Below are 72,089 nucleotides of genomic sequence, written 5' to 3'. Positions count from 1 at the left end.
CATGCCCTTAAGCACTGTAGGAACATCAGCATCCTGCTTATCGGCAGAAACTTCATGAATGAGGCCATGCCACAAGATGAAGTCATTGACGGCTTCCAGAACCTTCAATATCTCTCCGTGCACGACTGTTCGTTGACTAGAAAGATAGTCTGGTTATCAAAGCTCACAAAGCTGAAAAGATACTAGGCTTATACAGCAATCAACTCACAGGACCAATGCCAAGCTGGATCAACTCCCTACACCACCTCTTTCAGTTGAATGTATCTAACAACAGTCTTACTGGTGAAATCCCAATCACCTTGTGTCGGTGTACTAGAGTAGGGGTACCCTAGTATACCGAACTTGTGCACGGGCAGTTGCAACACCCCGCGGCAAGGCTTGCCGGGTGACCGCTAAGGTCCTCCGTGGTTCCTTTGAAACCATTCAAGAACAAAGTATTCAAGCCAAAGAGACAAGGCCCCGGCAAGAGGAGCTTGCCAGGAAGGCCAACCAAGGCATCTCAAGGAACTTGCCGCGACGCGCCACGCGTCCCGGCAAGGCCCGGCGAGCGACAAGCTTCCGGACGCGACAAGACAACGGCCGCGGCAAGGCGCTTGCCGCGACAAGCTACCACTCTGTACCCGCGCTCCAGCACATCCACCAACGTGTCGCCCTGGGTCTTTCCAGGCGCGCGTGGCAGGAGGCTGTGCAGCCAGCGGTGTGCGGTGGCAAGCGACGCTGACAAGACTGCCATCGTGGCGAGCGGTGGCGTCCCTGACGGTCCTTTTTGCACTATTCGGGCGACGCAGACGGGCATTTAATGCCTTTGTCCCCTGCCGTCAGGGTTAGGTAGGATACACTGTGCAGGTAGTTGTACCAACCGCAACTCCATTTCCATTTTTGCCCTTGTCTACGTTTCCACCTGTCGGAGACCCCTTGAGCATATAAAAGGAGGGTGTTTCTTTAGGTTTAGGGTTTGGGACGCCCTAGGTGTTATGGGTTCGGTGGAGAAACTTGGGAGGTTGTTGAAGCAGTGTTGATGGGGAAATGGGGCTTTGGCCACGGTGGCACACCATATTGGAACAAGTGATCCTTCAGCCAATGAATCAGCAATTTGGCCGTGAGTATGTGGATTAAACTCTCACTAATGCATGCCTGCCACCTTACGATTCAGTCCATTGTTTGGCTCGAAAAGGATAGCCAGCCCTGTCAAGAAGAGAGCAGAAAACAGACTCAGGTCCAGCAAACAGTTCCAAGGCGAAGCGCCCAAAAAAAAGGCAGTTCCAATGCAAAGTGCCAGAGTCTCAGACTTTCGAGTTCCAAGGCTCACAACGGAACTAGATAGTCAAGATGAAGTAATGATGGAAATGGGAAGAACTATTTAGCAGTTCCCAACTGGTCCTGGTGCATGGCTGCATGCCTGTCCTAAGACGTAGAAGACTTGAGACCTATTCTACTTGGACCGCGATGACTAAATTCTACAAAATCTGTTACAAGGATCTGTGGAAATTCATGGATTCCAAACCACGATGACTGAAGTCCGTCACCCAAGTTCATACTTGGTGTATAGTTGCTGCCAAGATAAAGTCGAGTTGCTCCCTCTGCCTTTGATGAGTAGTTGTTCAAGTTTCCATGAACAAGTTGCAGAGACAACAACAATCAATCAATATATCTACCTATCTCATATGGAGACAGTTTTGCACTGCTGCTTTTCTGTAATGAAAAAAGCAAAAAAAAAAAACCAAGAAAAGGAGCTATAGGAAGTTGAAGTTTGCAGCTTCTTTACCATATTTCCGCCCAAAAAAATCTTTACCACAAGAGAAGAGGGGAATACACCATGGCCACTCTCTGTGCATCATCTGAAGTATATTCATGAATGATGCACATGTGCTTTTGACTCTGCTTTGTTCCAGGACCTGTAGCCAGGGAAATGTCACAAAAATAGATCTGTAAGGAACTAACAGGAAATATAAGAAAAACCAGAACCATGAAACAGTTTTCAAACTCAGATATAATGAATATTTTGTTCACTAGCTACAAAGAGCATGGTTATTGTAAACACAACCACTTTGTACCACTTAACACTCACTTATAGAATATCATGTACTGAACTGTCATATTTCTAACTTGACATATATACTGTACTTTCGCCGCAACTTCTTGTACTAACCGTGTACTTTACTTTAAAAAAAAAGAGGCAGTTTCAAGGCTCACATTGGAGCCTAGATAGTCAAGATGAAGTAATGGTGGAAACAGAAAAGAGTATAAACTAGCAGTTACTGGGTGGCCCTGGTGTATGGTCTACTTCTGACCTTCTGTCGAACAAGAGACCCGAATGACCAAAGTCAGGTCGCTCGCTCGCTCTGCCTTTGAGTCAAAACTTTCCATGAAAAGAAGTCTTCAGTGATTCATACCAGGCATACGTGCGTGTCCGTGGGTTTTTGCCAGGGTCTTCATTCACGGTGCATCAAGCAAAGTATAACAAAAAAAGAAATATAACTATGACACCCTAAGAAAAAGAATCAATCAATAACAGCTATTCAACAGGTAAACTCGAGCTGCCCGGTAGTGAAATTAGGAACCCATGCATCCTTATATGTCAGTCTAGCTATCTCATATGGAGACAGCGACCAATCTGTCTATCTATCTCCTATGGAGACATTTTTACATTGCTGCTTTTCTGTTAAAAATAGCAAGAAAAGGAACCGTGGGAAGTTGGAGCTCCAAGCTTCTTTTCTTTTCCATAGGAGAATATGGGAATAGTCCATGTCATTCTTTGTGCATCTAAAATACATTCATGAATGATGGATATGTGCTTTCGATTCTGCTTCGTTCCAGGACCTATCCCAGAGGAAACTGTACAAACTGATTTCTATGGACCTATCCCAGGAAGTATATAAAACAAGACTAGGCCAGGGATTATCCTCATTTTCGAAAATAAATAAAAATACTAACCATGTTATAATGAATATTTTGTCCGCTAGCTACAAAGACAATGAGTATTGTAAACGCAACCAGTTTCAAACTGATATAAACAGATATTTATTCGTTAGAGCTGGAAGGACATGACCCCCCATGATAAATATCAAGCAGAATATCTCCCCATAGACATGAAACACAATTTTTCAAAATGTTCCGGAAAGCATGAATTGCATAAGGCAATTTAGGTAAGTACCTTCTCAGGAGATTCTATAGAAACACTAATACCTCCAGTACTCTACTAACTACCGACAGCGAGCACAAAGGAAAACTAGAACATTTTATCAGGCTCAAGCATGAATTGAGAAGATAACACCTAACTGAACACTTCCCATCATGCAATAAGCAACAATGAAGTAAGAATAAATTTCAAAACTAGGCAAGATACACACCTTTCTGATGGACCATCTGACTCTAATTTCCAGAATCTAACTTGCTTCTGCATTAAAGCATGGAAAACAAATCATGCCTGGTTACTGGTACCACTCTGCACTATTTATCAAAAGAAATCCAGCCCATGTGAACTACTAGTACATTTGAATAAGGTCAGTACGTATCATACTCAAGTATACCAACAGTAGACCTCAGTGTCAAGCATGCAAATTCCCAGTAAGCCTCAGCAGGCCCAAAACTGGGTTGGTACCCCAGGGGCTAGGCTATCAATGGCAGCCAGCCACTAGCTTATGCCACCCCGCCTATATGGCAGCAACGCAATAAATAAGTCCGTCAAGATGAGAAAACTAGCAATTAACCTTGCTCTCCAATATATTTTTCAGCCTTGTAAGCATAACCATGAACCTTGGGACTGGTAGATAGCAGATTGATTTCTTGTTAATTGAATAATTTGTATACAATGCCTAACCTCAATCTAATCGGTAACTATTTAATCCATACAATTTGAATTAAAATCACGACACTTATTTTGGAACGGAGGGAGTAGTTGATAGCATTTTGTTATAGCAAATTGATTGCACGGATGTAGCTTACCCACGCTAGTACTGCAGCCTTTTGCAAAACCCACCGACTGTGGCCCAGGACCCTAAGCTGCACCCTGACATGACATGGAGAAAAATGTTATAAATGGTGTTCAGTAGCTCTGATGCACAGAATAAAGCCCCGTCACCAACCAATAGCATTCTTCAAGCAATAGCAAAACAAGGGGGAAAACACCAACCAATGCAGTTCTGCACCGTTCCTCCGGTCATGCTGCATCTGTTCCTGCTGCTCTTCTTGGCCTCTCCCGCTACCGCATGCACCGAGCAGGAGAAGCGCAACCTCCTCCAGTTCCTTGCCGGGCTATCGCAAGAAGCGGCTCATGTCCTCTGCAAGCATCATGTCCTCTACAACTCCTTCTCTTGTGGCCTTCCTCCGGAGCTCATGTCCTCTGCAAGCACCATCGTCCTTGACGTCAGCTTCAGCCAGCTAAATGGACCGCTGCCCGAGCTGCCATCTTTGGTCACCGCCGACAGTGGTGACAGGCCTCTGCAGGTACTCAACATCTCAAGCAACCAATTCAGCTCAGAATTTCCATCAGCCATATGGAAGAAGACGAAGAATCTGATCGTGCTCAACGCCAGCAACAACAGCTTCACTGGGCAAATACCATCTTCTCTTTGCCTTGGTCGCCATCTTTGGCTTTGCTTGACCTCTGTTACAACCGATTGAGTGGTGATATTCCCACCGCACTCGGTGACTGCTCCAAGCTCAAAGTGCTCAAAAGGTTGGCTATAACAACCTAAGTGGGACTCTCCCTGTTGAAATCATGAAATGTTCCAGCCTACCTCGCTAGAGTACCTCTCCTTCCCCATCAATTGTCTACAATGAGAGCTTGATGGAGCACAGATGGTCAAACTCAGTAATCCCAGAGTGAACAATTTCTGTGGCAATATCCCAGAGTCCGTAGGTCAGCTCAGGAGGCTGGAGAAGCTCCATTTGGGTAACAATAACATGTCTGGGGAGCTGCCATCAACTCTGAGCAACTGCAAAAATCTCAAAAACATTGATCTGAAGATCAACAACTTCAGTGGAGATCTAGGCAAGGTAAACTTCGCCACCCTGCAGAATCTAAAAAGTTTAGATCTCATGATGAATAATCTAAGTGGCATACTTCCAGAAAGTATTTACTCATGCAGCAATTTGACTGCACTGCGGTTGTCGACCAACCGTTTCCATGGTGAGATCTCCCTTAGAATAGGCAATCTGAAGCACCTGTCCTTCCTATCACTTGTTAGAAACTCCTTCACGAACATCACAAAAACTTTGCATACCCTTAAGAACTGTAGGAACATCAGCATCCTGCTTATCGGCAGAAACTTCATGAATGAGGCCATGCCACAAGATGAAGTCATTGACGGCTTCCAGAACCTTCAATATCTCTCCGTGCACGACTGTTCGTTGACTAGAAAGATAGTCTGGTTATCAAAGCTCACAAAGCTGAAAAGATACTAGGCTTATACAGCAATCAACTCACAGGACCAATGCCAAGCTGGATCAACTCCCTACACCACCTCTTTCAGTTGAATGTATCTAACAACAGTCTTACTGGTGAAATCCCAATCACCTTGTGTCGGTGTACTAGAGTAGGGGTACCCTAGTATACCGAACTTGTGCACGGGCAGTTGCAACACCCCGCGGCAAGGCTTGCCGGGTGACCGCTAAGGTCCTCCGTGGTTCCTTTAGAACCATTCAAGAACAAAGTATTCAAGCCAAAGAGACAAGGCCCCGGCAAGAGGAGCTTGCCGGGAAGGCCAACCAAGGCATCTCAAGGAACTTGCCGCGACGCGCCACGCGTCCCGGCAAGGCCCGGCGAGCGACAAGCTTCCGGACGCGACAAGACAACGGCCGCGGCAAGGCGCTTGCCGCGACAAGCTACCACTCTGTACCCGCGCTCCAGCACATCCACCAACGTGTCGCCCTGGGGCCTTTCCAGGCGCGCGTGGCAGGAGGCTGTGCAGCCAGCGGTGCGCGGTGGCAAGCGACGCTGACAAGACTGCCATCGTGGCGAGCGGTGGCGTCCCTGACGGTCCTTTTTGCACTATTCGGGCGACGCAGACGGGCATTTAATGCCTTTGTCCCCTGCCGTCAGGGTTAGGTAGGATACACTGTGCAGGTAGTTGTACCAACCGCAACTCCATTTCCATTTTTGCCCTTGTCTACGTTTCCACCTGTCGGAGACCCCTTGAGCATATAAAAGGAGGCCCATGCGCAACGTAGAGGGGGGGTTCGAGGCCAGAAAACACTCACGCTCGGTCTCGTTAGCAGCTCGTGTGTACTGTAGTACTCAACGCTCCCGAGCAAGAACTCAATACAATCAGACATGCAGCAGTAGGAGTATTATCTCTCCGGAGAGCTCCGAAGCTGGGTAAACTGCTCGTGTGCTTCGCCTCGATCCGCTCTTCGTGCGACCTCCGCCCCCCGCCGAACCGAAAGGGGCTCGGTCCGCCGGCCCCATAGGTGTTCGTGGATCAGCTTCCCCGACATCTTTGGTGCGCCAGGTAGGGGGCATCGAGATTGTGTGAACCTGATCCGGCGATCACACGAGCTAGATCTTCATCTTCTTCATCGACATGCCACTGAAGAAGAAGGCTTCGGCGGCAACTGTTCCGTCCACGTCGATCCCACCACCACCGGAGCAAACGGGTGGTGGGGCAGACACCGGCGGAAGAACGGACATCAACGAGGGAGCTCACGGTGCTGCCAGGTCCAAGGACAAGGCCGCGCAGACCTCAGCGTCCGTACATGCACCGCGCCCATCTCAGGAGGCGCAGGACCGACAGCGTCATGGTACTCGCAGTGCCATACGTTTGTTAGGACAAGATCGAGCTAGTGGATCTCGGGGTGCTCAAGACCAGCATGCACGCTGACATGCTGGCACGAGCGAGACACGGTCTCCTGGACGGGATACTGCTCCTTCTAACATAGTTAGAAGTCCGAGCATATCCCGCTCCTCGCACCGTTCGCCACTGCCGCCCACCACTCCAGCAGAAGCTTTGGCGCGAGCTCAACTGCTCCTGGATTACCCTCCAACGGAAGACAAGATCGATGGATGGAGGGCCACCATTCAGAGTCTCATCGGCTTCGCCAACGGCGACACTCCGCAGCAGCCGAATACATCGCTGCCGCGGCAGGACCGCCAGGCACGAGCCGATGGCGACGAAACCGGTGGGGGTGCAACTACCATGCACTCTCCACCCCGAAGGCCAAGATCGCCGACTCGCCGGATCCACCTCGACAGCGACTCCACCGCATCATCAGATCCACGAGCTCGTCGCGATCAGTGCCAAGTTCTTCACGAGCGACAGCAAGAAGACGCTCGTACTCGCATCGAGCGCCGAAGAGAAGCGCGGCGTCAATCCGACCAGCACGCTGGGCCTTCTGTCGACATGCATGCACCAGGGGAACCAGGCGACTTGCCGTACGCGGTAGGTTGCCCTGCGTTCACTCGTGAGCTGCGGCAAGTCCAGTGGCCCAGCACGAAGAATTTCAAGCCAGATGTACCAGAGAAGTACGACGGCAAGTCGCATCCGTCAGAGTTCCTCAGCATCTACACCATCGCGGTGCAAGCTACCGGGGGCGGGACGACAAGATCCTGGCCAACTACTTCCCACTGGTGCTCAAGCCCAATGTCAGATCCTGGCTCATGCACTTGCCGGACAACTCCATATCCTCCTGGGCAGACCTATGCCATCAGTTTGTCGGCGCCTTTACAGGCGGCCACAAGCCTCATGGCCAAGAGAGCGACCTTCATCTGCTCGCCCAGAAGGAAGGAGAGCCCCTGCGCAAGTTTATTCAGAGATTCAGCCGTGTACAGCACAACATCCTAGATGTCCACCCTGCCGCGGTAATCAGCGCGTTCCATCAGAACATGCGAAACCGCAGGATGCGGGAGGAGATGGCGATGTGCAAGATCAGAGACGTCAGTGAGCTATATGCCTTTGCCGACAAGTGTGCACGTGCTGAAGAAGGGAGGAAACTCCCCGGAGAGAATATAGGAGCAGGAGGATCTGATAGTGAGGAGACTGCCCCGGCAAAGAAAAACCGGCGGCGGAACAACAGGAAAAAGAAAGGCAAAGATGTGCTAGTCGTTGAGCAGTCCGGCAACGGAGGTGGCGCCAAGAAAGCCAAAGCTGGTAGCCCCGGCGAGGAGGCTGTGGCGGTCGCCGACAAGCAGGACGGCACCAACAAGCAGTACTGCAAGATCCACCGCACCAAGGGCCATGACCTCCAGAGCTGCAAGAAGGTCGAGCAGCTTGTCGAGCAGCAAAAAGCTGAATACGAGCGACGCGACAAGGAGAAAGCCCAGGAAGGTGCTGGAGGAGCCGGCAAGAAACGTCCCGGCCGAGGAGGACGCCGCGGCAAGGCCAAGCAGCGGCAAGGAGATAGACCTCCCCGTGGCCGCGACAAGGATGAAGATGACGACAACGATGAAGATATGGATGACGACGAGACCGATGAGCAGGAGTTCCAGAAAGCCACAGAGGTCCTGTGCGTTGACGACGGTGCTTCTCTGCATACTTCACACCGCCAGCTCAAGCAGTGGGTGCAGGAAGTCAATGCGGCAGAACCACCCATTGAGTCACGCAAGCCTCTGAAATGGTCCAGCATGCCTATCATCTTTGATATTGAGGACCACCCTGATCGCATAACTGCGGTCGGGTGCTTGCCGATGTTGGTTTCACCAACTATCCGCAACCTCAAGGTCACTAAGATGCTAGTTGACGGCGGGGCCGGCTTGAACTTGATCTCCTCCGCGGTACTCCAGAAACTCCAGATCCCTGATGGCGAGCTCGAAGAGACCGGCACATTCCAAGGAATCAATCCGGGAAGGAGCAAGCCGAAAGGAAAGATCACGTTGCCGGTAACATTTGGCAGCGAGTTGAACTTCAGGACTGAGAGGGTCACTTTTGACGTTGCTGACTTTCCATTACCTTACAATGGGATACTCGGCCTTCCAGCACTCGCCAAGTTCATGGCAGCCTCTCACTATGCATACAACATGCTGAAGATGCCAGGCCCGATAAGTGTCATCTCTGTCCCTGGCGACAAGAAGGATGCTCTTATCTGCGCCGACAAGATCTACCGGGCGAAGAAGAAGACCAAGTCCGGCAAGAGTTCTGATGCCCACTCCGGCAAGCGCACCTCTTCGGAGTGCTGCGCTACCGTCGAGGACGCACCATCGAGCTCCACCGGCAAGTGTAAGAAGACAATGGCAGCTCCACCAGAGACAAGAAGGTGTCCGCTAAGGAGGATGGCACTGGTGGTACCTTCACCATCAGTGCCACTCTCGACCCTAAATAGGAAGGCGCGCTCGTTGCTTTCCTGCGGGCGAACGTCGACGTGTTTGCGTGGCAAGCGTCTGACATCCCCGGTGTTCCCAGGAAAGTAACCGAGCACCATCTTGCCGTCTATCTTCATGCGCGGCCCGTCAAGCAGAAAGTCAGGAAACAGGCGATGGAGCGCCAAGAATTCATTGCAGAAGAAATCAAGGAATTGGAAGCAGCAGGCCTTGTCAGAGGAGTGCTCCATCCTACGTGGTTGGCCAATCCTGTAGTCGTGCGCAAGGCAAACGGGAAATGGAGGCTTTGTATCGACTTTACCGATGTCAATAAAGCTTGTCCCAAAGACCCATTTCCCTTGCCGCGCATCGACCAGATTGTTGACTCCACGGCCGGGTGTGACTTGCTTTCATTTCTTGATGCATACTCAGGATACCATCAGATCTTCATGGCAGAAGAGGATGAGGAGAAGAACGCATTCATCACCCCATGTGGCACATACTGTTTCGTACGGATGCCTTTCGGTTTAAAGAATGCTGGTTCAACATTTGCAAGGGTAGTCCATGACGCTTTTGAGCCGCAAATACACAGAAATGTAGAAGCCTACATGGATGACATAGTGGTCAAGAGCAAGGACAAGGCGACTCTGATTCAAGACTTAGACGAAACCTTTGCAAATCTGCGCAAGATCAACCTCAAGCTTAACCCCGAGAAGTGCGTGTTTGGAGTCCCCTCCGGCAAGCTTCTCGGGTTCTTCATGTCTCAGCGGGGAATTGAAGCCAATCCCGACAAGATCAAGGCCATTGAGCAGATTGAAGCACCAAAGCGCGTCAAGGATGTACGAAGACTTTTCGGTTGCGTAGCTGCTCTCAGCAGGTTTATCTCTAGGTCTGCTGAGCGTGCCCTACCATTTTTCAAAATATTGAAAAAGGCAGGTCCAATGAAATGGACTCCGGAAGTGGAGGCTGCGCTGCAGGACTTAAAGAGATACCTGTCCTCCACTCCAACACTTGTCGCACCTAGGCCACAAGAGAAGTTGCTGCTGTATATAGCGGCAACCAATCAAGTGGTTAGTGCTGCGTTAGTAGCGGAGAGGGAGGCGGATGATGAGCCAGCAACCACGGCAGATGCATCCAGCGACAAACAGGGGACTTCACCGGCAAGCTCTGGTCCCGACAAAGATGGATCTGCGCAGGAGCGTGAGAAGATGCAGAAAAGAGTGGTGCAGCGCCCAGTTTACTTTGTCAGTTCCCTTCTGCAGGAGGCTAGGTCAAGGTACTCTGGTGTGCAGAAATTGGTTTTCGGCCTTCTCATGGCCTCGAGAAAGCTGCGCCATTACTTCCAAGCGCATGAGATCACAGTCGTCACTCGTTTCCCGCTGAAGAGGATACTGCAAAATCCAGAAGCAATAGGCAGGATTGTCGAGTGGGCACTGGAACTGTCAAGCTTTGGCCTCAAGTTTGAAAGCACTTCAACTACCCAAAGCAGAGCATTGGCAGAGTTCATAGCAGAATGGACGCCAACACAAGATGAAGAAATTCCAGAAACTAACATCCCCGTCAAGGAAGCAAGCAAAGAGTGGCTGATGTACTTTCATGGTGCCTTCTCGCTGCAAGGCGCCGGTGCGGGCGTGCTACTTGTTGCACCCACCGGAGAGCACCTCAAGTACGTAGTCTAGATGCACTTTCCCAAGGAGCAAGCAACGAACAATACCGCAGAGTATGAAGGTTTGCTTGCCGGTCTCAGGATCGCAGCAGACCTTAGGATCAAGAAGCTCATTGTCAGGGGTGACTCACAGCTTGTCGTCCGCCAAGTGAACAAGAATTATCAAAGTCCGTTGATGGAAGCTTACGTTGATGAAGTGAGAAAACTAGAAGAGCACTTTGACGGCCTACAGATGGAACATGTTCCAAGAGCTCAGAACGACATTGCGATGGCCTGTCAAAGTGCGCCGCACTTAAGTTACCTGTGGAACCAGGGATCTTTGTGCTCAAGCTGACTCAACCGTCTGTAATGCCATCAACTGGACAGAGCAAGAAGAGGAAGTTGATTTCTGGTGACTATTTTCCGGCAGGGCTCCCCGAAGCCGCCGCCAAGAAGGTCCTCAAGATCAACACCAAAGGTGCTGAGGAGCAGTCTGCTCTGGCAAGCCTTAGGGTTTGTTCCGTTGAAGCAGACGCTCCCGACAAGTTTTGCTCCGGCAAGCTTGCCGGGGAACATCAAGCTCCGGCTGAGCCGCAGGTTCTCGCCATAGAAGCGAATGTTCCCACAGCAGCAGATGTGCCTTTAGTCTTTGTTGTCGAGCCGCAAGTTCTAGCATGGGCACAGCAGATTGTCCATTTCCTTCAGACAGGAGAACTTCCCGAAGAGCAAGAAGAAGCGGAAAGAGTAGCCCAACAGTCAAGTATGTACCAGTTTGTCGACAACACACTGTACAGAAGAAGACTCAACGGCGTGAAATTGAAGTGTATTCACCGGGAAGACGGACAAGAGCTGTTGGCAGAGATACATGGAGGCATATGTGGTCACCACATTGGCGCAAGAGCACTTGTCGGCAAAGCATTCCGGCAAGGTTTCTTTTGGCCTACAGCCCTCCAGGATGCAACTGCACAAGTAACCAAGTGTGAAGCATGCCAGTTCCATTCCAAGCAGATACACCAGCCAGCTCAAGCTCTCCAGACGATCCCTTTATCCTGGCCATTTTTGGTCTGGGGGCTCGATATCCTCGGCCCTTTTCCCCAAGCTGTCGGGGGCTTTGAGTACTTGTACGTTGCAATCGACAAGTTCACAAAGTGGCCGAAAGTGGAACCAGAGAGGAAGGTGACAGCACAGTCAGCAGTCAAGTTCTTCAGGTCGATTGTTTGCCGTTTCGGGATCCCTATGTTGGGTTTCGTAGTAATTTCAAAAAATTTCCTACGCGCACACAGGATCATGTGATGCATAGCAACGAGAGGAGAGTGTTGTCTACGTACCCAACGCAGACCGACTGCGGAAGCAATGACACGACGTAGAGGAAGTAGTCGTACGTCTTCACGATCCAACCGATCAAGCACCGAAACTACGGCACCTCCGAGTTCGAGCACACGTTCAGCTCGATGACGATCCCCGGACTCCGATCCAGCAAAGTGTCGGGGAAGAGTTTCGTCAGCACGACGGCGTGGTGACGATCTTGATGAACTACAGCAGCAGGGCTTCGCCTAAACTCCGCTACAGTATTATCGAGGAATATGGTGGCAGGGGGCACCGCACACGGCTAAGGAATCGATCACGTGGATCAACTTGTGTCAACTTGTGTGTTTAGAGGTGCCCCTGCCTCCGTATATAAAGGAGGAGAGGAGGGGAGGCTGGCCGGCCAAAGAGGGAGGCGCAGGAGAGTCCTACTCCCTCTGGGAGTAGGATTCCTCCCCCCAATCCTAGTCCAACTAGGATTCCTCGGAGGGGAAGGGAGAGAGGGGGGCCGGCCACCTTCTCCTAGTCCTAATAGGACTAGGGGAGGGGAAAGAGGCGCAGCCACCTTGGGCTGCCCCTTTCTCCTTTCCACTAAGGCCCATGATGACCCATATGGCTCCCGGGGGGTTCCGGTAACCTCCCGGTAACCCGGTAAAATCCCGATTTCACCCGGAACACTTCCGATGTCCAAACATAGGCTTCCAATATATCAATCTTTACGTCTCGACCATTTCGAGACTCCTCGTCATGTCCGTGATCACATCCGGGACTCCGAACAACCTTCGGTACATCAAAATGCATAAACTCATAATATAACTGTCATCGTAACCTTAAGCGTGCGGACCCTACGGGTTCGAGAACAATGTAGACATGACCGAGACATGTCTCTGGTCAATAACCAATAGCGGGACCTGGATGCCCATATTGGCTCCTACATATTCTACGAAGATCTTTATCGGTCAGACCGCATAACAACATACGTTGTTCCCTTTGTCATCGGTATGTTACTTGCCCGAGATTCGATCGTCGGTATCCAATACCTAGTTCAATCTCGTTAACGGCAAGTCTCTTTACTCGTTCCGTAATACATCATCTCTAACATATTAGTTGTAATGCTTGCAAGGCTTATGTGATGTGTATTACCGAGAGGGCCCAGAGATACCTCTCCGACAATCGGAGTGACAAATCCTAATCTCGAAATACGCCAACCCAACATCGACCATTGGAGACACCTGTAGTACTCCTTTATAATCACCCATTTACGTTGTGACGTTTGGTAGTACCCAAAGTGTTCCTCCGGTAAACGGGAGTTGCATAATCTCATAGTCGTAGGAACATGTATAAGTCATGAAGAAAGCAATAGCAACATACTAAACGATCAGGTGCTAAGCTAATGGAATGGGTCATGTCAATCAGATCATTCTACTAATGATGTGACCTCGTTAATCAAATAACAACTCATTGTTCATGGTTAGGAAACATAACCATCTTTGATTAACGAGCTAGTCAAGTAGAGGCATACTAGTGACACTCTGTTTGTCTATGTATTCACACATGTATTATGTTTCTGGAAAATACAATTCTAGCATGAATAATAAACATTTATCATGATTATAAGGAAATAAATAATAACTTTATTATTGCCTCTAGGGCATATTTCCTTCAGTCTCCCACTTGCACTAGAGTCAATAATCTAGATTACACTGTAATGAATCTAACACCCATGGAGCTTTGGTGCTGATCATGTTTTGCTCGTGGAAGAGGCTTAGTCAACGGGTCTGCAACATTCAGATCTGTATGTATCTTGCAAATCTCTATGTCTCCCACCTGGACTAGATCCCGGATGGAGTTGAAGCGTCTCTTGATGTGTTTGGTCCTTTTGTGAAATCTGGATTCCTTTGCCAAGGCAATTGCACCAGTATTGTCACAAAAGATTTTCATTGGACCCGATGCACTAGGTATGACACCTAGATCGGATATGAACTCCTTCATCCAGACTCCTTCATTTGCTGCTTCCGAAGCAGCTATGTATTCCGCTTCACATGTAGATCCCGCTACGACGCTTTGTTTAGAACTGCACCAACTGACAGCTCCACCGTTTAATGTAAACACGTATCCGGTTTGCGATTTAGAATCGTCCGGATCAGTGTCAAAGCTTGCATCAACGTAACCTTTTACGATGAGCTCTTTGTCACTTCCATATACGAGAAACATATCCTTAGTCCTTTTGAGGTATTTCAGGATGTTCTTGACCGCTGTCCAGTGATCCATTCCTGGATTACTTTGGTACCTCCCTGCTAAACTTATAGCAAGGCACACATCAGGTCTGGTACACAGCATTGCATACATGATAGAGCCTATGGCTGATGCATAGGGAACATCTTTCATATTCTCTCTATCTTCTGCAGTGGTCGGGCATTGAGTCTTACTCAATTTCACACCTTGTAACACAGGCAAGAACCCTTTCTTTGCTTGATCCATTTTGAATTTCTTCAAAATTTTGTCAAGGTATGTGCTTTGTGAAAGTCCAATTAAGCGTCTTGATCTGTCTCTATAGATCTTAATGCCTAATATGTAAGCAGCTTCACCGAGGTCTTTCATTGAAAAACTTTTATTCAAGTATCCCTTTATGCTATCCAGAAATTCTATATCATTTCCAATCAGTAATATGTCATCCACATATAATATCAGAAATGCTACAGAGCTCCCACTCACTTTCTTGTAAATGCAGGCTTCTCCAAAAGTCTGTATAAAACCAAATGCTTTGATCACACTATCAAAACGTTTATTCCAACTCCGAGAGGCTTGCACCAGTCCATAAATGGATCGCTGGAGCTTGCACACTTTGTTAGCTCCCTTTGGATCGACAAAACCTTCTGGTTGCATCATATACAACTCTTCTTCCAGGAATCCATTCAGGAATGCAGTTTTGACATCCATTTGCCAAATTTCATAATCATAAAATGCGGCAATTGCTAACATGATTCGGACGGACTTAAGCATTGCTACGGGTGAGAAGGTCTCATCGTAGTCAATTCCTTGAACTTGCCGAAAACCTTTTGCGACAAGTCGAGCTTTGTAGACAGTAACATTACCATCAGCGTCAGTCTTCTTCTTAAAGATCCATTTATTCTCAATCGCTTGCCGATCATCGGGCAAGTCAACCAAAGTCCATACTTTGTTCTCATACATGGATCCCATCTCAGATTTCATGGCTTCTAGCCACTTTGCGGAATCTGGGCTCACCATCGCTTCTTCATAGTTCGTAGGTTCATCATGATCTAGTAGCATGACCTCCAGAACAGGATTACCGTACCACTCTGGTGCGGATCTTACTCTGGTTGATCTACGAAGTTCAGTAGTATCTTGATCTGAAGTTTCATGATCATTATCATTGGCTTCCTCACTAACTGGTGTAGGTGTCACTGAAACAGTTTTCTGTGATGAACTACTTTCCAGTAAGGGAGCAGGTACAGTTACCTCGCCAAGTTCTACTTTCCTCCCACTCACTTCTTTCGAGAGAAACTCCTTCTCTAGAAATGATCCATTCTTAGCAACAAATGTTTTGCCTTCGGATCTGTGATAGAAGGTGTACCCAACAGTTTCCTTTGGGTATCCTATGAATACACATTTCTCCGATTTGGGTTCGAGCTTATCAGGTTGAAGTTTTTTCACATAAGCATCGCAGCCCCAAACTTTAAGAAACGACAACTTTGGTTTCTTGCCAAACCATAGATCATAAGGCGTCGTCTCAACGGATTTTGATGGTGCCCTTTTTAACGTGAATGCGGCCGTCTCTAAAGCATATCCCCAAAAATGATAGCGGTAAATCTGTAAGAGACATCATAGATCGCACCATATCTAGTAAAGTACGATTACGACGTTCGGACACACCATTTCGCTGTGGTGTTCCGGGGGGCGTGAGTTGCGAAACTATTCCACAGTTTTTCAAATGTACACCAAACTCGTAACTCAAATATTCTCCTCCACGATCAGATCGTAGAAACTTTATTTTCTTGTTACGATGATTTTCAACTTCACTCTGAAATTCTTTGAACTTTTCAAATGTTTCAGACTTATGCTTCATTAAGTAGATATATCCATATCTGCTCAAATCATCTGTGAAGGTGAGAAAATAACGATATCCGCCACGAGCCTCAATACTCATCAGACCACATACATCGGTATGTATGATTTCCAACAAATCTGTTGCTCTCTCCATAGTACCGGAGAACGGTGTTTTAGTCATCTTGCCCATGAGGCACGGTTCGCAAGTACCAAGTGATTCATAATCAAGTGGTTCCAAAAGTCCATTAGTATGGAGTTTCTTCATGCGTTTTACACCGATATGACCTAAACGACAGTGCCACAAAAAAGTTGCACTTTCATTATCAACTCTGTATCTTTTGGTTTCAACATTATGAATATGTGTATTACTACTATCGAGATTTAGTAAGAATAGACCACTCTTCAAGGGTGCATGACCATAAAAGATATTACTCATATAAATAGAACAACCATTATTCTCTGATTTAAATGAATAACCGTCTCGCATTAAACAAGATCCAGATATAATGTTCATGCTCAACGCTGGCACCAAATAACAATTATTTAGGTCTAATATTAATCCCGAAGGTAGATGTAGAGGTAGCGTGCCGACCGCGATCACATCGACTTTGGAACCGTTTCCCACGCGCATCGTCACCTCGTCCTTTGCCAGTGCCCGCTTATTCTGTAGTCCCTGTTTCGAGTTGCAAATATTAGCAACAGAACCAGTATCAAATACCCAGGTGCTACTGCGAGCATTGGTAAGGTACACATCAATAACATGTATATCACATATACCTTTGTTCACCTTGCCATCCTTCTTATCCGCCAAATACTTGGGCAGTTCCGCTTCCAGTGACCAGTCTGCTTGCAGTAGAAGCACTCAGTTTCAGGCTTAGGTCTAGACTTGGGTTTCTTCTCTTGAGCAGCAACTTGCTTGCCGTTCTTTTGAAGTTCCCCTTTTTCTTCCCTTTGCCCTTTTTCTTGAAACTAGTGGTCTTGTTAACCATCAACACTTGATGCTCCTTCTTGATTTCTACCTCCGCAGCTTTTAGCATTGCGAAGAGCTCGGGAATAGTCTTGTTCATCCCTTGCATATTATAGTTCATCACGAAGCTCTTGTAGCTTGGTGGCAGTGATTGGAGAATTCTGTCAATGACGCAATCATCTGGAAGATTAACTCCCAATTGAATCAAGTGATTATTATACCCAGACATTTTGAGTATATGCTCACTGACAGAACTGTTCTCTTCCATCTTGCAGCTATAGAACTTATTGGAGACTTCATATCTCTCAATCCGGGCATTTGCTTGAAATATTAACTTCAACTCCTGGAACATCTCATATGCTCCATGACGTTCAAAACGTCGTTGAAGTCCCGATTCTAAGCTGTAAAGCATGGCACACTGAACTATCGAGTAGTCATCAGCTTTGCTCTGCCAGACGTTCATAACATCTGGCGTTGCTCCAGCAGCAGGCCTGGCACCCAGCGGTGCTTCCAGGACGTAATTCTTCTGTGCAGCAATGAGGATAATCCTCAAGTTACGGACCCAGTCCGTGTAATTGCTACCATCATCTTTCAACTTTGCTTTCTCAAGGAACGCATTAAAATTTAACGGAACAACAGCACGAGCCATCTATCTACAATCAACATAAACAAGCAAGATACTATCAGGGAATAAGTTCATGATAAATTTTAAGTTCAATTAATCATATTATTAAAGAACTCCCACTTAGATAGACATCCCTCTAATCCTCTAAGTGATCACGTGATCCAAATCAACTAAACCATGTCCGATCATCACGTGAGATGGAGTAGTTTCATCGGTGAACATCATTATGTTGATCATATCTACTATATGATTCACGCTCGACCTTTCGGTCTCCGTGTTCCGAGGCCATATCTGCATATGCTAGGCTCGTCAAGTTTAACCTGAGTATTCTGCGTGCGCAACTGTTTTGCACCCGTTGTATTTGAACGTAGAGCCTATCACACCCGATCATCACGTGGTGTCTCAGCACGAAGAACTTTTGCAACGGTGCATACTCAGGGAGAACACTTCTTGATAATTTAGTGAGAGATCATCTTATAATGCTACCGTCAATCAAAGCAAGATAAGATGCATAAAAAGATAAACATCACATGCAATCAATATAAGTGATATGATATGGCCAACATTATCTTGTGCTTGTGATCTCCATCTCCGAAGCACCGTCATGATCACCATCGTCACCGGCGCGACACCTTGATCTCCATCGTAGCATCGTTGTCGTCTCGCCAATCTTATGCTTCCACGACTATCACTACCGTTTAGTAATAAAGTAAAGCATTACATCGCGATTGCATTGCATACAATAAAGCGACAACCATATGGCTCCTGCCAGTTGCCGATAACTTGGTTACAAAACATGATCATCTCATACAATAAAATTCAGCATCATGCCTTGACCATATCACATCACAACATGCCCTGCAAAAACAAGTTAGACGTCCTCTACTTTGTTGTTGCATGTTTTACGTGGCTGCTACGGGCTTAAGTAAGAACCAATCTCACCTACGCATCAAAACCACAACGATAGTTTGTCAAATAGACTCCGTTTTAACCTTCGCAATGACCGGGCGTAGCCATACTTGGTTCAACTAAAGTTGGAGAGGCAGTCGCCCGCAAGCCATCTCTGTGCAAAGCACGTCGAGGGAACCGGTCTCGCGTAAGCGTACGCGTAAGGTTGGTCCGGGTCGTCTCGTCCAACAATACCGCTGAACCAAAATATGACATGCTGGTAGGCAGTATGACTTGTATCGTCCACAACTCACTTGTGTTCTACTCGTGCATATAACATCAACATCATTAACCTAGGCTCTGATACCACTGTTGGGTTTCGTAGTAATTTCAAAAATTTTCCTACGCGCACACAGGATCATGTGATGCATAGCAACGAGAGGAGAGTGTTGTCTACGTACCCAACGCAGACCGACTGCGGAAGCAATGACACGACGTAGAGGAAGTAGTCGTACGTCTTCACGATCCAACCGATCAAGCACCGAAACTACGGCACCTCCGAGTTCGAGCACACGTTCAGCTCGATGACGATCCCCGGACTCCGATCCAGCAAAGTGTCAGGGAAGAGTTTCGTCAGCACGACGGCGTGGTGACGATCTTGATGAACTACAGCGGCAGGGCTTCGCCTAAACTCCGCTACAGTATTATCGAGGAATATGGTGGCAGGGGGCACCGCACACGGCTAAGGAATCGATCACGTGGATCAACTTGTGTCAACTTGTGTGTTTAGAGGTGCCCCTGCCTCCGTATATAAAGGAGGAGAGGAGGGGAGGCTGGCCGGCCAAAGAGGGAGGCGCAGGAGAGTCCTACTCCCTCTGGGAGTAGGATTCCTCCCCCCAATCCTAGTCCAACTAGGATTCCTCGGAGGGGAAGGGAGAGAGGGGGGCCGGCCACCTTCTCCTAGTCCTAATAGGACTAGGGGAGGGGAAAGAGGCGCAGCCACCTTGGGCTGCCCCTTTCTCCTTTCCACTAAGGCCCATCATGGCCCATATGGCTCCCGGGGGGTTCCGGTAACCTCCCGGTAACCCGGTAAAATCCCGATTTCACCCGGAACACTTCCGATGTCCAAACATAGGCTTCCAATATATCAATCTTTACGTCTCGACCATTTCGAGACTCCTCGTCATGTCCGTGATCACATCCGGGACTCCGAACAACCTTCGGTACATCAAAATGCATAAACTCATAATATAACTGTCATCGTAACCTTAAGCGTGCGGACCCTACGGGTTCGAGAACAATGTAGACATGACCGAGACATGTCTCTGGTCAATAACCAATAGCGGGACCTGGATGCCCATATTGGGTCCTACATATTCTACGAAGATCTTTATCGGTCAGACCGCATAACAACATACGTTGTTCCCTTTGTCATCGGTATGTTACTTGCCCGAGATTCGATCGTCGGTATCCAATACCTAGTTCAATCTCGTTAACGGCAAGTCTCTTTACTCGTTCCGTAATACATCATCTCACAACTAACATATTAGTTGTAATGCTTGCAAGGCTTATGTGATGTGTATTACCGAGAGGGCCCAGAGATACCTCTCCGACAATCGGAGTGACAAATCCTAATCTCGAAATACGCCAACCCAACATCGACCATTGGAGACACCTGTAGTACTCCTTTATAATCACCCATTTACGTTGTGACGTTTGGTAGTACCCAAAGTGTTCCTCCGGTAAACGGGAGTTGCATAATCTCATAGTCGTAGGAACATGTATAAGTCATGAAGAAAGCAATAGCAACATACTAAACGATCAGGTGCTAAGCTAATGGAATGGGTCATGTCAATCAGATCATTCTACTAATGATGTAACCTCGTTAATCAAATAACAACTCATTGTTCATGGTTAGGAAACATAACCATCTTTGATTAACGAGCTAGTCAAGTAGAGGCATACTAGTGACACTCTGTTTGTCTATGTATTCACACATGTATTATGTTTCCGGAAAATACAATTCTAGCATGAATAATAAACATTTATCATGATTATAAGGAAATAAATAATAACTTTATTATTGCCTCTAGGGCATATTTCCTTCAGGGAGGTCGACCATGGAAGCCATTTTCTTGGTACGACAACTTATGGAGAGATATAGGGAGCATAAGAAGGACTTGCATATGGTGTTCATTGACTTGGAGAAGGCCTATGATAAGATACCGCGGAATGTCATGTGGTGGGCCTTGGAGAAACACAAAGTCCCAGCAAAGTACATTACCCTCATCAAGGACATGTACAATAATGTTGTGACAAGTGTTCGAACAAGTGATGTCGACACCGATGACTTCCCGATTAAGATAGGACTGCATCAGGGGTCAGCTTTGAGCCCTTATCTTTTTGCATTGGTGATGGATGAGGTCACAAGGGGTATACAAGGAGATATCCCATGGTGTATGCTCTTTGCGGATAATGTGGTGCTAGTTGACGATAGTCGGACGGGGGTAAATAGGAAGTTAGAGTTATGGAGACAAACCTTGGAATCGAAAGGGTTTAGGCTTAGTAGAACTAAAACCGAGTACATGATGTGCGGTTTCAGTACTACTAGCTGTGAGGAGGAGGAGGTTAGCCTTGATGGCCAGGTGGTACCTCGGAAGGACACCTTTCGGTATTTGGGGTCAATGTTGCAGGAGGATGGGAGTATTGATGAAGATGTGAACCATCGAATCAAAGCCGGATGGATGAAGTGGCGCCAAGCTTCTGGCATTCTCTGTGACAAGAGAGTGCCACAAAAGCTAAAAGGCAAGTTCTACAGGACGACGGTTCGACCCGCAATGTTGTATGGCACGGAGTGTTGGCCGACTAAAAGGCGACATGTGTTGGGTTTCGTAGTAATTTCAAAAAATTTCCTACGCGCACACAGGATCATGTGATGCATAGCAACGAGAGGAGAGTGTTGTCTACGTACCCAACGCAGACCGACTGCGGAAGCAATGACACGATGTAGAGGAAGTAGTCGTACGTCTTCACGATCCAACCGATCAAGCACCGAAACTACGGCACCTCCGAGTTCGAGCACACGTTCAGCTCGATGACGATCCCCGGACTCCGATCCAGCAAAGTGTCGGGGAAGAGTTTCGTCAGCACGACGGCGTGGTGACGATCTTGATGAACTACAGCAGCAGGGCTTCGCCTAAACTCCGCTACAGTATTATCGAGGAATATGGTGGCAGGGGGCACCGCACACGGCTAAGGAATCGATCACGTGGATCAACTTGTGTCAACTTGTGTGTTTAGAGGTGCCCCTGCCTCCGTATATAAAGGAGGAGAGGAGGGGGGGCTGGCCGGCCAAAGAGGGAGGCGCAGGAGAGTCCTACTCCCTCTGGGAGTAGGATTCCTCCCCCCAATCCTAGTCCAACTAGGATTCCTCGGAGGGGAAGGGAGAGAGGGGGGCCGGCCACCTTCTCCTAGTCCTAATAGGACTAGGGGAGGGGAAAGAGGCGCAGCCACCTTGGGCTGCCCCTTTCTCCTTTCCACTAAGGCCCATGATGGCCCATATGGCTCCCGGGGGGTTCCGGTAACCTCCCGGTAACCCGGTAAAATCCCGATTTCACCCGGAACACTTCCGATGTCCAAACATAGGCTTCCAATATATCAATCTTTACGTCTCGACCATTTCGAGACTCCTCGTCATGTCCGTGATCACATCTGGGACTCCGAACAACCTTCAGTACATCAAAATGCATAAACTCATAATATAACTGTCATCGTAACCTTAAGCGTGCGGACCCTACGGGTTCGAGAACAATGTAGACATGACCGAGACATGTCTCTGGTCAATAACCAATAGCGGGACCTGGATGCCCATATTGGCTCCTACATATTCTACGAAGATCTTTATCGGTCAGACCGCATAACAACATACGTTGTTCCCTTTGTCATCGGTATGTTACTTGCCCGAGATTCGATCGTCGGTATCCAATACCTAGTTCAATCTCGTTAACGGCAAGTCTCTTTACTCGTTCCGTAATACATCATCTCACAACTAACATATTAGTTGTAATGCTTGCAAGGCTTATGTGATGTGTATTACCAAGAGGGCCCAGAGATACCTCTCCGACAATCGGAGTGACAAATCCTAATCTCGAAATACGCCAACCCAACATCGACCATTGGAGACACCTGTAGTACTCCTTTATAATCACCCATTTACGTTGTGACGTTTGGTAGTACCCAAAGTGTTCCTCCGGTAAACGGGAGTTGCATAATCTCATAGTCGTAGGAACATGTATAAGTCATGAAGAAAGCAATAGCAACATACTAAACGATCAGGTGCTAAGCTAATGGAATGGGTCATGTCAATCAGATCATTCTACTAATGATGTGACCTCGTTAATCAAATAACAACTCATTGTTCATGGTTAGGAAACATAACCATCTTTGATTAACGAGCTAGTCAAGTAGAGGCATACTAGTGACACTCTGTTTGTCTATGTATTCACACATGTATTATGTTTCCGGAAAATATAATTCTAGCATGAATAATAAACATTTATCATGATTATAAGGAAATAAATAATAACTTTATTATTGCCTCTAGGGCATATTTCCTTCACCCTAATAGGATCATCACCGACAACGGCACACATTTCACAAGCCGCACCTTCATGCAGTACGTCCAAGATCTTGGCGCCAAGGTCTGCTTCGCTTCTGTTGCTCATCCGAGAAGCAACGGTCAAGCAGAGAGGGAAAAATGCTGAAGTGCTGCGCAGGATCAAGACCAGGACTTTCGACAGGCTGCGCAAGTGCGGAAGGAACTGGATTGAGGAGCTGCCGGTGGTTCTTTGCTCGATCAGGACGACGCCAAATCGAGCCACTGGCCAGACACCTTTCGCTCTAGTCTATGGAGCAGAGGCAGTTCTCCCCATGGAACTCGTATACGGGTCACCTCGAGTGCTCGCTTATGATGAGCTTGAGCAAGAGCAGTTGCGACAAGATGACGCGCTGCTCCTTGAGGAGGACCGTCTTCAGGCTGCTGTACGAGCTGCTCGATACCAGCAAGCTTTGCGCCGCTACCATAGCCGCAAAGTTAATGCTAGAAGTTTCGAGGAAGGCGACCTTGTTCTTCGGCGCGTTCAGTCCGCCAAGAATTTCAACAAGTTGACGCCGAAGTGGGAAGGCCCTTACCGGGTGAAACGAGTCACTAGGCCTGGCGTTGTCCGCCTTGAGACCGAAGATGGCATTCCGGTGAGCAACTCCTGGAACATTGAACACCTTCGTAAGTTTTACCCGTAGGGCACGGTAGCCGGAACCTGTTCCGGCAACCACCTTTTGTACAAGTCTTGCCGATGTTGCATGTAATCCTTTGTACAAAGCCGGGCGCAGAACCAGTGCATAAGTAAAGCACATATGCCCCGCACATCTTGTCAATTTCATGCTTTATACTATTTTTTGGCATGCGTTATCTGACACTTTGTGCAGCGCCTTCCCCCGGTAAGCAATAGCGAGCCATAAGGCTCCATATCTTTATTTTCTCTTCTTTCTATTTCTCAATAAGGAAAGGAAGGTTCCCTCGCCCACAAGTTTACCGGGGGGAAAGGAGGGGATAATGGTGTGGACCAGGCATCATTCAAGGAAGTTTCACCTTACCGGAAAGCAAACGACAGAAAAGCTAAGTTGCCAAAGTTTGAGCAATCAGTTTTAATTTTTAAGTTATCTTCCTCGAACGACCGTGCTTTGTATGGAAAACCTGTGCGCGGAGGAACCAACTCGTAGCTAGTTGCGCCCTTACTTTGTTTCGAGTCCGCTCAACAACTTAAGTGAGCTACGACTAGTTGCGACAAGGTTTCTTGTCGGAAGCAGCACCGCCAGCAGGCTGCTGATGTCCCGCACTCAGCGCTCGCGGCTAAGGTGCCTGCGCCGACAAGTTCCCTAAAAGCGTAGGGCAAAAACATACAAAGGAAGGAATCAAGTAAAGGAAATAACACAGCAATTGCTACCCAAAACAGAGTTATATTACAAGATAGCTTGTCGCAGCTCTAACAGATTGTTCTTGTAACATGACCAGCAGCGACAAGAAAAAGAGAAAACGAGCGGCCTAGTCTACGCGATCGCCCTCAACCCTCTTGATCTCGCTCACCTTGTCCACAATGGGTGCGACAAGGGCCTTGAGCGCTTCCAGATCAGCATCCGGCGGCAGGGACCTGAGGACGTTGGTGAGGTTGAGGCCTGGGTTGCGGAAGGCCACCTTCACCAGCACCTTTTGAAGAACTCCCGCGCAGATCTTGCGCGACTCGTCGGCCAGCTGCTTTGGGATCTTCTCCCGGAGTCGCTGGAGGGCCGTCGCCATGCCTTTGAAGAACAAGCTGAGCTTGGCGCTGGGTTGGAGATGCTCGTCGGAAGAATACCCGAGGTCCTCCATCCCCAGCTGCGCCAGCTCCCCGTCGATGGCGGCGGCAACATTCATGAGACCCTCGGTCCAGTGCTCCACAGTCTCCCTAAAAGCATTCTGGGCGGCAGCAGCACTCGCCAGCAGCGCCTCATCGGCCTTGATCTTCTCCTTCAAGGCCACCTCCTGCTCCCTCGCGCCGTCCAGTGTCTTGGTCAAGGTGGCCAGCTTCAACTCAAGATCTACGTTGGAGTCCTTGGCGGCGCTAAGCTCCTTGCTCCTCTCGGCGAGAAGACCCTGCAGCTCGCCATGAGCGGCGGCGTCCTTCTCGCGCTCACGCTTGAGCGCAGCAAGCTCCTCGCCGCTCGCCTTAAGATCGGCCTCCAGCTGCGCCATCTTTGTCTCCAGCTCCTTCTTGGCGGCCTCGGCAGCTGCGGCAGCATCCTTTGCTTCCTTGAGAGCCCCGCCAATTGCTTGCTCGCGCGCGGCAAGCTCCTCCTCGCGCCAACTCACCTTCCTGCGCAGACAACTTCTCGGCAGCGAGCCGCTGTTGCTCTTCAACTTCAGCCTTCGCGAGGAGGAAAGCTTTCCGCTCCTCGGCAACCTGCTCCCGCTCCTCTGCCAGGGATCGGAGAGTTTCCTGCCTGAGACCCCGGAGCTCCTCAGCACGCTTCTCAATGTCCACTCCCGCCCTCGCAACAAGCGCTTCTCGGGATTCCAGCTTGGCTTGTCGGGCGCGGTACAGCGACAACAGCTTCCGAAGCAGCCGCTCCTTCTCAGGCTCATCGCTGTTGCTGCTTGGCGCGTTGACCAGCGTCAGCCCAGCGGAGGCGAGCACCTCTCCATCCAAAATCTCTCCTTCGACCGGCGCCCTGGAGCTTGACGCCCAGGGGAGCTTGATGAAGATGCCGTCGCCGGCCTTCAAATAGGCGTCGGGCTGGGGCTCTTCGGAGCCTGCCGCTGCAGCAGCGGCGGAGGGATCGGCGGTCGGCGCAGCGCCTGGCGCTCCTGCGGCCTCGGGGCCGTCAGTGCGATCGCCGGATCCCTCGCCAGCTTCTGCGGCAGCAGCTTTGGCGGCCTCTTCGCCGGCGTGCTCATCAGCGCCGGCTTCTCCTTCGGTGGCAACGGCGTTGTCGGTATTGCTGCGCGCATTTTCCTCGCCGGCGACCTCGGTTTCCATCGGCTCCGTGGCAGATGGATCTGACGAACGGAAAAAGGAGAAAAGTCAAGCAAATATCCAAAAAGAAAGTCAGAAGAAGAAGAACCCAAGGGAAGTTTTCAAGCAAGAGGATTACCTGTGCTAGGATCTGCAGTCGTGGTCTCAACCACCGGAGGATCGCTGGTGTTGTCCCTTGCCGGAGAACTGTCCCTTGCCGGAGAATTCTCCCTTGCCGGAGAACGCTCCCTTGCTGGGGAATCCTCCCTTGGCGGTGTAGTCGAAGTGGATGGCATCTCGGGAGCGGCTGCCGGGCTCCCCTGGTGAGGCTGCTCTGCTCCTGCACGAACCAACAGTCAGATATCAGCAAAGGAAGAGCACCCATGCGCGCCTGAAAGCAGGAAATAAACTATACACTTACGCTGGGGGCTGCGCTGGGGGCTGCTTTGGGGAAAAGTTGCCAGGTCCGGCAAGATGGTCTCGGACACGCCCTCTGCTGTCGCGGTGGGTTCGTCTTCGATGACAATCACCGGGACCTTGGCTCTCTTTGCCACTCTCTTGGCCAGAGTCCTGAAAAGGAATGGGTTCGGAGTAAAGCAAATCAGATACAAGACAAAATAGCAAGAATTGAAGAACTACAAACACGGCAAAGAATCTTACTCTTCTTCTTCCTCGTCGGAGCTGAGCGCGGAGAGATCGAAGTACGGCTCGCCTCCGGTGCGACGAGGAAGAGGAGTAGTTTCCCTTGTCCGCTTGGCAGGAGCAGTAGCGGTGGGTCGGGAAGACCCCGCTCCAGTTGCCGCAGCAGCGTGAGGTGCTCCCGCGGCAACAGTGCTTGCCATGGTAGAGCGTGTCGCGCGGCACGGCGGCTGTTGACTCATCTGCCGCCCCGCTACGTCCACGGCCTTGCGGAGACGCCTTCTTGGTGGAGCTGGGGGCTCCGCTTGCGGCAAGCTGTCTGAAGGTTCAGGTCCGATAAGCCCTCCCTCGCCGGGCTCGCTCGACTCATCTTCGGGCCCGCCAAGCTCTCCCTCGCCGGCAAACTCCTCGCGCTCGGCAAGGCTTGCCGCCTCTGCTGCCTCTGCCTCCTCCACGGTGAATCTAAACTCACCCGCGGCAGCGGCTGCTGCCGCCTCTTCCAGCCTAGTGGTGATGCGCTGCATCTCCGCGTCGGTGGTGTCGCGAGTAAGGCTCTTCTGCTCGTCGGAGCGGACCGACACTTCAACCAAGCCGTCAAAAAACTCCTGCACGACGGCGTCTGCCGGCTCTTGCCAAGTTGGGACAATTCCATGCGAGTCGCACAACGGCATCATTGCACGAATGCGGTCGAGCGAGGAGTTGTTGCACAACGGAACGACACCCCTCGGCAACATGAATGGATGTTGAGGATCGCGCTTGAACAGTTCCACGAGCATCGCGTCCAGCTCCAGGACAGTGAAGTTGAAGTTGAGGCCCGGGCGCAGCCTCATGATATCCGCCGAGTTCTGGAACTCCCAGGCGGGTCTCCTCCTCTCCTACAAGGGGCGATGCGGCGGCGAAGAAAATCTGCGCCAACGGCGCCTACGGTGAGCCCGGCAAGCCTGAGGCGAAGGATCCAGGTGACGGCAATCTTCAGCCTATCGTCTTCCGGGGCCATGTTGCTCCAATCGTTGCCGCGCGCTATTGGGGCTTGTCGCAGGGTGGTAAATGGCTGCGGGTTCTCCTCGACAATCCAGCACCACTCTGCTCTCCATTCCTCCCACTTGCTGCGGAGCTCTCCCTCCAGATAAGCTTCCTTCTTGCCGACTCTCGAGATCCAGGCGATTCCACCGGATAAAGGCTCTCCTCTATCGACTCGGGGCATAAAGAAGTGGCGAAAAAGAGCTACGTTTGGATGGACTCCGACAAAGTTTTCGCAGAGATGTGCGAAAACTGCCATGGTCAGAACGACGTTGGGGGTGAAGTCAAGGAGGCGGAACCCGTAGGGGTTCATGATGTCACAGAAAAATTCAGAGAAGGGCGGGCAGAGCCCGCAGTAGAAGAACAGCGCAAAGAAGGGGTATCCGTTCGGAGCCAGTTCCGAAGCGGCAGACGGGAGTACCTTCGTGCGCGGATGCGCTCGCGTCTCCGTCGACCAGAAGAGGTAGTAGTACTCCCTCAACTCCTTCGCGGCAAGCTGAGGGGGGAAGATGGCCCGCTCCTTTCGCAGCGTCGCGAGCCGCTACGCCTCGACCGATTTCACGCCCTTCCCCTTGTCGGCTTTCCGAGCCATGGCGGAGGTGGTGGGGGAGATCGACGGTGTTGGTGGTGCTGGTGGCAATGGGGGGCGGCGCGCTGCTCTCTTTCGGCTTTGAGAAGAGAGAGGGGGAGCGGCGGAGATTTCCGAGATTGGAGTAGCAACCGGCGAGATGGGCGAACTGCCCCTGTTTCCCCTGCTTATAAAGAGGGAGGGGGCGGACATTCCGCCTTTCCGAATAAAGAAACCACCCACGATCTCTCCCACGATGCCGCATTCGACGCGTGCCGTTGGGGGAGGGCGCGGTGGATGTGTAGTAAGATATGGCGTAACCCAAGCCGCGCGTGCCCGTGCCCTATTTTGGGCCTGGCCCAACAGCGCTCGGCGCCATGTGTGGCCCAGGCCCGGGGGCTCCTGTCGGTGTACTAGAGTAGGGGTACCCTAGTATCCCGAACTTGTGCACGGGCAGTTGCAGCACCCCGCGGCAAGGCTTGCCGGGTGACCGCCAAGGTCCTCCGTGGTTCCTTTGGAACCATTCAAGAACAAAGTATTCAAGCCAAAGAGACAAGGCCCCGGCAAGAGGAGCTTGCTGGGAAGGCCAACCAAGGCATCTCAAGGAACTTGCCACGACGCGCCACGTGTCCCGGCAAGGCCCGGCGAGCGACAAGCTTCCGGACGCGACAAGACAACGGCCGCGGCAAGGCGCTTGCCGCGACAAGCTACCACTCTGTACCCGCGCTCCAGCACATCCACCAACGTGTCGCCCTGGGGCCTTTCCAGGCGCGCGTGGCAGGAGGCTGTGCAGCCAGCGGTGCGCGGTGGCAAGCGACGCTGACAAGACTGCCATCGTGGCGAGCGGTGACGTCCTTGACGGTCCTTTTTGCACTATTTGGGCGACGCAGACGGGCATTTAATGCCTTTGTCCCCTGCCGTCAGGGTTAGGTAGGATACACTGTGCAGGTAGTTGTACCAACCGCAACTCCTTTTCCATTTTTGCCCTTGTCTACATTGCCACCTGTCGGAGACCCCTTGAGCATATAAAAGGAGGCCCATGCGCAACGTAGAGGGGGGTTCGAGGCCAGAAAACACTCACGCTTGGTCTTGTTAGCAGCTCGTGTGTACTGTAGCACTCAGCGCTCCCGAGCAAGAACTCAATACAATCAGACAAGCAGCAGTAGGAGTATTATCTCTCCGGAGAGCTCCGAAGCTGCGTAAACTGCTCGTGTGCTTCGCTTCGATCCGCTCTTCGTGCGACCTCTGCCCCCCGCCGAACCGAAAGGGGCTCGGTCCGCCGGCCCCATAGGTGTTCGTGGATCAGCTTCCCCGGCACCTTGACGTAGATGCCACTGTTAAAATCAGCTAATTCCAGCATGTATTCGGAACCAAGTCTCCTTGATCTAGGTGTACTTATTTATGGTGCGGCTCCATCACGACTTCAATACCGCATAGGCAGTGCTTCGGCCAAAGAGCTGAATCTCGGTAAAAATAATTTCACAGGCATGATCCCACGAGAGATTGGTCAGCTGAAAGCACTCCTTTACCTGAACTTGAGTTCCAACAAATTTTATGGAGAGATCCCACAATCGATCTGCAGCCTCACAAACCTGCAGGGGCTAGATCTGTCTAATAATCATCTGACAGGTGCAATCCCTGCGGCATTGGAGAACCTTCACTTCCTTTTGGAGTTCAACATATCAAACAACAACCTAGAAGGACCTATTCCAACAAAAGGCCAGCTGAGCACATTTCAAGCTTCTAGTTTTAATGGGAACCCAAAGCTGTGCGGCTCTGTGCTTATAAACCATTGCGGTTCGGTTGAAGCAGGCCCCATCTACATTACATCTGCAAAAAAATGCATCGATAAGGTCATCTTTGTGATTGCATTTTGTGTGTTCTTTTAGGTAGCAGTGCTATATGACCAGTTAGTATTATTCAAATATTTTGGCTAAGCGGCTAAGCCCACTTCACTGTAATCTGATCCAGTATCCAGATATGTTCACATCTTTGTATTTACGTGCAATGGGTCTTAATAATGTACTAGTTGAATCTTAAGAAGTTGAATATTGTTGGCAAACCAAGCTGTATGAGCATGTTGTTCGCAGAATGCATGTTTCTGAAAGGTTGAACATGTAAAGTAGTTTGGTCAGTATGTACTTGGACATATCATGGGGCTGTTTGGATTGCGCCCCCGTCAGCCCCGCCAAAATCGGCCACGCCAAAAATTCGGCGAGCAATTTCACCGCCAAGATCTCGCCAACGCATGGGCGTAGGAACATAACAGAACTGAAAGAATTGGTGGAAGCGTATGCCTCTTGGCAGGGACGTGTTCGTGTTATATAGCATAAGATTACAGAGATTGGCCGGTGGTTATTAGTCTTGACCTCTACTCCAAGACATACACAAGATAGAGAGATAAGGATCAATCTAGCCTAACCACCGGCCTGGTTTACAACAGAACTCACGCACACAATAACGTTACAGGTTGTCACGTCCTCTACAAGCCTATCATCTAACATCCTCCCTCAATCTCAACATGTCAAGGTTTAGATTGTTCTTGAAGGCTTGGAGTTGCCGGACTTGAAGTGGTTTAGTGAAACCATCAGCAACTTGATCTCCTGTTGGAATAAACTTTATCTCTAGTAACCTGCGAGCAACTCTTTCTCGAACAAAATGAAAATCAATCTCTATGTGTTTAGTCCTTACATGAAACACAGGATTTGCAGAAAGATATGTTGCTCCAAGGTTGTCACACCACAGATATGACACATGTGGTCTATAAATGCCCAACTCATCAAGTAATGTTTCAACCCACATTACCTCAGCTGTTGCATTTGCCAGAGACTTATATTCTGCTTCTGTACTAGATCGCGAGATAGTAGCCTGTTTCTTGGCAGTCCAAGATATTAGATTAGATCCAAGAAAAACAGCAAAACCCCCTGTTGACCTACTGTCATCTGGGCATCCTGCCCAGTCTACATCAGAAAAGGCACTCACTGTTGTTGAGGGAGATTTGCAAATTGTTAGTCCAATTCCAGCACTACCTTGAATATACCTCAATATTCTTTTTACAGCTGTCCAATGAGAAGAGGTAGGTGCATGCAAAAACTGACAGACCTTGTTGACAGAAAAGGATATATCAGGTCTTGTCAGTGTTAGGTATTGAAGTGCTCCAACTATGCTTCGATATCTGGTTCCCTCTTCTGGACTTAACAATTTTCCTTCATATAGTGATAGTTTTTCAGTGGTTGACATAGGTGTGCTTGATGGTTTACAATCCTTCATTCCCACACGCTTTAGTATGTCTAAGGCATACTTTTCTTGTGTGAGCAAGATGCCACTTCCTATCTTCTTTACTTCTATACCTAGGAAGTAATGGAGCTCTCCCAAATCTTTGAGTGCAAAGTCACTTTTTAAATTCTTTAATAGTGCTGAAGTGGCTTCTTGTGATGAACTAGCTACAATGATGTCATCAACATAAATCAACATAAACATGATCACCTTTCCTTTCCTGAAGATGAACAGTGAAGTATCTCCTTTTGATGGACGAAAACCAAGCTGTTGCAGCTTCAAGCTCAACCTTGAGTACCATGCTCTCGGTGCTTGTTTCAGACCATATAAAGCCTTGTCCAATTTACACACATGATGTGGTTTGGAGCCATCCTCAAAACCAGGTGGCTGTCTCATATAGACCTCTTCCTCGAGAACGCCGTGTAAGAACGCATTCTGTACATCCAATTGGCGAAGACTTCATCCCCTGGAAACAGAAATAGATAGAACAAGTCTAATAATAGCAGCTTTCACAACTGGACTAAAAGTGTCCTCATAATCAATGTTGTAGCGTTGTTTAAACCCTTTAGCTACTAACCTAGCCTTGTACCTATCTATTGTTCCATCAGCTTTCTTTTTAATTTTATACACCCACTTGCAATCTATAATATTCCTCCCTGGCTTATAAGGAACTAGATGCCAGGTTTGATTTTTCATTAGTGCATCAAATTCACTATTCATAGCATTCTTCCATTTTTCACTGCGTAAAGCTTCTAGCACATTTTCTGGCTCACCAGTAGTAGCAAAACCCGTAAACTTAAAGTTCTTGTTATACCTGACCATCCCATCTTTGGGCACCAATGGTTTTGTAATACCTCGTTGTGACCAAGTCACCCGTGTGGTTATAGTACTGGGTTGATTTGTCGCCGCAGAAGATCCAGCAGCATGCATAGGAGATCCACCTCGTACTGTCTCAGGTGAATTCCCAGGCGAATCCCCTCCGGTAGATGCGCTGTCCCCCGCCCTCGGATCCACCGCGTGTGAGGCAGAGGAGGACGCCCTATGAGGAGGCGACACTTGGCCGGGGCCCCGCAGGACACTGTCGATCTCATCATGATGTCGCGCGTCGGGTCTCCCGCAGCCAGCCGACTGGCTCCAGCTGTTGCATGGCGACAACTGCAGACCGGCCCCGCGCGAGGCCCCGCCCGACCGCGCCGCTTCTTCTGATTGCGTGTCGTGCGCGGGGCGGCTGGAACCTGATGGCGTCAGAGGGTCAGCCCCAGGATCCACACCAGCAGCAGCCGGCCCACCTGCGCCGAATCTCTCGGGATCAGCGTAGTCAGCCGGATCGTCCTCATGTTCAACGCCAGTGCAAACTTGATTCTGCATAAAATCACACGGCAGAGCAGCAATTTTTTTACTGCTTCCATTAGTAGCATCAGGATAACTATTAGCCAATTGATCATCTGCACATTTTTCGCCCCTGTGATCGGTTGGATTTAAAAGCTCCGGAGACAAAAGAAGGATTTCGGCCCGAAGGCGAGCGCCGGCGTTTGGGTGTAAGGCGGCAAAGGGAAACACTGCCTCATCAAAGACTACATCTCTGGAGATATAGACCAGTCCTGTGGATATGTCGAGACACTTAAACCCCTTGTGAAGATTACTATAACCTAGAAAGGCACACTGTTTCGAACGGAACTGAAGTTTATGAGTATTATATGGACGTAAGTTCGGCCAACAGGCACACCCAAAGACACGTAGTGATGAGTAATTGGGTTTCTCGTGGCATAACCTTTCGAGGGGAGTTTGAAAATTGATAACTTTGCTCGGTAATCTGTTGATGAGATAGGTAGCCGCAATGAAGGCCTCATCCCAAAATTTGAGAGGCATGCATGCTTGAGCTAGAAGAGAGAGTCCAACCTCGACAATGTGTCGATGTTTACGTTCTGCTGACCCATTTTGCTGGTGTGCGTGAGGACAAGAAACATGATGAGATATGCCAACCTTGGTAAAGAAGGAATTTAGTTTCACATATTCTCCACCCCGGTCGGTTTGGAGAGCAAGGATTTTACGATCAAATTGTCTCTCAACAAGATTTTGGAAGTCATGAAATTTTTGAAACACTTCTGACTTATGTTTGATTAGGTAGATCCATGTGAACTTACTGAAATCATCGATGAAGCTCACATAGTATTTTTTTTTTCTACCTACGGATTCAACTGCTGGTCCCCACACATCAGAAAAGATAAGTTACAAAGGAAATTTTGATTCACTTATTGATTTTGGATAGGGCAACTGATGGCTTTTGCCTCGTTGACAAGAATCACAAACAAATTCATCAACTAACTTAACACATGGAAGCTTATTGTGGCTAATTATTTTGCTAACAATAGAAGATGAAGGATGCCCTAGGCACCGGTGCCACCTATCCGAGGAGGGGGTGGCACTGAGCACATGCTTCTTGGCGCCTTGTTCCATGTGTTTGAAAGGGTATAATCCTCTCCTACCCCTGCCTTGCAGCAGAACTCTCTTCGATCCCCGATCCTTTACAAAAAAAGAATGAGGGTGAATCTCAACAAATGTATCGTTGTCAATGGAAAGACGGCTCGCAGAGATAAGACTCTTGTCTGCCTCGGGTACATGTAAGACATATTTAAGGAGAAGATCACGTTCAGGGGTGGAAATATGAGATTGACCAATATGAGCTATAGTCATACCTGAGCCACTCGCCGTGTGTATCTGATCCTCTCCGGTGTATCGGTCTCGAACCTTGAGCTTCTCAAGGTCACCTGTGATGTGGTTTGTAGCACCACTATCCAGGTACCAATTGGTGTCGACTCCGTACTGGGGAGCCGCCATGTTTGCCGAGCGCTCCTCTCCTCCTTGGTATGAGGAGTCATACCTCTTCCAGCATTTCCATGCCGGGTGCCCTATCTTGCCGCAGATTTGACAGGTCGGCTTGGCAGAGGGATTGTTGGAGTAGTTCCCGCCGCCGCCGCCGTTGCCATGGTTGCCTCCGTTCCCACGGTTTGGTGGGTTGGGTGACTTGGGGAAGTTTCCGCGGGCGCGGTCACCACCACCGTCGGCCTGTTTGTTGGGGAAGTTCCGGCCGCGGTCACCACCGCCGCCGTTGTTCTTGTTGAAGCGGCCGCGAGTCGCGGCCGCTTCAACAAGAACAACGGCGGCGGTGGTGACCGCGGCGTCGCGGCGTTTGCAGATGACTGAGAGGATCCACCGCGTAGACTCATGCGAGTCTCGAAGCTCAGCAGCTGTGAGTACAGCTCCGGGACGGTGACTGGTTCGACCCTGGAGCACATGGCCGAGACCACCGGGTCGAACTCCTCATCGAGTCCAGCGAGGATGTGAGAAACAACGTCTTCTTCATCAACCTTCTTCCCTGAAGCCATTAGTTCATCACACAAAGCTCTAATCTTACCAACGTAATCTGTGATGCTGCTGTTGCCCTTCTGGAGGTTTGCAAGGGCGATCCGGACGTTGACCGTCCTTGCACGCGTGTGCGAGGCGAGCATGCCTTGCACCGTGTTCCACAGCTCTGTTGCGGTGTGGCACGTAGCCACCTGAATTGCCATCTCACGCGGGAGCGAGGTCAGCAGATAAGAGAATACCTGCTGATCCCTCGCGTACCACGTGGAGAACTCCGGGTTGGGACCTTTGGACTTGGTCTTGCCGTCGGCGCGGGTGACCTCAATGGTCTGAGGCGGCACCACCTGCTCGACGTCGAGGAACTCCGCCATCCGAGCCCCCCTGATTGCCGACAGGACAGTGGTGCGCCATAGAGCTTCGTTCCCTCTCGTGAGCTTCTCTGTTGCGGCGTGCACAAATGGAGAGGAGGGGAAGGAAGTGGAAGAGCTTGCCATGGATGATGTCGAGGCCTGCTCTGATTACCATGAAAGAATTGGTGGAAGCGTATGCCTCTTGGCAGGGACGTGTTCGTGTTATATAGCATAAGATTACAGAGATTGGCCGGTGGTTATTAGTCTTGACCTCTACTCCAAGACATACACAAGATAGAGAGATAAGGATCAATCTAGCCTAACCACCGGCCTGGTTTACAACAGAACTCACACACACAATAACGTTACAGGTTGTCACGTCCTCTACAAGCCTATCATCTAACAAGAACTACCAAAACTTTGGCATGGCTACGACATATGGGCGTCAATCCAAACGAGCGCCCCTGGTAGCGGTCAACGCCAAAAAATTGGCAGGGCGTCCCACGGCTGCGATCCAAACAGGCCCCATGTTTCTGGATCCTGTTGCTTTCTGCAAATAAGTGTTTTTCCCTTTTTTACCCATAGCTCTATTTTTTTCATTTCTCAATATCTTATCAATATGGAACATGGCTCACCAGAATTTTTAATATAGAATGAAATGGCCATAGAGTTTGGAAGATTCAATGGATGCAAGATTCCCAAAAGACGCCATTGTCTTCACATCGACTAGTATCTATTTACGTGCAAAGCACGTTTGGCTACCATAACTGATATATGAGAAAATAAAATTCTGTTGACACTCTCTGACCCTCAATATCATTTTTTCACATGTTAACATTGACATCGTTGATATAAAAGAGGACTGTAAAAGCATGTGATTTTGCGAGTGGATTTCTTGCTCCCGAGCTTCATAGAGCCTTGTTTTTAAAAATTTTGAAAATCGTATTTTAAAGTTTCAAATGAAAACAAATATCATAGTTTACAGAGGGAGTTTCCTGTAAAGTTTCATGCTCAAATACGTCAACCTAGCCACCTCGTGTGGAGACAACCACCAATCTGTATAATTATCAAGCAGAATATCTTCCAGTAGAACAAATATCAAGCAGAATATCTTCTCATAGACATGAAACACAACTTCACAAAATGTTCTGCGAAGCATGAATTAGATAAGGCATTTAGGTATGTCCCTTCTCAGGAGATTCTATTGAAACACAAATACCCCCAGTACTCTACTAACCACCAAAAGCGAGCATGGAGGAAAACGGCTCAAGCATGAACTGAGAAGAGGAAACCTAACTGAACTCTTCCCATCGTGCAAGAAACAACAATGAAGTAAGAAGAAATTTCCATTTGACTCTGATTTTATCAGGCTCAACCAAGAAACTACGGAAGATACACACCTCTCTGATCGACCATTTGACTCTCATTTCCAGGATCTAACTTGCTTCTGCATTAAAGCATGGAAAACAAATCATGTGGTGTAACTGCCTAACTGGAACCATTCTGCATTATTTATCAAATCAAAAGAAATCCGGACCATGTGGACTGGTATCTTTGGGTACGGTCCGTACATATCATACTCAAGTATACCAACTGTAGGGTGAACAAATTCCCAGTAAGCCACAGCTGGCCCAAAACTAGGGTACCCCAGGGGCCAGGCTATCGATGGCAGCCTGCCACTAGCATATGTACTATTGGGCTGCAACGCAATAAATAGGTCAGTTAAGATGAGCTAACTAGCAATGAACCTTGCTCTCCTATATATTTTTCAGCCATGTAAACATAAGCATGAACCTTGGGGCTGGTAGATGACAGATTGATTTCTCTTTACTTGAATATTTTGGATACAATGCCTAACATCAATCTAAACGGTAACTATTTAATCCATACACAAGTAGAAGAGAGCTTTATAAACTAGTTGATGGCGAGTAGAAGGCACGGATGTAGCTTTCCCACGGTAGTACTGCAGCCTTTTGTGCACCAACCAACCGTGGCCCAGGGCCTTAAGCTGCACCCATGACATAACACGGAGAAAATGTTATGAGTGGTGTACACTGTTCATTGACTCTGATGCACACAATAAAGCCCCTGTTGGATGATATAGAGTACCAGCAGTGCATGCATCCTTCAAGCAATAGCAAAACAAGGGGAAGAAACACCAACCAATGCGGTTCCTCACCGTTCCTCCCGTCGTGCTGCATCTGTTCCTGCTACTCTTCTTGGCCTCTCCTACCACCGCATGCACCAAGCAGGAGAAGCGCAACCTCCTTCAGTTCCTTGCCGGACTATCACAAGACGGCGGCCTCGCTGCATCGTGGCGCGACAACGGCACGGACTGCTGCAAGTGGGAAGGCGTCGGCTGCAATGGAGACGGGGCCGTTGCTGAGGTCTCCCTGGGATCTAAAGGACTTGAAGGGCGCATCTCGCCATCCCTGGCCGACCTCACCAGCCTGCAGCGTGTCAACCTCTCGTACAACTCCTTCTCTGGTGGCCTTCCTCTGGAGCTCATGTCCTCTGGAAGCATCATCGTCCTCGGCGTCAGCTTCAGCCGGCTCAACGGACCGCTGCCCGAGCTGCCATCTTTGGTTACAGCCGACAGGCCTCTGCAGGTACTCAACATCTCAAGCAACCAATTCAGCTCAGAATTTCCATCAGCCATATGGAAGATGACGAAGAATCTGATCGCGCTCAATGCCAGCAATAACAGCTTCACTGGGCACATACCGTCTTCTCTTTGCCTTGGGTCGCCATCTTTGACTTTGCTTGATCTCTGTTACAACCGATTGAGTGGTGATATTCCCACCACACTCGGTGATTGCTCCAAGCTCAAAGTGCTCAAGGTTGGCCATAACAACCTAAGTGGAACTCTCCCTGTTGAAACCTTCCATGCTACCTCGCTAGAGTACCTCTGCTTACCCAACAATGGTTGACAAGGAGAACTTGATGGAGCACACATGATCAAACTCAGTAATCTGCTTACTCTTGACCTTGGAGGGAACCATTTCGGTGGCAACATCCCAGAGTCCATAGGTCAGCTCAGGAGTCTAGAGGAGCTCCATTTGGGTAGCAATAACATGTCTGGGGAGCTGCCATCAACTCTGGGGAACTGCACAAATCTCAAAACCATTGATCTGAAGTTCAACAACTTCAGTGGAGACCTAGCACTAGCCCAAACTGACCTTTTCCTGACGGCCGAAACCCGTCAGGAATGAGCCATTTTCGTCAGGAACAATGCACTACCGTCAGGAATTCCCCGTCAGTAACAGCTTGTCAGGAATGTCTGTTATTCCTGAAGGTGGCCGTCACGAATGAGGTTCCTGACGGCATTTCCTGACGGGTGACCTGAGTTGCGCAAACTCTGCTTTCCTGAAGGCTAGACCGTCAGGAAACACCGTCAGGAACACTTGCCGTCAGGAACCTAACCTATTCCTGTCAACTGGTGCGTACCTTCAGGAATGAGCTGGGGGATATTCGTGACGTCTGGCATCGTCAGGTATAAATTACCATGTCCGTCAGGAATCAACCATGAGAAGCAAAACCTATTATTAAAAATTAGTGCAAAATTATATATGAAAATTCACAGCAATGTGTCAAATCCTCTCTCATATCATGCACAAACCATGGTCGCACAGCGCATTTGAAAATCACATTCAATTCATAATTCACAATGAACCAATTATATTGAAAGCTCAATGTTCACAAGATCCACATATTCATATCCAACTCATGATTCATAGAACCTCAACTTACATGATTTGCCACGAATTTACATGAATTGCCAAGAGAAGCAAGTGAAAAAATAAAAGGCTACCTGCACTTCACGATATTAAACACTAATTATGCTAGTGGCATTCCTGAATGATTATCCTCTTTGGAGTAGAACCACGCTCATCCAGGTGTGTAGCATGAGCAAGATCTTCAGGATGAGAAGAATTTGTCAACGGAGTACAAGCATTCTCTTGGCCTTGGGAGGATCCATTCACCCCTACAACAAAAAATGTAGCAGACTTCAGTGAACAAGGTGAAAGGCAAATCTATGGTACATATACAAGTTGTCAAACCAAAATATAAAATCCACCTAATGAAACACATTATTTGCTAGCAAGAAAGTGAAAAAGTCTTATCTTGGTGCCAAGTGTAGGCTGCAATCATGAAGTAACAGGAATAAAATGAAAAAGTCTCGAATTGTCAGTACCAGGTCTAGGTTGTCCTCATTCACTCTCACCCATTGATGATTTGGTGTTCCATAACATGAAGCACCAATCAACAGTTCGACACAAGCAGGCAGCAGCAAAACAGGGAAGCAACCAACAAGCAAGCAGCAGCACGTGCACAACATGGGGAAGCAACAAGCAATCAAGCAGCAGCAGCACATGAACAGCATGGGGAAGCAACTAGCGAGTAGAAGCAGCAAGGGCATGACGAACAGGGGAAGCAAGCAGCAGCAGCAGCTCAACAAAAACTCAATTCAAATAGATGAAAGAGGTCGAGGTTACCTAGTCTGGTGTGGTTGCCATTGGGAGGACATGCTCCCTATGCATTCTTTTTTTCATTCGTAATCACGAAATACGGCGGCATACGCATGTCTGAGCATGTCCCCATGTCCGGCTTTTTAGGCTAGCACTACAAGTATAGAGAAAAATAGTTAACTTTGTATGATAACCACCACCAATTGAGTTGTACATGAATAGACGCATAATGCACATGCACTTAAGCAGGCAGCAACCACTGATTGAAATACACAGACACTTATTCCCTCCATGACAAAAGTTAGATGTACACTTATTCATGGACAGAGGGAGTAGGCAGCAGCCTCTGAAGCCATAAAAACTATGCCTATATCAGAGTAAGATTTTCTTTCACAAGAGACTCTAGAAATACTGCCTTTGTATGAGACAAATAGATTGTTTCTTATCATAGATTATCATCAACACATGAACTACTATGACGCACCCTGTTTTGATTACATTACAATCTGCATGTATTATACGTAGATATACTTGTGAAATTCAACGTAAGAATAGTTTGCATAGAGGAATTGCGGATCATAAGCACTACTTACCAGATCACTACCATCCATTGGCTCATCATGAAAAGCAAGAAGCTCTTGGGTATTTCCTATCCCATCTTGACATATACCAACTACAGTGCAACAAATGGTTCAGTTTATGTGCAAAGCATCAACAGGATCTGTAACACAATCAAAGCAAATATGAGTAAAAGATGAACAATACTTGTAGATGTTTGGTCAGAAGAGAATCATTTTTGCAGTGCCTTTGCAACTGAACATTTTTCCTCAATAAATCTTGGTACAACAGAGTGTGATTGTCCTACATCCTTCTCCCTAGCTTTTGCAACAAGCACTGCTTTCCTTATAGCACCATCACCTATAACTCAAATAAACTACCCATGCACCTGTAAGTGTTCAATTTTGTAGCTTCCCTATGGCAATACATCTTTCCCACCATAAACTGAATGCAACTTACCAACATGCTTTTGGTCTGAATGGATGATCATGAACCACCCCTGAAACATAGCGAATTTATCACAAGTGCACGATTAATCAAACAGCAAAATCAGCATCATTTAAGTACTAAATTTGGAAACTAATTGTGAACCAAAAAGGCAATAGTAGACAGATTTGACAACTAAATTGCAATCCTAAATAGCAATTTCTCTCTCCCTATAGAAGTCCTTTCACACTGACATAAAGATGCACAACGAGGCATGTTCAGAATTAAAAATGAAATAAATAATCTTTTACTTTTACCATAAAATATATGGATGATTATACAAGGTAATTCTATTGCACCAGCTTCAGTACACAAGGTCATTTGACACCAAAGAATGCATGGCAATCTTTGTCACAAACTAAAACGCAGAACAAAGCCATGAAGAAATATATGCGAAGATTAACATACTATATTAATGAAACAATATCTGAGGTCGATCTCAAACAACAATGTACAGAGTAACAACAAGCAAGGAATAACAAAAGAGTAGATCTAGCTCTGCAGCAGAAGTAAAATTATTTGACACAGCAGCCAGATTAGGGAGAGGAGGAGCAGGGGGGCCCTGGACGGGGATGGAGTCACCTTTGCACGCAGGCGGATCTGGGGGAGGATCTGGAAGTCAGAGCCGAGGTAGGCAGATCTGGACGTCCTAGGCTCGCAGCGAAGAGGTGGCCGGTCTAGAGCGGTGGAGGCGGCCGTCAACGGCGGGGTGGACGACGCTTCATGGGGAGGGAGGCGGCCGTCGACGGCGAGGTGGACGGCGCTTCAAGGGGAGGGAGGCGGCCGCCAGCGGCGGGGTGGATGGCGCTTCATGGGGAGGGAGGCGGCCATCAACGGCGAGGTGGACAGCGCTTCATGGGAAGGGAGGCGGCCGTCAACGGCGGGGTGGACGGCGCTCCATGGGGAGGGAGGCAGCAGTCAAAGGCGAGGTGGATTGTGCTCGATTGGGATGGAGGCGGTGGATCTGAACTGGACTGCGGGCACGGGGGCAAGTGGAGGCCCTCGATCTGAACTCTGAGCGTGCACGCGCCTCTCGCAAGAGAAAATATCTCCGCGTCCCGCGACTTGTGTCTTCCTGACGGCCACGTACGCGCTCCTGACGGTGCGCAACTGATTCGCGACGTGGATATGACCCCCGACGCGAACGTGCCACATCGTTCCTGAAGGTTAATCTCTTTCCTGAAGGCTATCAAGCAGAACGTCAGGAACGTAGCGATCATTCCTCTCAGCGGACCATCCACGTCAGGAACGCGTTCACGTTCCTGAAGGAGCCATCGTGGCCGTCACGATCGTACGTGGCCGTCACGAAAAACTCTGTTTCAGGTAGTGTAGGCAAGGTAAAGTTTTCCACCCTATAGAATCTAAAAAGTTTAGATCTCATGAGTAATAATCTCACTGGCATGCTTCCAGAAAGTATTTATTCATGCAGAAATTTGACTGCACTGCGGCTGTCGTACAACAATTTCCATGGTGAGATATCCCTGAGAATAGGTAATCTGAAGCACTTGTCCTTCCTATCACTTGTTAGAAATTCCTTTACGAACATCACAAAAACTTTGCATGGGCTTAAGAGATGTAAGAACATCAGCGTCCTGCTTATTGGAAAAACCTTCATGAATGAGGTCATGCCACAAGATGAAACCATTCATGGTTTCCAGAATCTTCAACACCTTGCCATACACCAGTGTTCGTTGACTGGAAGGATACCTATTTGGTTATCAAAGCTCACAAATCTGAAGATGCTAGACTTATACAGCAATCAACTCACAGGACCAATGCCAAGCTGGATCAACTCCCTAAACCACCTCTTTCGGCTGGATGTATCTAACAACAGTCTTACTGGGGAAATCCCAATCACCTTGATGCAGATGCCAATGTTTAAATCAGATAAGGCCGCTGTCTATTCGGACCCAAGCCTCCTTGACCTTGATCTAATTATTTATGTTGCGGAATCATCAACACTTCAATACCGGATAGACAGTGCTTGGGCCAAAGTGCTGAATCTCGGCAAAAATAAATTCACAGGTGTGATTCCACAAGAGATTGGTCAGCTGAAAGCACTCCTTATCCTGGACTTGAGTTCCAACAACTTTTATGGAGTGATCCCACAATCAATCTGCGACCTCACGAACCTCCAGCAACTAGATCTGTCTAATAACCATCTGACGGGTGAAATTCCTGCAGCATTGGAGATCCTTCGCTTCCTTTCACAATTCAACATTTCCTACAACGACCTAGAAGGACCTATTCCAACAACAGGCCAGCTGAGCACGTTTCAGACTTCTAGTTTTGACGGGAACCCAAAGTTGTGTGGCTCTCTGCTTATTAGAGATTGCAGTTCAGTCGAAGAAGCTCCCATGCACATCATCTCTGTAAAAGAATGCAGCACTAAGGTCATCTTTGCCATTGCCTTTGGTTTGTTCTTTGGGGTAGGAGTGCTATATGACCAGTTAGTATTATTCAGATATTTTGGCTAAGCGTCTAGTATCTTGATATTTTGTTCACATCTTTGTATACACGTGCAACGGGTCTTCATAATGTATTAGTTGAATCTTTAGAAGTTGAATATTTTTGCCAAACCAATCTGTGTGCCCATGTTATTTGTAGAATGCATGTTTCTGAAAGAGTGCACATGCAAAGTAGTATGGTCAGTATGTACCTGGACGTACCATGCACTACCGGACTCGCGGGCTATGCCTACGGCCCAGGGCCGTCGGCATAGGTCCTATGCCGTCGGCATAGATCTATGCCTACGGCTGCCGTCGGCATAGCCCCGTCGGCGTAGATCACATCAGCGTAGATGTGTCAGACCGTCGGCGTAGTATAGCCGTCGGCATAGGAGCGTATGCTGACGGCTGTGGGGCAGCCGTCGGCATAGTTTAGCCGTCGGCGTTGTTTTCCGTCTGACGGCAACAGACGGCGCCGTCAAAACCGCTGGCGATTCAGGAGACGACACGTGGCAAAGCTATGCCTACGGCAAAGCCGTCGGCAAAGCCGTCGGCATAGATTTAAATCTATGCCGACGGCCAAGCCGTCGGCATACCTTTGCCACGTGTCGTCCCCCGGCTTGTCCTGGCAGCAGGGCTATGCCTACGGCAAAGCCGTCGGCATAGATTTCCATCTATGCCGACGGCTTTGCCGTAGGCATAGCTCTGCCACGTGGTGCCTCCTGGTGGCTCCTGATCATATATATGCCGACGGCTTTGCCGTAGGCATAGTTTTTATTATTATTATTTTGCATGTTTCCTCTTTTTCAATTCATTTAACAACATTTCAAAACAGAATAATATGGAATTATGCAGAAATATGACAGTTCATAATCATCATTTAAACATAGTCAAGTTCATCATCTAAAGATCATCACCGGCAAAAGTTCACGAACATAAAAGTAGTGCAAGACATGAGACATCATAAAAGTTGAAACATGAAAGGCATGGCACGACGGCCGCATACATGGAATCATCATCGACATCAAGCACCACCGAGTCCACCTCCGCCAAAACCACCACCACCACCGAGTCCACCTCCGCCAAGTCCACCTCTGCCAAAACCACCACCACCACCGAGTCCACCTCCGCCAAAACGACCACCACCACCGAGTCCACCTCCACCAAAACCACCACCACCAAGTCCACCTCTGCCAAAACCACCACCGCCAAGACCACCTCCGCCAAAACCGCCATCGCAACCACCATCACTCTGCCAAATCGGAGTGACTGGGGTCGACGGAGCAGGAGTCGAGCCACCGGTCCCCTATATGTTTGAGAGAAGATTCTAACGGTAAATATGACATGATAGTGTTGAATGAACGAGAACTAGTTTGTCAGTAGTTAGGCAAATGTACTAACCGGACTATCACCGCCTAGTGCCAGCCATTCCTCGAACGTGGGAATGTGTGGGGCGTCTCCCACAGGTGGTGGTGGGGGTCCAACTTGTGGTGGCTCCGTGCGGTTAGTCCAAGACGCCAACATAGCCTGGATGTTAGTTAAACAAGCAAACTAGAAAGTCAGAAGGAATGAAAGTGCAAATTTGAGCTTGGTTTTAAGAGGGCAAAACTAACCGCCATCACTTGACAGCTGTAATCATCGTTTGCCTTCACTCGTTGCAAGTACTCCCGCACCTCAATATGCCTATGCTCGAGAAAGACCTGATATGCCTACAAAATTGAGGTTGTTTCTAAGTGGGCAGTGCTGAAAATAAACTAAGAAAGATAGAGACAAAGAAGATAAGGGGAAGTACTTACAGCACGCTGGCGGACTAAGGGAGGCTGCGAACACCCTGTACTCTCTAACGGGCTCGGGTTGGTAGCTCGAAGCCGTGTGTACGAGATCGACGGAGTGATCAAGCCATCGAAACACGGATACCGGCCATGGGACTTACCCTGGATGGCCACCACCGCCGTGTCGTCGATCTGAGACTGGACGACCTCAGGAACGGGAACATCCGGATGCAACTTCTGATAGTTCTAAGTGTAAGACTCCAGGTGCTGCTCGGTGTTGCCGTAGTACTGGCTCTCGCCCTCCTTGCGATCACTCCGCTCGCGGGCCAGCTTCCACGACTCCATGTCTGAGAGCGGCCTCTACAACTTGTCCTCCTGCAACGTCAAACAAAAGTTAGCCATACATAAGAACATGACGGTAAAGAAGAACAAAAATGCATCATGCATATAGATATACCTTCATGGCCTTGAAGCCCCAGTGGTTCCTGTTTCCTTGGCCGTGTGTCCCGTCTTTTCCACGGTTAGCCCGGGCCTTGATGCTCTTGGCAGGAAACTCTGCATCGTCACCGACCCACCTATCCACCAAACTCGCCCATCCGTCATGCCTTCTATAGCACCAACGAGGAACAACCTATGCAAATTTTGGAAGCATGACATGTGAGCACGAAACATATAGTTGACTGCTTGAAACAATGAAAAGTCAGTAATAGTTACCATCATGAACTACTCCCTGCTCATGGTAAGTTTTTGCTTCTGTGCTTGAGTTTTGGTCATCTTTTGTTGCAGCTAGATGTGGTAGTACTACGAGACGGCAACCCAACGCACCTCGTACTGCAACTGACGAGCTTTCTTCTTCGCAGACGCAAGTAAGACCACGTCAGCTCTGGCCTTGTGCTCGTCAAGAACTCTATAGAGTTGCTGCAATCATGCATAAACCAGAAGCAAACAAGGCATGAGTTGAGTGACTCAATGATAAACTATGAACGAAACTGAAGACAAGTGATTCAGAAGAGAACTTACCCAAAATTTGGTGATCACGGCCTTAGCGGCCGTCCCGTACTCCGCGTTGATGCAAGCCTTGTAGTGGGCCTAGCTTGTGGCCAAAACACGCAGCTGCGGGTCCCTGTCTAGCCGCGGGCAGAATAGGCCAGGCCAAAACTCCTTCAACAGGACAGTGATAAGGCCGTTCGGTTTACAACCCTTTCCGCGAAGGATCCAGTTACTGCAAAAGAATCAAAGGATTGCCATGTGTACAATAAGAAAATGTTGTCATGTGTTGAAAATATGATTGAGATGCACTTACTCTGTCCCCGCAGGTTTAATGAGCCACTTGTGCGCCTCGATAGAAGGTGGTGTAGGTACTCCGGCAGTACCACGCAGCCACCCCTGCGGAGCACCCGGTGGCAAGTCACCCCACAACTCGGGGTCAACCTCCCCTCCACCCTCCTCCTCACCCTCCTCGCCCTCCTCCTCACCCTCCTCCTCCTCGGCCTCCTTCTCCTCAGCCTCCTCCTCCTCGCCATCAGGAACATACTCCTCCTCCTCAGACTCAGAAGCTGCCTCAGCATAGGAGGGCATATCAAAGAAGACCCTCCTATTTCGGACACGGCCCGGAGTTTTTTGGTCCGGTTGCCTCTCCCCCCACCTCCTCATCCTCTAGGGGCTCTCCCCCCACCCCCTCCTCCTCTAGGGTCTCCTCCCCCGACCCCTCCACCTCCCTGTGAGGTTCCATCCTCGCGTAGTCGGGAGGGAACCTTGTGGGCTCGTCCACTCCGGGTAAGTCCTCCTTTGAGTTTACTGAGAAAACTAGCACCACTGGACTTGCCCATGATTAGCAAACCTGCATTGAGAAGAGAATAAACAATTAGTAAGGATATCAAAAAAAAAGCATACAGGAAAGACATTAATAACAGAAGAGCACATTAAGCATACTATTGTAATGATCATTAAAAGAACTTACATTTTCTAGAACCCATATGAACCAACACTATTGTAATCTATTTGTCGATCGGTCTCATCATCACTATCCCGCATATCTTCTTTGTTGTCTAACGGAGGTGGAGGCTCTTCCTCATCGTCAGCGTCAGTGTCTTCATTTAACTTTTCAAGCATAATTATGTCTCTTTGATTCATAACTGCCTCACCATCAATACGTGCGCCGTCGTCGTTTGGTTCCAGGTCAACATAACCCAAGTCATCATCCTCCTTGTTTCGGACCACGTCATCATGTTCCTCTTGAAAGAACACTCCCTCGTATGTCATGGGGTTTATGTTGTAGTAATCATCATCGTTCGGGTCCGGTAGCTTACCATGTGGCGACACCTTGAACACAACTTCCCAACCCTTTAGGTACTCTTTCTGGCATGGGTAAGGCAGATAATATACTTGTGTGGCCTGGGTAGCGGCGATAAAGAGATCAGCTCCGGCATAGACAGTTGATGGTTTAACTTCAACTAAACCAACAGAAGGCGTATGTCTCAGACCCTTTTTGGGGTCGAACCATCGGCATTTGAACACAGTGAGACTTAGGTGTTTACGGCCACGTTTGAATGTAAGCTCGTATATTTTTCCTACCCTTCCATAGTAATCTACTTTATTATCTCCTTCGGTGAAGACTCCGGTATTTATGGTTTTGGGATCAGGCCGACTGTTCTGGTGCTCCTCTGTATGGAAGCGATACCCATTCACATCATACTTTTGGCATGTCATGACGGTAGGGTCAAAACCCATGGAAACCCATCTCAATTCTTCATCCATTGATTCGTTCGGATCATTTCCCTACAAGTTTAATTGAAATTATAGGGTGCATGAGTTTAATTGGAAGTGTGAAATGGGTAATAGGGAAGTGTGAAATATTACTTTCTCCATGAACCACGCAACGAATTTTTCTTTCCATCAACACCCTTTTAGAGAAGAGCAAGTGCCTCCGCTTCAGTAGGAGGCAGCATTCCCGTCCACTCTTCCTCAATGAATCGACTACAATAAGAAAAGCGATATAAGAACTAGGCAAAGTGAACATAACGAATTGACTAAAAGAATGGTGCAAAGGTATTACCTCATCCTCTCATCCTCAACTTCCTTGATGTTGTGCAAGATATAGAACATGACATCCTCCCACTCATCTCGTGGCATGGCATAAGATGTCGAGCATCCAGCCCTGCCACCTTGCCCGATGAATAGAGGCAACTTGGGTTTATACTTGGGTTCTTCTGTATTGTATCGAGACACCTTATTGTGCAACGTGGGAACATGGTCTGGATAGTAGGCTGTCCTGAGGTCTGCCACCTCCTCTAGGATAACTGCCTCAACTATGGAAGCTTCAATCTTAGCTTTGTTTCCACATTTCTGTCTCGGATGCTTGTTCTGTCTCTCAGGTCCGTACTGCCAACGATTCTGCACAGGGCCCCCCAACAATACCTCGTTCGCGAGGTGCAAAATGAGATGTGTCATCGGAGTAAAGAAGCCTGGCGGAAAGATCTTCTCTAGCTTGCATATCAACTCCGGCGCCTTCTTATGCATTTCTTTTAACTTCTCAGGACATACTTCTTTAGCACAAAGCATGCGGAAGAAATGGCTTAACTCCGCAAGCACACGCCAGACACACTCGGGAACATAGCCCCGAACCATCACCGGCATAATCCGCTCAATCCATACATGATAGTCATGACTCTTGAGCCCGGTCACTCTGCCCGTTGAAAGATTGACCCCCTTACTTATATTCGACGCATAACCATCAGTGAACTTCACGACGTGTTTCAGCCACTTGAATGCCTCCATCTCATGATCCTTTTTAAGTACGAAGTCAACATCTGGCTTGAACCAAGATTTTCGACTGCCTGTGGGAGGCTGCATGTGAAGACGTGGTCTATCACAAATATTTTGTTGATCGACTCTAGCATTAACAGTATCCTTTGTCTTATCAGGAATGTTGAGGATCGTGTGAAAAAGGGACTCTGCGACATTCTTTTCGGTGTGCATCACGTTGATGTTGTATGGAAGTTTGAGGTCCTTAAAATAGGGAAGCTGCGTGAAGGGGGTAATGTGAGTCCAGTTGTGCGTCTCACCATATCCTTCAAAACATTTTTTCCCTTTACCTTTTCCTTTGCCCTCGTCTTCGCCTGTGGCTTTTCCTTTGCCTTTCCCTTCACCGGCAGGCTTAAGAGCTTTCAGCTGAGCAAGCACATCCGCACCAGAAAACATTTGAATCTCGTTTACTTCATGGACAACTTTGCCTTTTGTGAAGTTCTTCTTGTCTTCCCTATCAGGATGGTCTGGAGGGAGGAACTGTCGATGCAGGTCAAAGGAAACATACTTGCCACCCTTCTTCAGCCAAATGAAAATCAAGGCCTGCATGCACACTGGGCAAGGCATCTTTCCACTTGTACACCATCCGCAGAACAGGGCATAGCCGGGAAAGTCATGCATGCAATACTGTAGCCAAACTTTCATCAAGAAATTTTTCTGCAGATGTCGGTCGTATGTCAACCTCGGGAAGTACCAAGAATGGTGCAAATCATCCACCAACGGCTGCCTAAACACACTCAAATTCTTCCCCGGATATTCAGGCCCCCGAATTATAAGTGACAGGAACATGCTCTTGCGTTGCATTATGGCGCCAGGAGGGAGATTGAGTGGAATAACAAATACGGGCCAGCAACTGTATGGATTAGACGATATACCATATGGATTGAACCCATCACCTGTTATAGCAATTCTGACATTCCCAGCCTCGGCTGCTTCCTCCGGGTACTCTATATCGATCGAATGACTTCCATGCTTCACCTTCTGATGTATGTACAATTTTTTTTTGGATTGTACCTTTTCCCTTTCTTGTGCCACTTCATCATTTTGGCAGACTCCTCGGTGATGAAAAGGCGCTGCAGTCTTTTTATAAAATCAAGATACCGAAGAACCTTCACAGGGATTTTTAGCTGCTGCTTCTGACCATGCTTATCGACCACCTCAATATACCGAGAGGAACCGCACTTCCTACAGTAGTTGTCATCCACATACTCATGCCTAAACAAAAGGCAATTCTTTGGACAAACATGTATTTTCTCATAGTCCATGGAGAGCGCCTTCATGATTTTCTTCGTACCGTACATGGTTTTCGGCAGTTCATGGCCCTCAGGCAGGCTGTTAGCCCATACTCCCAGAAATGCTTCGAAGCAACCTCGGCTACTGTCACGCCCAATATGCGACCCTATCCAAAAGGAACTCGAAGGTCCCACCAAGGATAGACCCGCATATTGAAACGCTTTTGCAAGGTGGATATCATTACATCAACATTACATAATAGATGGGGATACATACAAGAGGCATACAATGCCACACGAATACAATATCACAATACATAAGAGCATCATCCGACTACGGATGAAACACAAATAGAAACTCAAACGACATCCACCCTGCTAGCCCAGGCTGCTGACCTGGAACCTATCCCCTCATCGAAGAAGAAGCAGAAGACGGACTCCAAAATAAGCAAACATCGCTCTCGCGTCATGATCATCGCAAAACCTGTACCTGCAACTGTTGTTGTAGTAATCTGTGAGCCACGAGGACTCAGCAATCCCATTACCATGGGTATCAAAACTAGCAACCCTTAAAAGGAAAGGAAGGGGTAAAGTGGTGAGGCTGCAGCAGCGACTAAGCAAGTATGGTGGCTAACATACGCAAATAAGAGCGAGAAGAGAGCAAGCAGAACGGTCGTGAAGCTAGTAATGATCAAGAAGTGATCCTGAACTCCTACTTACATCAAACATAACCCAGAAACCGTGTTCACTTCCCGGACTCCGCCGAAAAGAGACCATCACGGCTACACACACGATTGATGCGTTTTAATTTGTATCTGGTGTCAAGTTATCTACAACTGGACATTAACAAATTCCCATCTGCCTATAACCGCAGGCACGGCTTTCGAAAGATTATACCCTGCAGGGGTGTCCCAACTTAGCCCATGATAAGCTCTCGCGATCAACGAAGGATATGCCTTCTCCCAGGAAGACCCGATCAGACTCGGAATCCCGGTTTACAAGACATTTCGACAATGGTAAAACAAGACCAGCAAGACCGCCCGATGCACCGACAATCCCGATAGGAGCTGCACATATCTCGTTCTCAGGGCAACACCGGATGAGCAATCCGTACAACTAAAATCAGACCTCAAGTTTCCCTGAGGGGGCGCTGCAAAGGGCTCTAGTTCGGACCAACACTTAGACAAGCACTGGTCCGGGGGGCTAAAATAAAGATGACCCTCGGGTTGGCCGACCCAAGGGAAGGGTATAGGTGGTGGTGAGGCAAATGGTAAAACCAAGGTTGGGCCTTGCTGGAGGAGTTTTAGTCAAAGCGAACTGTCAAGGGGGTCCCATAAATCACCCGACCGCGTAAGGAACGCAAAATCCGGGAACATAACACCGGTATGACGGAAACTAGGGCGGCAAGAGTGGAACAAAGCACCAGGCATAAGGCCGAGTCTTCCACCCTTTACCAAATATATAGATGCATTAATAATAATATAAGAGATATTGTGATATGCCAACATAATCCTGTCCACCATGGAGCAATCTTCATCTTCACCTGCAACTAGCAACGCTATAAGAGGGCTGAGCAAAGCGGTAACATAGCCGATCAATGGTTTGCTAGGAAGGGTGTCAAAGGTTAGAGGTTCATGGCAATTTGGGAGGCTTGATGAGCAAAAGATAGGTAACGCAGCATAGGGATAGAACGAAGCAACTAGCATAGCAATGATAGTAGTGAGATCCAGGGTAGCGGTCATCTTGCCTGAAATCCCGCAAGGAAGAAGAACAAGTCCATGAAGAAGACGAACGGGAGTGGTCGAACGAATCCTCCCAATCGCAACATTACCGGAACTAAGAAGCAACACCGGAAAGAAACAAACAACATGGTAAATGCACAAGCATAAACATGGCATGATGCACAAACAAGTATGATGCGTGTCCGGTTTAATGAGGCATGGCATGGCAAAGTGCGACAAACAATACTACAAATTAAGTGGAGCTCAATATGCAACAAGTTGCATATTGACGAAACACCACAAGCAATTATTTAGTTCTCTCTCGGTTAGGTACACAACAATATTAAATGTTGTTAAACATGGCAAGAGGTGAGGCATAATTAAACTAACTATTTAGGAAAGTTTAAATGAGGCCGGAACAACAAACAACAATTATGGGAAATCCCCATATGCAAATTATGAATTTGGTACTGTTCTGCCCTAAACACAATTTTAATGTTGTTAAACAGCGAAACAAAGTACACCGTGTTAAACTAGGCATTTTTCCACCCCATTTACATATAAAGTTTATTAAAATTGGAGCTACGGTTAATTAGTTATGAAATAAAGCATTTTAGCATGGCATTTAAGCAAATTAATGCAAACAGCAATTTAAACATTTTGAACATGGATGAAAGTTGGATATTGTGAAACTAGAAGAAATTCTAAGCATTTTACCTATATAGTTTATTTAGTTTGGATGCATGCATATTTAAATATGAGCAATGAAAAACAATGGCAGTTATGTAAATATGCTTACACTGGAAAATGATAAAACCTTAGTGCAGAAAAAAAAACATGCTTGGGCCGGAAGCATGACGGTGCAGCGGCCGAGCAGCGAAGGAGGCCCAAGTGGACGGTGCAGCGGCCAAGCAGCGAAGGAGGCCCAAGTGGCTGTGCAAAAGATAAATAATAGGAAACAGGGGCAAAAATAGGGGTGCCTGGGAATTGAACCCAACACCTCACCGTTGAAAGCAGAGCAAGCTGACCATCTCGCCTAGAATATGTTTGGGATGGATGTAGGACTTGACAGTACATGTACAGAACAGAGTTTGATCCGGTAAGGCAAAAATTGATGGAAAAGAATGTTGCGCCTGCGGGGATTCGATCCCTGGTCGAAAGGGTGACAAAGGGGAAGACTAACCAGTTGGGCTGGTAAGTGTGTTGTGATTGGGAAGGTGCAGAGCACTAATTGAAGAGGGCAAGACCCGGTCTTGGATCCATGGATGCACAACGACTTGCCGGCGACGACGACGAGCAGAGCAGCGGCTACAAGAGAAGCGGATCACCGGCGGGGGTGCGGAAATGTGCCAGGGTGCGTGAGGTGGAGCAACGACGCAAGGGTGCGGGTGTGGATGCGCAAGGCAAGGCTGAGCCTCGCTTCGGCCATGGTTGCCGGCGAGCAAACACGACGACGGCGAGGACGGCTGAGCAGTGGCGGGCATGCGGGTTTGTAAGGGGAATTTGGCACGCTCCAGAGGAGGGATGCGGGGCGCTCCAGCTTGAGCGTTGCTCGGCTTGGGCATGCGGACGCGCGCAATGGCAGGGAAGAAAAACGCGGCAAGGCGGCGCGGGTGCGCGAGCGTGCGAGGAAACTCGCAAGGACGCGAGCATGAAGGCTGTGTGTGTGTGCAGACAGCGGTGTGTGGGGTCAGCGAGCAGAAGCAGCGGCACAAATACGAACTCGAACTCACGCCATGGCGCTCATGGCGACAGTGAGTTCCTGCTTGTCTGGACAAGTCTACGGGAACGAAACGCACGAGAGAGGAGGGCTAAGAGGAGCGGATCGTCACCGTGGGGGTGCTGCTGGAGTTGTACAAGGTCGAGGGTGGCTGTGGCCGGCGGGAAGACGTGCTGATCGTGGCGATGGTGCTCGGGGTCCGTGAAGCAGAGGAAGCAGGGGAAGAATACGTCGAGGAGGAGGTCGATCCGGGCTCAAATGGACGCTTGCGAGGTCGAGGAAGGAGATGGAGACGCGGGCGTCGCTCCCCGCGGAAGAAGAAGGACGGGCCGAGCTGGTCAAGTCGGAGAGGAGCTCGGCCTTTTCTTGGCCATGGCGTCGGCGTGAAGCTTGGTGTCTTACCTGGCGGCGGCAGGAGGAAGAGAAGGGTGAAATGGAAGGAGGATGAAGACTAGGGCACCGGGGGATGTTATATAGGGGCCTAGGGGAGCTCTCCGGCCGTCAAATCACTCAGGAGGTCGACGTGGACATCCTGGATGACCTGCCATACAAGGGGAAGACGATGAACAGGGGAAAGGTGCTGGCGGGCTGGATCGAAGGGGTAAGTGGGCTGCGGCGCTGCGCGGAGAGGGGCTGGGCCTCGGCTGGAACTCTCTCTCCCCCTCTGGTGTTTCTTTTCTCAATTTCCTCAAACAGAAAATAAGAGAGAAAATCTCAAACATAAAAGGGAAGGCGTGAGAGAGATATGAGAATATATCCGGAGTCCAGAGTTTGTGCAGAATTTTAATAAATTGCTTTGGGCATTTTTAAGGATATAAAAATAATTCAAGTTTGAATTGAGTTCAAACTTGAGCCATTTTTGAACCCAACCAAAACAACTCCAAAACTGATTATATTTGGCAGAGAGGTATAAGGCATGGAGCACTAGCATTATAAAAATAATGAACATTAATGGGGCAGGGAAGAACTCGCTTGCATAAAGAAGTAAAAGAAGAGGAAGAAGAAGGTGATGGTGCAAGGCTAGGTTTGAGAGGGATAGCAAAGGGGTTGATACATACGACATGAAAGTAACATGTAACATAAGGATGAATGCAATGCACATGATGCTATGAGATGAGATGCATGGCATGAACAAAATGCAAAACAAACGACAATAACCCAACCACAAAGGAAAATATCATATCGCCTCTCCGGAAAAGGCAAGAGTTGGAGTTACGAATATGGAAAGTTGCATCCGGGGTGTTACAACACTCCACCACTACGAGAGGATCTCGTCCCGAGATCTAGGATGGCACCGGAGAGAAGCGGAAAAGGAAGAGGAGAGGTAAAACAAAGTTGCTTCTTTGACAAATGAGTGAAACCATGAACCTTGAGATGTTGAGTAATTGAAAGAAACAAAACAACGGAGATGACCAAGATTGCAAACAATCTGTTGGGCAAGAGGAACAAGGAACATTACGAGAACTTGAAGGTTGCAAAGACATGAATCAAGAGTTTAATGGACAAGATAGAATTTGAAACCACTCCGGTTAAAACAAGATGAGAGAGGAAGAATTCGGGAAGCACTCCGGTTGAACATGAAAGGAATAGAACATGACCTTGAGAAGATGGGATGATACTTGATGAAATCAACAACACACTGCCTCCGGAACTATTGAAAGAATGGCATAATGGGTAAGAAGGATTTCAGACAGCACTCAGGTTGAAAAGAGAGGCAAAACTTGATAAGATGAAAGAACTTGAAGAGAGCACAACACTCCGGTTAAAAGGATAAGCACGAAAAACATGATCCTCACAATTCGAGATGATGAGTGAAAAGAGCAACATCACAATGCCTCCGGAAGAAAGAATAGAAGATAGATCATTGGAATAACATAATGTAGGAGAAAATGCCAACTTCTGCGACAAATGAGCTTGGAAAGCACCCTTCCAAGAAGGTTACGACGGGGTTGTTGGAAAATCCACAACGAAACAAATAGGCTTGTAGTGGGCTTATGGAAACATCTCAACACTTGAGGTGAAATTCTGCCACTAACGAAAAACAATTGCTTGTTTAAGATCAAAGAAGAGATGAAAACTTCTTTCGCCGAGAGGATAGGAGAAAACTCGGATCATTGATAAGCACCACAAATAGCAACATTCCTTAGGGAAGGCTTTAGGTGAAATCTATACCAAGATAACTCCAAAGAAGAGTTTGATGGATTTAAAATACCTCATTCTTGACAACATGTGAATCACGAAGCATGAATGGAAATTGTCAAGAATGATATAACACCACCTCAAAAGATAAGGTATAAAGAATTGCACTTTGGAATGCAAGATGAAGAATACTTGAACGCCTCAAAACAAAACATGTGTTGAGCACCATGTTTAATTTTGAGTGTAGCTTGGCGGGTCATAACTTCGAGAGAAATCTTGAAGAACAATTGAAGAATGAAAGGAATCCTTGACAAACCACCATGTAGAGCCTCCATGAAGAACTCCGGTAATAAAAGGATGATAAAAAGAAAGAGAAGTTGAAAAAACAAGGTGAACCCTTGCGATGATTTATATGGAGCTTTGCGACGAGATAATGCAGAAAACTTGGGACTCCAGAAAAGAAAAAGATGAAACACTAGAACCGAGAATTACTTCATCATGAAGAATCTCCGGAAGAAAAGAATTGAATCACCTCGAGGAAAGAAGAATAAGATTTATTGTATGCTTATCCTTCATCAAATTAAATTGATGACAAGCAATGGATTTGGCATACTACTTATTCTCGTTGAAAAATCATTACAGATAGAGATATAGCGCAAACTTCAAAAGGTATTGATGGAACCACCGATGGGATTTGGAAACAATGAATATTTGATATGATAACGAAGGAAGTGAAATCTTGAACGAACCACCATAAGAATTGAAAACGAAAGTAGCAAAGGCACAATTCACCGGGAAGAATTGGAAAATGAATGAAGATACTTGAGGGTATTTAGATACATGAGAAAGAAGAGAACATGAACTGATTAGAGGATATTTGAGTGATGCACCATTAAGATTTGGCTAACGAGAGCTGAAGGTTGAGAATGAGTAATATTCAGAAATGATGGCCTTCAGATGATCGAGAAAGGAAAGAAACTCCTGAAATGCGTCGGATGGGTGAAAGGAATTCTCACAAACAAAAACAATTATGAGAGGATGGCATCAAGCTTGAACTACACATCTTTGGAAGAACGGGTACGGGTTTAAAAGGAACTCTTCTTCGGTCTTCAAAATCCAAGAAATGACGACGAGAAACACCACCATGGATTGTTGAGATGCTCCGGGAGAATGAAAAACAAAGAGGTTGAGCCAACAATGAAAAATAATTTGAAAGTGAACTTGGAGATGGCATCTGACTGATGAAATTCATTCTTACGTCAAACTCGAAAAGAATTAGGAATGGCTCCAGAATAATTAGAAGAGTCAGGTAAGATCCTGGGAAAAGACCTGTGGGTTAGGGCCCACTCAAAAGAAACACCGTTGAATGATTTAAAAGAGAGATTGCACTGGTAGAATTAAATAGCTTGAAAGAGAGAAAACCTCGAAATATCTTGAACGGATTGAGAATGAAAATAGAAGTCTTGTGAGATATCTTCAGCACTCCAGAACAAATGAATAGGAAGAAGTGAATGATAAAGAGGTGCATCGGCATGAGAAAGCATTATAAACGAGGAAAGGAATATGATCAACACTGAAAGCTTGAATTGGATCCACCGGAGAAGAAAAAAGAACGAAGGATGATGAACTTGAAGCTCGTGAGCATCTTCACGAGGGATCACCGGATCAGAACATTGATTGAAAAGAGTGAAGTGACTTCACATGAATAAATGGATACTTGATTAAAATAAATGAGTCCTTGAAGAAAAGGGTGGGAGGGTTGGGAAAACAAATGCAACTTGGGGACGGATTAAACCGATACCATTGAGAAAACTTAGAATTGATCTCGCGAATGTTGAAATGATCGGATCCACCTGAAGAGAAGCACACCGGTTGGAAAGAATTGACATGACAATCTCGATGATCAAAAGGATTAGTATTCACATAGCAATATGAGAACACCGCTTGAAAGGTATGGAATCAACACTTGACATTGAAGCAACTCGAATACCACAACTCAAAACAAAACAAAGGATTTGGCTTGCAGAATAAGACGGAACAAATACATATGATAGAGATTTACCCAATCCCATATCATGCATCTGCCGGAAAGATATTCTAGGAGCTACTTGAATTCCCACCTATAAACTCCCGAAACTTTCTAGTTATGCAATTTGGTGTTGGGGATACAGGGGAAGCAATATATCTCACCCAAACTAACAATACCTACATCCAAGCTGTATCCATCCGTCAACACATAACCAAGAAATCTTCGGAAATCGTGTACCTCAACCTTCGAAAAGCATCTGTTATACGAGTTATGGCAATACTCCCGAACTCCCGCCCCAGTACTGGGTGGCGTCGAGGTTATCTCACCAACAACTGCATAAAAGAGATTTTCGATGTCGGCAAAACTCAGGTATACCAGAACTGCAACGATAAAATTATGACGACAACACCTCGGAGCTCAACTCCCCGGGTCAATGCCACATAATAGACAGGAGGCACCAAGAACAATGTTCTCGTCACAAAACCATCGGAACGATTCCAAGATACCCGCGTGATCCTAAATTTTTTTTAGTGAAATTTGAGGAGAGGAAAGTCAAAACATCTACGTCAGGAAACCTCACCAGAGCGACGAAGGGACTGAGGAGTAAAAAGAATCCTACTCTCTGATATATATAATCCTAAGACTCAAAATAGTTTTTTTTCTAGACTCAACAACGGCCAACAATCAAGGGGGCTCCTATGGTCGGTCGAGGCTCTGATTACCAACTTGTCACGCCCAATATGCGACCCTATCCAAAAGGAACTCGAAGGTCCCACCAAGGATAGACCCGCATATTGAAACACTTTTGCAAGGTGGATATCATTACATCAACATTACATAAGAGATGGGGATACATACAAAAGGCATACAATGCCACACGAATACAATATCACAATACATAAGAGCATCATCCGACTACGGATGAAACACAAATAGAAACTCAAACGACATCCACCCTGCTAGCCCAGGCTGCCGACCTGGAACCTATCCCCTGATCAAAGAAGAAGCAGAAGACGGACTCCAAAATAAGCAAACATCGCTCTCGCGTCATGATCATCACAAAACCTGTACCTGCAACTGTTGTTGTAGTAATCTGTGAGCCACGAGGACTCAGCAATCCCATTACCATGGGTATCAAAACTAGCAAAGCTTAAAAGGAAAGGAAGGGGTAAAGTGGTGAGGCTGCAGCAGCGACTAAGCAAGTATGGTGGCTAACATACGCAAATAAGAGCGAGAAGAGAGCAAGCAGAACGGTCGTGAAGCTAGTAATGATCAAGAAGTGATCCTGAACTCCTACTTACATCAAACATAACCCAGAAACCGTGTTCACTTCCCGGACTCCGCCTAAAAGAGACCATCACAGCTACACACATGGTTGATGCGTTTTAATTCGTATCTGGTGTCAAGTTATCTACAACCGGACATTAACAAATTCCCATCTGCCTATAACCGCAGGCACGGCTTTCGAAAGATTATACCCTGCAGGGGTGTCCCAACTTAGCCCATGATAAGCTCTCGCGATCAACGAAGGATATACCTTCTCCCAGGAAGACCCGATCAGACTCGGAATCCCGGTTTACAAGACATTTCGACAATGGTAAAACAAGACCAGCAAGACCGCCCAATGCACCGACAATCTCGATAGGAGCTGCACATATCTCGTTCTCAGGGCAACACCGGATGAGCAATCCGTACAACTAAAACCAGACCTCAAGTTTCCCTGAGGGGGCGCTGCAAAGGGCTCTAGTTCGGACCAACACTTAGACAAGCACTGGCCCGGGGGGCTAAAATAAAGATGACCCTCGGGTTGGCCGACCCAAGGGAAGGGTATAGGTGGTGGTGAGGCAAATGGTAAAACCAAGGTTGGGCCTTGCTGGAGGAGTTTTATTCAAAGCGAACTATCAAGGGGGTCCCATAAATCACCCGACCGCGTAAGGAACGCAAAATCCGGGAACAGAACACCGGTATGACGGAAACTAGGGTGGCAAGAGTGGAACGAAGCACCAGGCATAAGGCCGAGTCTTCCACCCTTTACCAAATATATAGATGCATTAATAATAATATAAGAGATATTGTGATATCCCAACATAATCCTGTCCACCATGGAGCAATCTTCATCTTCACCTGCAACTAGCAACGCTATAAGAGGGCTGAGCAAAGTGGTAACATAGCCGATCAATGGTTTGCTAGGAAGGGTGTCAAAGGTTAGAGGTTCATGGCAATTTGGGAGGCTTGATGAGCAAAAGATAGGTAACGCAGCATAGCGATAGAACGAAGCAACTAGCATAGCAATGATAGTAGTGAGATCCAGGGTATCGGTCATCTTGCCTGAAATCCCGCAAGGAAGAAGAACAAGTCCATGAAGAAGACGAACGGGAGTGGTCGAACGAATCCTCCCAATCGCAACATTACCGGAACTAAGAAGCAACACCGGAAAGAAACAAACAACATGGTAAATGCACAAGCATAAACATGGCATGATGCACAAACAAGTATGATGCATGTCCGGTTTAATGAGGCATGGCATGGCAAAGTGCGACAAACAATACTACAAATTAAGTGGAGCTCAATATGCAACGAGTTGCATATTGACGAAACACCACAAGCAATTATTTAGTTCTCTCTCGGTTAGGTACACAACAATATTAAATGTTGTTAAACATGGCAAGAGGTGAGGCATAAGTAAACTTACTATTTAGGCAAGTTTAAATGAGGCCGGAACAACAAACAACAATTCCGGGAAATCCCCATATGCAAATTATGAATTTGGTACTGTTCTTCCCTAAACACAATTTTAATGTTGTTAAACAGCGAAACAAAGTACACCATGTTAAACTAGGCATTTTTTTCACCCCATTTACATTTAAATTTTATTAAAATTGGAGCTACAGTTAATTAGTTATGAAATAAAGCATTTTAGCATGACATTTAAGCAAATTAATGCAAACAGCAATTTAAACATTTTAAACATGGATGAAAGTTGGATATTGTGAAACTAGAAGAAATTCTAACCATTTTACCTATATAGTTTATTTAGTTTGGATGCATGCATATTTAAATATGAGCAATGCAAAACAATGGCAGTTATGTAAATATGCTTACACTGGAAAATGATAAAACCTTAGTGCAGAAAAAAACATGCTTGGGCCGGAAGCAGGACGGTGCAGCGGCCAAGCAGCGAAGGAGGCCCAAGTGACTGTGCAAAAGATAAATAAGAGGAAACAGGGAGGCCCAATTTAAACATTTTAAACATGGATGAAAGTTGGATATTGTGAAACTAGAAGAAATTCTAAGCATTTTACCTATATAGTTTATTTAGTTTGGATGCATGCATATTTAAATATGAGCAATGCAAAACAATGGCAGTTATGTAAATATGCTTACACTAGAAAATGATAAAACCTTAGTGCAGAAAAAAAAACATGCTTGGGCCGGAGGCAGGACGGTGCAGCGGCCAAGCAGCGAAGGAGGCCCAAGTGGTTGTGCAAAAGATAAATAAGAGGAAACAAGGGCAAAAATTGGGGTGCCTGGGAATTGAACCCAGCACCTCACCGTTGAAAGCAGAGCAGGCTGACCATCTCGCCTGGAATATGTTTGGCATAGATGTAGGACTTGACAGTACATGTACAAAACAGAGTTTGATCCGGTAAGGCAAAAATTGATGGAAAAGAATGTTGCGCCCGCAGGGATTCGATCCCTGGTCGAAAGGGTGACAAAGGAGAAGACTAACCAGTTGGGCTGGTAAGTGTGTTGTGATTGGGAAGGTGCAGAGCACTAATTGAAGAGGGCAAGACCCGGTCTTGGATCCATGGACGCACGGCAACTTGCCGGCGACGACGACGAGCAGAGTAGCGGCTACAAGAGAAGCGGATCACCGGTGGGGGTGCGGAAATGTGCCAGGGTGCGTGAGGTGGAGCAACGACGCAAGGGTGCGGGTGTGGATGCGCAAGGCAAGGCTGAGCCTCGCTTCGGCCATGGTTGCCGGCGAGCAAACGCGACGACGGCGAGGACGGCTGAGCAGTGGCAGGCATGCGGGTTTGTAAGGGGAATTTGGCGCGCTCCAGAGGAGGGATGCGGGGCGCTCGAGCTCGAGCGTTGCTCGGCTTGGGCATGCGGACGCGCGCAGTGGCAGGGAAGAAAAACGCGGCAAGGCGGCGCGGGTGCGTACCGCGTGCGAGGAAACTCGCAAGGACGCGAGCATGGAGGCTGTGTGTGTGCAGACGGCGGTGTGTGGGGTCAGCGAGCAGAAGCAGCGGCACAAATACGAACTCGTACTCACGCCATGGCGCTCATGGCGACAGTGAGTTCCTGCTTGTCTGGACAAGTCTACGGGAACGAAACGCATGAGAGAGGAGGGCTAAGAGGAGCGAATCGTCACCGTGGGGGTGCTGATGGAGTTGTACAAGGTCGAGGGTGGCTGTGGCCGGCAGGGAGACGTGCTGATCGTGGCGATGGTGCTCGGGGTCCGTGAAGCAGAGGAAGCAGGGGAAGAAGACGTCGAGGAGGAGGTCGATCCGGGCTTGAATGGACGCTTGCGAGGTCGAGGAAGAAGATGGAGACGCGGGCGTTGCTCCCCGCGGAAGAAGAAGGACGGGTCGAGCTGGTCAAGTCAGAGAGGAGATCAGCCTTTTCTTGGCCATGGCGTCGGCGTGAAGCTTGGTGTCTTACCTGGCGGCGGCAGGAGGAAGAGAAGGGTGAAATGGAAGGAGCATGAAGACTAGGGCACCGGGGGATGTTATATAGGGGCCTAGGGGAGCTCTCCGGCCGTCAAATCACTCAGGAGGTCGGTGGACATCCTGGATGACCTTGTTGGAAATATGCCCTAGAGGCAATAATAAAAGTATTATTATATTTCAATGTTCATGATAAATGTCTTTTATTCATGCTATAACTATATTATCCGGAAATCGTAATACACGTGTGAATACTTAGACCACAATATGTCCCTGGTGAGCCTCTAGTTGACTAGCTCGTTGTGATCAACAGATAGTCATGGTTTCCTGACTATGGACATTGGATGTCGTTGATAACGGGATCACATCATTAGGAGAATGATGTGATGGACAAGACCCAATCCTAAGCATAGCATAAAAGATCGTGTAGTTCGTTTTGCTAGAGCATTGCCAATGTCAAGTATCTCTTCCTTCGACCATGAGATCGTGTAACTCCCGGATACCGTAAGAGTGCCTTGGGTGTATCAAACGTCACAACGTAACTGGGTGACTATAAAGGTGCATTACAGGTATCTCCGAAAGTATCTGTTGGGTTGACACGGATCGAGACTGGGATTTGTCACTCCGTATGACGGAGAGGTATCTCTGGGCCCACTCGGTAATGCATCATCATAATGAGCTCAATGTGACCAAGGTGTTGGACACGGGATCATGCATTACGGTACGAGTAAAGTGACTTGCCGGTAACGAGACTGAACAAGGTATTGGGATACCGACGATCGAGTCTCGGGCAAGTAACGTACCGATTGACAAAGGGAATTGCATACAGGGTTTGATCGAATCCTCGACATCGTGGTTCATCCGATGACAACATCGAGGAGCATGTGGGAGCCATCATGGGTATCCAGATCCCGCTGATGGTTATTGACTGAGAGCATCTCGGTCATGTCTGCTTGTCTCCCGAACCCGTAGGGTCTACACACTTAAGGTTCGGTTACGCTAGGGTTGTAGGGATATGTATATGCAGTAACCCGAATGTTGTTCGGAGTCCCGGATGAGATCCCGGACGTCACGAGGAGTTCCGAAATGGTCCGGAGGTAAAGATTTATATATGGGAAGTCCTGTTTCGGGCATCGGGACAAGTTTCGGGGTTATCGGTATTGTACCGGGACCACCGGAAGGGTCCCGGGGGTCCACCGGGTGGGTCCACCTGCCCCGGGGGGCCACATGGGCTGTAAGGGGGTGCGCCTTGGCCTAATGGGCCAAGGGCACCAGCCCCACATAGGCCCATGCGCCTAGGGTTCAAGGGGGCAAGAGTCCTAGGAGGGTAAGGCACCTCCTAGGTGCCTTGGGGGGAGGGAAAACCCCCCTTGGCCGCCGCACCCCCTAGGAGATTGGATCTCCTAGGGCCGGCCACCCCCCCTTGGCACCCCTATATATAGTGGGGGAGAGGAGGGACTTCATACCTGAACGTCTTGGCCTTTGGTTGCCTCCTTCTCCCTCCCCAACACCTCATCCACCTCCATAGTGCTTAGCGAAGCTCTGCCGGAGTACTGCAGCTCCATCAACACCACGCCGTCGTGCTGCTGCTGGTGCCATCTCCCTCAACCTCTCCTCCCTCCCTTGCTGGATCAAGAAGAGGAGACGTGGCTGTTCCGTACGTGTGTTGAACGCGGAGGTGCCGTCCGTTCGGCGCTGGTCATCGGTGATTTGGATCACGTCGAGTACGACTACATCATCACCTTGCAAGCTTCCGCACGCGATCTACAAGTGGTATGTAGATGCAAACTCTCTCCCTAGACTCGTTGCTTAGATGAACTCATAGATGGATCTTGGTGAAACCGTAGGAAAAATTTTAATTTTCTGCAACGTTCCCCAACAGTGGCATCATGAGCTAGGTCTATGCGTAGTTCTCTTTGCACGAGTAGAACACAACTTTGTTGTGGGCGTGGATTTTGTCATCTTACTTGCCTCTACTAGTCTTTTCTTGCTCAACGGTATTGTGGGATGAAGCGGCCCGGACCAACCTTACACGTACACTTACGTGAGACCGGTTCCATCGACTGACATGCACAAGTTGCATAAGGTGGCTGGCGGGTGTCTGTCTCTCCCACCTTAGTTGGAGCGGAATCGATGAACAGGGCCCTTATGAAGGGTAAATAGAAGTTGACAAAATCACGTTGTGGTGATTCGTAGGTAAGAAAACGTTCTTGCTAGAACCCAATTGCAGCCACGTAAAAGATGCAACAACAATTAGAGGACGTCTAACTTGTTTTTGCAGCGATTGATCATGTGATGTGATATGGCCAGAAGTTGTGATGAATGATGAATTGTGATGTATGAGATCATGTTCTTTGTAATAGGATTCACGACTTGCATGTCGATGAGTATGACAACCGGCTGGAGCCATAGGAGTTGTCATTATTTTTTGTATGACCTGCGTGTCATTGAATAACGTCATGTAAACTACTTTACTTTATTGCTAAACGTTAGTCATAGAAGTAGAAGTAGTCGTTGGCGTGACAACTTCATGAAGACACGATGATGGAGATCATGATGATGGAGATCATGGTGTCAAGCCGGTGACAAGATGATCATGGAGCCCCGAAGATGAAGATCAATGGAGCTATATGATATTGGCCATATCATGTCACAACTATATAATTGCATGTGATGTTTATTATGTTTATGCATCTTGTTTACTTAGGACGACGGTAGTAAATAAGATGATCCCTTATAAAATTTCAAGAAGTGTTCTCCCCTAACTGTGCACCGTTGCTACAGTTCGTCGCTTCTAAGCACCACGTGATGATCGGGTGTGATGGATTCTTACGTTCACATACAACGGGTGTAAGAGAGTTTTACACAGCGAAAACACTTAGGGTTAACTTGACGAGCCTAGCATGTGCAGACATGGCCTCGGAACACGGAGACCGAAAGGTCGAACACGAGTCGTATGGAAGATACGATCAACATGAGAATGTTCACCGACGATGACTAGTCCGTCTCACGTGATGATCGGACACGGCCTAGTCGACTCGGATCGTGTAACACTTAGATGACTAAAGGGATGTCTAATCTGAGTGGGAGTTCATAATTTGATTAGAACTTAATTATCATGAACTTAGTCTAAAACCTTTGCAAATATGTCTTGTAGATCAAATGGCCAACGCTAATGTCAACATGAACTTCAACGCGTTCCTAGAGAAAACCAAGCTGAAAGATGATGGCAGCAACTATACGGACTGGGTCCGGAACCTGAGGATCATCCTCATAGCTGCCAGGAAACAATACGTCCTAGAAGGACCGCTAGGTAACGCTCCCGTCCCAGAGAACCAAGACATTATGAATGCTTGGCAGTCTCGTGCTGATGATTACTCCCTCGTTCAGTGCGGCATGCTTTACAGCTTAGAACCGGGGCTCCAAAAGCGTTTTGAGCACCACGGAGCATATGAGATGTTCGAAGAGCTGAAACTAGTTTTTCAAGCTCATGCCCGGGTCGAGAGATATGATGTCTCCGACAAGTTCTACAGTTGTAAGATGGAGGAAAATAGTTCTGTCAGTGAACACATCCTGAAGATGTCTGGGTTGCACAACCGTATGACCCAGCTGAACATTAACCTCCCAGATGAGGTGGTCATTGACAGAATCCTCCAGTAGCTCCCACCAAGCTACAAGAGCTTTGTGATGAACTACAACATGCAGGGGATGGAAAAGACCATTCCTGAAGTGTTCTCGATGCTGAAGTCAGCAGAGGCTGAAATCAAGAAAGAACATCAAGTGTTGATGGTCAATAAGACCACTAAGTTCAAGAAGGGCAAGGGTAAGAAGAACTTCAAGAAGGACGGCAAGGAGGTTGCCGCGCCTGGTAAGCCAGTTACCGGGAAGAAGTCAAAGAATGGACCCAAGCCTGAGACTGAGTGCTTTTATTGCAAGGGGAAGGGTCACTGGAAGCGGAACTGCCCCAAATACTTAGCGGATAAGAAGGCCGGCAACACCAAAGGTATATTTGATATACATGTGATTGATGTGTACCTTACCAGTACTCGTAGTAACTCCTGGGTATTTGATACCGGTGTCGTTGCTCATATTTGTAACTCACAGCAGGAGCTGCGGAATAAACGGAGACTGGCGAAGGATGAGGTGACTATGCGCGTCGGGAATGGTTCCAGAGTCGATGTGATCGCCGTCGGCACACTGCCTCTACATTTACCTACGGGATTAGTTTTGAACCTTAATAATTGTTATTTAGTGCCAAGTTTGAGCATGAACATTGTATCTGGATCTCGTTTAATACGAGATGGCTACTCATTTAAGTCTGAGAATAATGGTTGTTCGATTTATATGAGAGATATGTTTTATGGTCATGCTCCGATGGTCAATGGTTTATTCTTAATGAATCTCGAGTGTAATATTACACATGTTCATAGTGTAGATGCTAAAAGATTTAAAGTTGATAACGATAGTCCCACATACTTGTGGCACTGCCGCCTTGGTCACATTGGTGTCAAGCGCATGAAGAAGCTCCATGCCGATGGACTTTTAGAGTCTCTTGATTATGAATCGTTTGACACGTGCGAACCATGCCTCTTGGGCAAAATGACCAAGACTCCGTTCTCCGGAACAATGGAGCGAGCAACCAACTTGTTGGAAATCATACATACCGATGTGTGCGGTCCAATGAGCGTTGAGGCTCGCGGAGGATATCGTTATGTTCTCACTCTCACTGATGACTTGAGTAGATATGGGTATGTCTACTTAATGAAACACAAGTCTGAGACCTTTGAAAAGTTCAAAGAATTTCAGAATGAGGTAGAGAATCAACGTGACCGAAAGATAAAATTCTTACGATCAGATCGTGGAGGAGAATACTTAAGTCACGAATTTGGTACACACTTAAGGAAATGTGGAATCGTTTCACAACTCACGCCGCCTGGAACACCTCAGCGAAACGGTGTGTCCGAACGTCGTAATCGCACTCTATTGGATATGGTGCGGTCTATGATGTCTCTTACTGATTTACCGCTATCATTTTGGGGATACGCTCTAGAGACAGCTACATTCACTTTAAATAGGGCACTGTCTAAATCCGTTGAGACGACACCGTATGAATTATGGTTTGGAAAGAAACCTAAGCTGTCGTTTCTAAAAGTTTGGGGATGCGATGCTTATGTCAAGAAACTTCAACCTGAAAAGCTCGAACCCAAGTCGGAAAAATGCGTATTCATAGGATACCCTAAGGAAACTGTCGGGTATACCTTCTACTTAAGATCCGAAGGCAAGATCTTTGTTGCCAAGAACGGATGCTTTCTGGAAAAAGAGTTTCTCTCGAAAGAAGTAAGTGGGAGGAAAGTAGAACTCGATGAAGTACTACCTCTTGAGCGGGAAAGTGGCGCAGCGCAGGAAACCGTTCCTGTGATGCCCACACCAACTGAAGAGGAAAACAATGATGATGATCAAGGTACTTCGGATCAAGTTACTACTAAACTTCGTAGGTCCACAAGGACACGTTCTGCACCAGAGTGGTACGGCAACCCTGTCCTGGAAATCATGTTGTTAGACAACAATGAACCTTCGAACTATGAAGAAGCGATGGCGGGCCCGGATTCCAACAAATGGCTTGAAGCCATGAAATCCGAGATAGAATCCATGTATGAAAACAAAGTATGGACTTTGACAGACTTGCCCGATGATCGGCGAGCGATAGAAAACAAATGGATTTTTAAGAAGAAGACGGACGCGGATGGTAATGTTACCATTTATAAGGCTCGACTTGTCGCTAAGGGTTATCGACAAGTTCAAGGGATTGACTACGATGAGACTTTCTCTCCCGTAGCGAAGCTGAAGTCCGTCCGAATCATGTTAGCAATTGCCGCATACTATGATTATGAGATATGGCAGATGGACGTCAAAACAGCATTCCTTAACAGGCATCTTAAGGAAGAACTGTATATGATGCAGCCGGAAGGTTTTGTCGATCCTCGGAACGCTAACGAAGTATGCAAGCTCCAGGGATCCATTTATGGACTGGTGCAAGCATCTCGGAGTTGGAACATTCGCTTTGATGAGATGATCAAAGCGTTTGGGTTTATGCAGACTTATGGAGAAGCCTGCGTTTACAAGAAAGTGAGTGGGAGCTCTGTAGCATTTCTCATATTATATGTAGATGACATACTCTTGATGGGAAATAATATAGAATTTCTGGACAGCATTAAGGCCTACTTGAATAAGTGTTTTTCAATGAAGGACCTTGGAGAAGCTGCTTATATATTAGGCATCAAGATCTATAGAGATAGATCGAGACGCCTCATAGGTCTTTCACAAAGCACATACCTTGATAAGATTTTGAAGAGGTTCAAAATGGATCAGTCCAAGAAGGGGTTCTTGCCTATGTTACAAGGTGTGAGACTGAGCTCGGCTCAGTCACCGACCACGGCAAAAGATAAAGAAGAGATGAGTGTCATCCCCTATGCTTCAGCCATAGGATCTATTATGTATGCCATGCTGTGTACCAGACCCGATGTAAACCTTGCCGTAAGTTTGGTAGCAAGATACCAAAGTAATCCCGGCAAGGAACACTGGACAGCGGTCAAGAATATCCTAAAGTACCTGAAAAGGACGAAGGACATGTTTCTCGTTTATGGAGGAGACGAAGAGCTCGTCGTAAAGGGTTACGTCGACGCTAGCTTCGACTCAGATCTGGATGACTCTAAGTCACAAACCGGATACATGTATATGTTGAATGGTGGAGCAGTAAGCTGGTGCAGCTGCAAGCAGAGCGTCGTGGCGGGATCTACGTGTGAAGCAGAGTACATGGCAGCCTCGGAGGCAGCGCATGAAGCGATTTGGGTGAAGGAGTTCATCACCGACCTAGGAGTCATACCCAATGCATCGGGGCCGATCAAACTCTTCTGTGACAACACTGGAGCTATTGCCCTCGCCAAGGAGCCCAGGTTTCACAAGAAGACCAGGCACATCAAGCGTCGTTTCAACTCCATCCGTGAAAATGTTCAAGATGGAGACATAGAGATTTGCAAAGTGCACACGGATCTGAATATCGCAGATCCGCTGACTAAACCTCTCTCGCGTGCAAAACATGATCAACACCAGAACTCTATGGGTGTTCGATTCATCACAATGTAACTAGATTGGTGACTCTAGTGCAAGTGGGAGACTGTTGGAAATATGCCCTAGAGGCAATAATAGAAGTATTATTATATTTCAATGTTCATGATAAATGTCTTTTATTCATGCTATAACTGTATTATCCGGAAATCATAATACACGTGTGAATACTTAGACCACAATATGTCCCTGGTGAGCCTCTAGTTGACTAGCTCGTTGTGATCAACAGATAGTCATGGTTTCCTGACTATGGACATTGGATGTCGTTGATAACGGGATCACATCATTAGGAGAATGATGTGATGGACAAGACCCAATCCTAAGCATAGCATAAAAGATCGTGTAGTTCGTTTTGCTAGAGCATTGCCAATGTCAAGTATCTCTTCCTTCGACCATGAGATCGTGTAACTCCCGGATACCGTAAGAGTGCCTTGGGTGTATCAAACGTCACAACGTAACTGGGTGACTATAAAGGTGCATTACAGGTATCTCCGAAAGTATCTGTTGGGTTGACACGGATCGAGACTGGGATTTGTCACTCCGTATGACAGAGAGGTATCTCTGGGCCCACTCGGTAATGCATCATCATAATGAGCTCAATGTGACCAAGGTGTTGGACACGGGATCATGCATTACGGTACGAGTAAAGTGACTTGCCGGTAACGAGACTGAACAAGGTATTGGGATACCGACGATCGAGTCTCGGGCAAGTAACGTACCGATTGACAAAGGGAATTGCATACAGGGTTTGATCGAATCCTCGACATCGTGGTTCATCCGATGACAACATCGAGGAGCATGTGGGAGCCATCATGGGTATCCAGATCCCGCTGTTGGTTATTGACCTGAGAGCGTCTAGGTCATGTCTGCATGTCTCCCGAACCCGTAGGGTCTACACACTTAAGGTTCGATGACGCTAGGGTTATTAGGAAGACTAGTATGTGACTACCGAATGTTGTTCGGAGTCCCGGATGGGATCCTGGACGTCACGAGGAGCTCCGGAAGGGTCCGGAGGTAAAGATTTATATATGGGAAGTTGTCAAACGGACACCAGGAAGTTTCGGGGTCATACCGGTATTGTACCGGGGCCACCGGAAGGGTTCCGGGGGTCCACCGGGAGGGGCCACCCCTCCCGGGGGGCCACATGGGCTGCGTGGGGCAGGGAGCCAGCCCCTGGTGGGCTGGCCGCACCCCCTCCCTTGGGCCCTTGCGCCTAGGGTTGAGGGGGGAACCCTAGAGGGGGCGCCCCCCTTGGCTTGGGGGGCAAGCCACCCTCTCCCCCTCTCCCCTTGGCCGCCGCACCCCCCTAGATGGGTTCTAGGGGGCCGGCCCCCCTTCTCCCTTCCCCCTATAAATATAGGGGTGAGGGGAGGGCAGCCGCACCACCCTCCAAGGCGCAGCCCTCCCCTCCCCAACACCTCTCCTCCTCCGTTGTGTGCTTGGCGAAGCCCTGTCGGAGTACTGCCTCTCCACCACCATCACGCCGTCGTGCTGCCGGTGGAGCTGTCTTCCTCAACCTCTCCTTCCCCCTTGCTGGATCAAGAAGGAGGAGACGTCTCCCGTCCCGTACGTGTGTTGAACGCGGAGGTGATGTCCGTTCAGCACTTGGTCATCGGTGATTCGAGTCACGTCGAGTACGACTACATCATCACCTTGCAAGCTTCCGCACGCGATCTACAAGTGGTATGTAGATGCAAACTCTCTCCCTTGACTCGTTGCTTAGATGAACTCATAGATGGATCTTGGTGAAACCGTAGGAACATTTTTAATTTTCTGCAACGTTCCCCAACAGACCTGCCGTACAAGGGGAAGACGATGAACAGGGGAAAGGTGCTGGTGGGCTGGATCGAAGGGGTAAGTGGGCTGCGGCGCTGCACGGAGAGGGTTTGGGCCTCGGCTGGAACTCTCTCGCCCCCTCTGGTGTTTCTTTTCTCAATTTCCTCAAACAGAAAATAAGAGAGAAAATCTCAAAGATAAAAGGGAAGGCGTGAGAGAGATATGAGAATATATCCGGAGTCCAGAGTTTGTGCAGAATTTTAATAAATTGCTTTGGGCATTTTTAAGGATATAAAAATAATTCAAGTTTGAATTGAGTTCAAACTTGAGCCATTTTTGAACCCAACCAAAACAACTCCAAAACTGATTATATTTGGCAGAGAGGTATAAGGCATGGAGCACTAGCATTATAAAAATAATGAACATTAATGGGGCAGGGAAGAACTCGCTTGCATAAAGAAGTAAAAGAAGAGGAAGAAGAAGGTGATGGTGCAAGGCTGGGTTTGAGAGGGATAGCAAAGGGGTTGATACATACGACATGAAAGTAACATGTAACATAAGGATGAATGCAATGCACATGATGCTATGAGATGAGATGCATGGCATGAACAAAATGCAAAACAAACGACAATAACCCAACCACAA

General features: G+C 47.9%; 1 long non-coding RNA gene and 4 pseudogenes across 1 annotated transcript; 3 read left to right on the top strand and 2 right to left on the bottom strand.

The window, feature by feature from the left end:
* The window catches only part of LOC119321001, a 2,988-nt pseudogene extending 1,087 nt beyond the window's left edge, over positions 1-1,901 (top strand).
* A 2,233-nt stretch (positions 1,902-4,134) lies between these two features.
* LOC119321000 lies at positions 4,135-30,393 on the top strand (annotated as a pseudogene).
* A 4,619-nt stretch (positions 30,394-35,012) lies between these two features.
* On the bottom strand, positions 35,013-35,151 carry LOC119327060 (annotated as a pseudogene).
* A 2,507-nt stretch (positions 35,152-37,658) lies between these two features.
* LOC119320999 lies at positions 37,659-43,483 on the top strand (annotated as a pseudogene).
* LOC119320400 lies at positions 39,157-41,993 on the bottom strand. Its single transcript, XR_005154970.1, has 6 exons — positions 41,589-41,993; positions 40,980-41,019; positions 40,728-40,896; positions 40,556-40,635; positions 39,990-40,116; positions 39,157-39,478 (listed from the first exon to the last, which is right to left on the bottom strand). It is a non-coding gene; the product is annotated as an uncharacterized LOC119320400 (long non-coding RNA).
* Positions 43,484-72,089: the final 28,606 nt, after the last annotated feature.

Source organism: Triticum dicoccoides, chromosome 6B, assembly GCF_002162155.2.
Source record: "Triticum dicoccoides isolate Atlit2015 ecotype Zavitan chromosome 6B, WEW_v2.0, whole genome shotgun sequence".
Taxonomy (NCBI): domain Eukaryota; kingdom Viridiplantae; phylum Streptophyta; class Magnoliopsida; order Poales; family Poaceae; genus Triticum; species Triticum dicoccoides.
Note: the sequence above shows the minus strand (reverse complement) of the source record. Positions and strands in the feature narration are given on the sequence as shown.